This window comes from Hyla sarda, chromosome 1 (assembly GCF_029499605.1).
Source record: "Hyla sarda isolate aHylSar1 chromosome 1, aHylSar1.hap1, whole genome shotgun sequence".
NCBI classification, from domain to species: domain Eukaryota; kingdom Metazoa; phylum Chordata; class Amphibia; order Anura; family Hylidae; genus Hyla; species Hyla sarda.
The window spans coordinates 619,422,460-619,494,548 of record NC_079189.1 but is presented as its reverse complement, the minus strand read 5'-3'; the positions used below and the strand labels follow the sequence as shown (position 1 = coordinate 619,494,548).

Below are 72,089 nucleotides of genomic sequence, written 5' to 3'. Positions count from 1 at the left end.
GTTATTTTAAAATGGAGTTCTATGGTAACCGTACTGAACCGTATGTGCGTACGGTTACATCCGGTTTGCACAATACGGTTTTTCATATTTATTTATTTTTCTTGGGGGGGGGGGGGGATTTTTTGGGGGGAAATTCAATAAAAAAAACAACTTTATTTAAAATGCTGACAAACATAAAAACATATCCGTTTTTTTTTCAAGGAAAACGTATTAAAACGTATGCAAATGTTTTTAAACCGTATATGGTTTAAAAACCTGCGGAGGCATATACGGTTGCATAAGTTTTGTTCCGGTTTGGAAACATACGTTTTTTGTACAGAAAAGGGATACGGGACCCGTATTGCAAAAACGAGATGTGAATGCAGCCTAAACCTGTTACACAGGCTTGTAGTGCGGGTGATGCTGAGTAAAGCGGTACTCACATTGTGTAGATTTGCCCAAACGTTCCGCCACAAATTGCGTTTTTCTATATATATGCTAATGAGGGCCTTGGGGCATGGGCGGAGCTCCAAACCGAGCTTCGGGCACCTTGATGTCCTCTTCGCTGGGCGGCCGCTGTCATCAATATTCATAAACCCCCCCTCCCTGCTCCTTCGGTCGTGTTATAGTACTGCGCATGCGCCGCTTACTGTGTCCTCCCAGAAGCGGCTTTCACCTCTTCTTCACAGCTGCAGACGTCATTGCACAGTAAGCGGCGCATGCGCAGTACTATAACGAAGTACTATGCCAAAGGAGCAGGGAGGGGGTTTATGAATATTGATGAGTTGGGCGCAGCGGTCGCCTGGTGAAGATGACGTCAGGGTGCCTGAAGCTCGGATGGGAGCTCCGCCCATGCCCCAAGGCACTCAATAGCATATATAGAAAAACGCAATTTGTGGCGGAACGGTTGGGCGGATCTACACAATGTGAGTACCGTTTTAATCAGCATCATCCGCACTACAAGTCTTTGTGACAGGATTAGTGCGGGTGATAGATACTACTGACAGAGGATAGGGGATAAGATGTCTCACCGCGGAGGTCCTGCCGCTGGGGACCCCCACAATCTTGTATTCGCCACCCACCTGTTTGAGCTGCACGCCTTGGTGCCAGCTCACAAACAGCCAGGTGGTGACCACGGGGCCGGAGTATCGTGACATCACGACTCCGCCCCCGTGTGACGTCACCCCCCGCCATGCAAGTCTATGGGAGGGTGCGTGACGGCCGCCCGGCCCCCGCTATGCAAGTCTATGGGAGTGGGCGTGACATCCGTCACGCCCCCTCTCATAGACTTGCATAGCAGGGGCGGGGGGTGACACCACATGGGGGCGGAGGCATGACGTCACGATACTCTGGCCCCGTGGTAACCACCCGGCTGTTTGTGAGCTGGCACCGCGGCATGCAGCTCAAACAGGAGGGTGGCGAATACAAGATTGCGGGGGTCCCCAGTGGCGGGACCCCCGCGGTGAAACATCTTATCCCCTATCCTTTGGATAGGGGATAAGATGCTTCAGGATCGGAGTACCCCTTTAAAGAACACGGTTGCTACTAGTCAGCCAAGACAAGGGCGGTGGAAATATTTATCTTGTTAAAATCTATGCTCTGAATGGGTGTCTGGCCGGGTCTGGTCAATTTCTAAAGATAAGTATTCGATGTAATGTTATCTAAGTCTACTGTTTTAGGGTACGGGATCCTGCGCAGATTTGATGCGCAGGATTTGTAACTGCTGATTAGAAGCTGTGCCCAGTCATTTAGATAACATATCCCCAACGGATAGGGGATAAGCTGTCTGATCGCGGGGGTTGCCCCACTGGAGACCCCCGCAATCTTGGCTGTGGCTCTCCAGATATCCAGTGCACGGAGCAAACTTTACTCCGTACCGGATGAATGGCGATGCGGGGCGAAGGCTCATGACTAGAAATTAGCAAATTTTTTGAAAAATTTGATTCGGCTGATTCGCCAAATTTTCCATAAAAATTTTGTTCCCTCCAAATCTATTTGCGGAGAATCTGTATTAAAAATGGCTATTTCTGGACTACAGAGAGCCTCAATAGGGGTGTAGAATAGTGTTGAGCGGCATAGGCCATATTCAAATTCACGCTATTTCGCGAATTTATGGACGAATATTCGTCATATATTCGCAAAATTCGCATGTTCGCGGCCTTTTTTTTTTTACTATGTGCCATAAAATTTGCATGCACATGCGCATTCACCATAAATTTTGATATGGTGAATGCGTGATAAAAGAGCTAAAAGAAGGAAGGGATCAATATGCTCGAAAATTCGCATAAGCGAATATTCACATATGCAAATTTTCGGGCGCCCACTGTTCTGACACAGTAACTAGTATTGGAGCCTTGTTTCCACCACAAGCTGGAAGCAGGGAGGGATGATCACTGTGATGTGTGCTGTGAAAAAAATGCGAATATTCGTAATTGCGAATATTTAGCACTATATTTGCAATATTCGCAATTATGCAATATTTGGGATAAATATTTGCATTGCACTAGTGTAGAACACTTTTCTGTGTTCTAACACGCATATGGAGTGTGCTGGGGTAGTGAAATAATACTGTTATTCAGAATAACATGCAGATTACAGGCATCGCTATTAGAATCCCTGCCGCAGAGCGGCACAATGACAGAGCCTGGAGGTGGCATAAGTGTGAGGAGACCATATAGTGGCTGAATGACAAAGCCTGGAGGTGGCAACAGCCTAACAAGACCATATAGTGGCTGAATGGCACAGCCTGGAGGTGGCATTAGCAGGAGGAGAACATATAGTGGCTGAAGGACACAGCCTGGAGGTGGCAACAGCCTGACAAGACCATAGTGCCTCACACTTGAAAAGATTCAAGATATTTGTTAACATTTAAATTGAAGATTTCAAATAGATGAACCTAAAATGTTTTATTTAATGTGCCAACAGCATGAGGAGACTACAAGGCGGTAAATTGACAAAGCCTGGAGGTGGCAGCAGCATGAGGAGACCATATTGTGGCTCAATGACAGCCTGGGGTGGCTGAAGCATAAGAAGACCATATAGTGGCTGAATGGTAGAGCCTGGAGGTGGCATCAGCATGAGGAGAACATATGGTGGCAGAATGAGACAGCCTGGAGGTGGCATCAGCATGAGAAGACCATATAGTGGCTGAATGGCACAGCCTGGAGGTGGCTGAAGCATGAGAAGACCATATAGTGGCTGAATGGCACAGCCTGTAGGTGGCGTCAGCATGAGGAGAACATATGGTGGCAGAATAAGACTGCCTGGAGGTGGCATCAGCATGAGGAGACCATATAGCGGCTGAATGGCACAGCCTGCAGTTGGCATCAGCATGAGAAGACCATATAATGGCTGAATGGTACAGCCTGGAGGTGGCATCAGCATGAGGAGAACATATGGTGGCAGAAAGAGACAGCCTGGAGGTGGCATCAGCATGAGAAGACCATATAGTGGCTGAATGGCACACCCTGGAGGTGGCATCAGCATGAGGAGAACATATGGTGGCAGAATGAGACAGCCTGGAGGTGGCATCAGCATGAGGAGACCATATAGTGGCTGAATGGCACAGCCTGGAGGTGGCTGAAGCATGAGAAGACCATATAGTGGCTGAATGGCACACCCTGGAGGTGGCATCAGCATGAGGAGAACATATGGTGGCAGAATGAGACAGCCTGGAGGTGGCATCAGCATGAGGAGAACATATGGTGGCAGAATAAGACTGCCTGGAGGTGGCATCAGCATGAGAAGACCATATAGTGGCTTAATGGCACAGCCTGCAGTTGGCATCAGCATGAGAAGACCATATAATGGCTGAATGGTACAGCCTGGAGGTGGCATCAGCATGAGGAGAACATATGGTGGCAGAAAGAGACAGCCTGGAGGTGGCATCAGCATGAGAAGACCATATAGTGGCTGAATGGCACACCCTGGAGGTGGCATCAGCATGAGGAGAACATATGGTGGCAGAATGAGACAGCCTGGAGGTGGCATCAGCATGAGGAGACCATATAGTGGCTGAATGGCACAGCCTGGAGGTGGCTGAAGCATGAGAAGACCATATAGTGGCTGAATGGCACAGCCTGCAGTTGGCATCAGCATGAGAAGACCATATAGTGGCTGAATGGTACAACCTGGAGGTGGCATCAGCATGAGGAGAACATATGGTGGCAGAATGAGACAGCCTGGAGGTGGCATCCGCAGAATCAGGAGTCCAGAAAGTGGTGCGGTGGGTGGCAATACAAGTATCCGGTGGCGGAGGTGGCTGAGAAAAGTAGAACTTGGCATCAGATTTGTTGCATCAGGCGGGTGGCAGGATCAGAATAGTAGCTGAGGCAGGTAGGCAGAAGAAAACGGTCTCTTTTGTGTTAGTGTGCACAAGTATTGAGGATATGTATTACGTAAAACTTAACTTTTAATAATATTCTTAGGATAAAATATATTTTTCTTAAATCAAACAAAAGTAAAGGTGTGCAAAAACCACCATGTGTTGATGTGATGCAAAGACCTCTAAAAGGGGGAAGGGAACAATGTATGGTCCATTGTAACCGGTGGGGGTAAAAACTTTCCCTGTGAGGCCCGACTCTCGCCCTATTAATTCCCTTCTTGGCAAGTGTTACTCGTCCTAAAAAGGCGGCCCCACACAGGAACCTCTCCCTATTTCCACTTAAAAACCCTGTGAAATGGCAGTGTTTGTACGTCACGCTCCCTCCCATAGACTTGCATCGAGGGGGCGTGGCCGTGACATCATGAGCGGGGCGCGGTTGTGATGTCACGAGCCTCCGGTGCTGCACCTGACGCTCTAAACGAACGACGGGTGCAACGGAGATCGCGGGGGGTTCTCTGGGGCAGGACCCCCATGATCAGACATCTTCTCCCCTATCCTTTGGATAGGGGATAAGATGTCTAGAGGAGGAGTACACCTTTAAGTCCCTACACCCAGCGCGGCGAGATTCGGAGCAATTAAATGTGTTGCCTCGCCCCTCATGATGTATAGAATTATGAGCGCTGCGTGCTCGGAACCGATTAGACCTCGGCAAGGACTGAGCGTTCCTCAGACCAAACCCAACCATGGTCTTAATATCTTAATATCTCCGCTCTAATTTAATACTAAATACATTTTCCGTGTTCACACTCCCTCGGAGGATTTGCCGACCAATTACCAAGACTTCTGCTTCCCCCGAAAGAAAGTTAAAAGAGTAATGTGCTTAGGGAAAATAATGGCCTATAAAATGCACAGAGAGAAGTGTGTAATGTACATAATGAATCAGATGGGAGCCGACTCCCGAAATGAATAGTCATAATCTCATTACCATAGAAACTGGCTGAGGCGAGGTGCCATGTACAAATACCCCTCTGTAGAACCATATATCTGGTGCCAGGCGCGGCGCCTCACCTGCCTCCTCTCGGTGACTGGTGGATACCTGCGAAGAAGAACTTGCTTCATTATTCTTCCCAAGGAGGAAGGAGAATAAAAATGATTCATCCGCCTGGAGCTGAATGTATAAAGAAGGGCGACATTTGTTAAACTCCGTGCGGGGATGAGATTCTGTGCCGCTATGAATCCTAAACAATCCGGGGGAATGGTTACAAATAAGTATCTGCTGCCAAGAGCGGTCAGTGACCACCGGCGCCCGACCAACCATGAATATTCAAGGTATCGTAAAGTAGTGGTAGTGGGCAGTGAATCGGAAAGTGCGGAAACGTTCTGCAACTTTCACCGGAACTCTCCCATTTCATTTGCACCATTGTTGTAATTGAACAGAAATACACGCTGAAAAGTTCTGCATCTTTTACTGGAACTCTACAGTTTCAATTGTACCATTGCTGTCATTGAACATGAACAGATGCACTGGAACCCCCCCATTTCATTTGCACCATTGCTGTCATTGAACAGGAACACGTGCACTGGAACTCCCCCCATTTCATTTGTACCATTGCTGTCATTGAACAGGAACACATGCACTGGAACCCCCCCATTTCATTCGCACCATTGCTGTCATTGAACAGGAACACGTGCACTGGAACTCCCCCATTTCATTTGCACCATTGCTGTCATTGAACAGGAACACGTGCCCTGGAACCCCCCCCATTTCATTTGCACCATTGCTGTCATTGAACAGGAACACGTGCACTGGAACTCCCCCATTTCATTTGCACCATTGCTGTCATTGAACAGGAACACATGCACTGGAACTCTCCCATTTCATTTGCACCATTGCTGTCATTGAACAGGAACACATGCACTGGAACTCTCCCATTTCATTTGCACCGTTGCTGTCATTGAACAGGAACACGTGCACTGGAACTCTCCCATTTCATTTGCACCATTGCTGTCATTGAACAGGAACACGTGCACTGGAACTCTCCCATTTCATTTGCACCATTGTTGTCATTTAACAGGAACACGTGCACTGGAACTCTCCCATTTCATTTGCACTATTGCTGTCATTGAACAGGAACACGTGCACTGGAACCCCCCATTTCATTTGGACCATTGCTGTCATTGAACAGGAACACATGCTGAAAAATTCGGCAACTTTTACCGGAACTCTCCAGTTTCCTTTGCACCATTGTTGTCATTGAACAGAAACACTGAAAAGTTCTGGAACTTTCACTGGAACTCTCCCATTTCATTTGGACCATTGCTGTCATTGAACAGGAACACATTCAGATGTTTATAGCTTGGAACTGGATACAATCTAGCCCATATAGAAGATATAGTGAGTACGGCACTGCCGCGTACCTTTTTGTAGCGGGAAGGAGTAGTGTGAATCGGGTCAACACCTGGACACTAATGGCTGAAACACGTGTCCGTGTTCTATTCTCCGGAGACCAAGAAAAGCAATCCAAAAATGGAAGAAGACTTGAGGAAGCACTGGAAATGCAGTTTCACAAAGTTTTATTCTTTCAGGTCAACGATACAACAGTGGCCGACGGGCCGTTTCTCACTCACATGCGCTTCATCATGGCCAATGACTGATTGCATGTAATAGTGTAAAAGTTTAAGAATAATAAAAAAATAATAATAATAAGTTTTAAAAAAAATATTTAAATGCCCCTCCCCTAATACAAATTTTAATCCCCCCCCCTTTCCCATTTTAAAAATACAAAAATGTATAAAAAATTTATAAAATAAACATTTGGTATCACAAGCGGAGATTTTCAAACTATTAAAACATAATTATTCCAGGTGGTGAACGACACATATGAGAAAAAAAAAAAACAATATATATATTAGGGATGTAAGAAAAAAATCGATTCCCGCGATTATCGCGATTTTTCACTTGCCGATACTGAATCGATTCAAAAATATTTTGAATCGATTCAGTATCGGCAAGTGAAAAATCGCTTTAGTGATGTGGAATTTGTATCTCCTGATGCACAGAAAGCATGTCCCGGGCATCAGGAGATACAAGTTCCACATTTTGTCAGCCATCTGACGCGGCGGCGGCGGCGCTCTGGATGTATGGAGCGGGCTCCGACTCGTGCCCGCTCCATACTCTGCGGCCTCCGGCTGATTTCAGTATCCGGGGGCCGCTGATGCATCACCGCCGCTAATATCCAGCATGCGGTGCTCTGCAGTATGTATGGAGTGGGCTCCCGACTCGTGCCCGCTCCATACTCTGCAGCCCCCGGCTGTTCTCAGTAGCCGGGGGCCGCCGCTAATAGCCAGCATGCGGCGATCGCCGCGGCTGGCTATTAACCCTTTAGATCGCCGCTGTCAAAGCTGACAGCGGTGTCTAAAGGGAGATGTGTAGGCTCTCCGTGGCTCTGTCATTGATAGATCCTGGCTGGACCAGGCTCTATCAATGGATCGCAGATAAATGGAGTTCAATAGAATCTATTCATCTGTCTGAGGAATCTAATGATTCCTAAAAGACTAATAAAGTGCACCAAAAAAAATAAAAATAAAAATAAAGTTTTAATAAAAGCGTAAAAGACATTGTTTTTTCAACAGAATCGGGATATATCGTGATGTATTGTCACCTAGACGGTATCGCGATATATCGGGATATATCGAATCGCCACACTGGTATCGCGATTCGAATCGAATCGGCAAATTCTTGGCGATTCACACCCCTAATGTATATATATATATATATATATATATATATATATATATATATATATAATACCAAATTCCAGAATTGTTGATTTTTCGTCGCATAATAAATCCCAATAAATTGAATAAAAAAAATTATAAAAACTACAGATTGTCGCACAAAAATGAGCCCTCATACAGCTCCGTATACGGAAAAAAATGATAGGGGTCAGAATGGCGCAATACTTATTTTATTGAAGAACATTTGAGTCGTCATGGAGATAACAAGTTGTTACAATGTAGACTCTAGACAGTTCGGGTTTATTCACATATTACAATCACATTTACGTTTTTGCTCAGATTTTCAAAAAAAAAACGCAGCAACACCGGGACATGACTGAGACGTCACGTTACGCTCTGATACTTTTTGCTGTTTTTGCGCTTCTTTTGTACCTCGTGTCTCTTTAGCTCTCATTAATGATCTGCTTACAATGGCGCCGTTGTGTTGCGGAGGGGAAGTGTCCGCCCCCCCGGTGTCTCTGCCTCTTCTCTGGTTATTGATGTCTCTGTTCCTCATGGTCTAAACTCCAGAGTAAATTTAGAGAAGCTGAACCTGACCGCTGCGTTTTCATGGGTTTATCCTCCCCGAACTTGTTATCTCCACTTAACGGCTGATAAATCTCGGTATAATGGAGTCACCCGCTATGTAATAGGAGATTACGGCCTCAATGGGGGAAATATTTTACTGGGAAGAGTTAGGCACCTGTTCGGCGCTAATCACTGCGAAAGTGAACCTCGTCTCCATAGCAACCACAGCCGACCAATGGGAAGCCTTGTATGAAATTAAAGAGCTGGCACCGAGTAGTAAAATGCTTGTGAGATGTGACTGTGTGTACAGGGCCGAGACATGTAACTATCCAGAGCGCAGTCAGTAATGTGGAGGTATAACAAGAGCTGCCATATGTATAAGCTTCAGTCAGTGTCCGATGACATCATCTGTATAAAGCTGCAGTCAGTGTCCGATGACATCATCTGTATAAAGCTTCAGTCAGTGTCCGATGACATCATCTGTATAAAACTTCAGTCAGTGTCCGATGACATCATCAGTATAAAGCTTCAGTCAGTGTCTGATGACATCATCTGTATAAAGCTGCAGTCAGTGTCCGATGACATCATCTGTATAAAGCTGCAGTCAGTGTCCGATGACATCATCTGTATAAAACTTCAGTCAGTGTCCGATGACATCATCGGTATAAAGCTTCAGTCAGTGTCTGATGACATCATCTGTATAAAGCTGCAGTCAGTGTCCGATGACATCATCTGTATAAAGCTTCAGTCAGTGTCCGATGACATCATCTGTATAAAGCTGCAGTCAGTGTCCGATGACATCATCTGTATAAAGCTTCAGTCAGTGTCCGATGACATCATCTGTATAAAACTTCAGTCAGTGTCCGATGACATCATCGGTATAAAGCTTCAGTCAGTGTCTGATGACATCATCTGTATAAAGCTGCAGTCAGTGTCCGATGACATCATCTGTATAAAGCTGCAGTCAGTGTCCGATGACATCATCTGTATAAAGCTGCAGTTAGTGACCGATGACATCATCTGTATAAAGCTTCAATCAGTGACCGATGACATCATCTGTATAAAGCTTCAGTCAGTGTCCGATGACATCATCTGTATAAAGCTGCAGTCAGTGTCCGATGACATCATCTGTATAAAGCTGCAGTCAGTGACCGATGACATCATCTGTATAAAGCTGCAGTCAGTGACCGATGACATCATCTGTATAAAGCTGCAGTCAGTGACCGATGACATCATCTGTATAAAGCTGCAGTCAGTGACCGATGACATCATCTGTATAAAGCTGCAGTCAGTGACCGATGACATCATCTGTATTAAGGCAGGGATGTGTAATCCATTATGCATGTAGTCCCCTATATAGCAGGTGTGTGTGTCCCATTATGCAGGTTGTCCTCCATATAGCAGGTGTGTGTCCCGCATTAGGCAGGTAGTCCCCCATATAGCAAGTGTTTGTTCCCTATTATGCAGGTAGTCCCCCATATAGCAGGTGTGTGTTCCCTATTATGCAGGTAGTCCCCCATATAGCAGGTGTGTGTTTCACATTATGCAGGTAGTCCCCCATATAGCAGGTGTGTGTTCCCTATTATGCAGGTAGTCCCCTATATAGCAGGTATGTGTCCCCGATTATTCAGGTATTCCCCTATATAGCAGATGTGTGTCCCCCATTATTCAGGTAGTCCCCCATATAGCAGGTGTGTGTCCCCCATTATTCAGGTAGTCCCCCATATAGCAGGTGTATGTCCCCCATTATTCAGGTAGCCCCCCGTATAGCAGGTGTGTGTCCCCCATTATTCAGGTAGCCACCATATAGCAGGTGTGTGTCCCCCGTTATTCAGGTAGTTCCCCTTTATAGCAGGTGTGTGCCTCCCATTATTCAGGTAGTTCCCCTTTATAGCAGGTGTGTGTCCCCTATTTTGCAGGTAGTCCCCTATATAGCAGGTGTGTCCTCCATTATGCTGGCAGTCCCCTATATAGCAGGTGTGTGTCATCCATTATGCAGGTAGTCCCCTATATAGCAGGTGTGTTCCCCCATTATACAAGTAGTCCCCTATATAGCAGGTATGTGTCCCCCGTTATTCAGGTAGTCCCCTATATAGCAGGTGAGTGTCCCCCATAATTCAGGTAGTCCCCTATATAGCAGGTATGTGTCCCCCATTATTCAGGTAGTCTCCTATATAGCAGTTGTGTGTCCCCCCATTATTCAGGTAGTCCCCTATATAGCAGGTATGTGTCCCCCATTATTCAGGTAGTCCCCTATATAGCAGTTGTGTGTCCCCCATTATTCAGGTAGTCCCCTATATAGCAGTTGTGTGTCCCCCATTATTCAGGTAGTCCCCTTTATAGTAGCTGTGTGTGCCCCATTATTCAGGTAGTCCCCTTTATAGTAGGTGTGTCCCCCCATTATTCAGGTAGTCCCCTATATAGCAGTTGTGTGTCCCCCATTATTCAGGTAGTCCCCTATATAGCAGTTGTGTGTCCCCCATTATTCAGGTAGTCCCCTATATAGCAGTTGTGTGTCCCCCATTATTCAGGTAGTCCCCTATATAGTAGGTGTGTCCCCCATTATTCAGGTAGTCCCCTATATAGCAGTTGTGTGTCCCCCCATTATTCAGGTAGTCCCCTATATAGCAGGTATGTGTCCCCCATTATTCAGGTAGTCCCCTATATAGCAGGCGTGTGTCCCCCATTATTCAGGTAGTCCCCTTTATAGTAGGTGTGTGTTCCCTAATAGCCAGGGAGTCCCCCCACACACTCACCTTACTTTTTTGTCAACATAGTAAAAACAAAAAAATGATAGTCCACTTGCAAATGGGCCTCCAGGGGAAAGATGTCAGTGTGGACTGCAGGCAACAGCGGCTGATTGTGACCTCTGACCCCGCGCGGGCGCACGGTAATGTCACCGGTGGGTATGAGTGGTCGGTTCCGATGGCCTTGGGCACCATGGGTCCAGGTTATGATGCACTGGGTGGATCTGGGGCTGGGCCATTTGGTACCTGACTGGGCCCCTTAACAATCGGGTGAGGTGAGGGGCCCCTGGTTAGATGAGACCACATGTAAATCACTGGGCCACAGGGTCTTGGCACCCACAGTCATTGGGTCAACTATGGTTCTGCAATGGTCCAGTCACCGACCAGAGCCCAACCCAATGGAAAAGCACCAGATGTAAACCAATGGCCCCAATGACGTGATGGTGCGGGGCGGGGAGTAGGGTCCGTGCCCTCATATACCTGCAGGGTCAGGATGAGCAGGACATCTCCCTGAGATACGGGGACCCAATGGTCAGTGACAGCGAGAGAGAGAGTGAGAGAGAGAGAGAGAGAGAGAGTGAGAGTGAGAGAGAGAGAGAGAGAGAGAGATGTCCGTGGTGCTGGAGGACATCACTATATACAGTGTAAACAGAAAGTCTTCACCCCCCAGTCACTATATACAGTGTATACAGAAAGTCTTCACCCCCCCCACCCGGTCACTATATACAGTGTATACAGAAAGTCTTCACCCCCCCACCCGGTCACTACATACAGTGTAAACAGAAAGTCTTCACCCCCCAGTCACTATATACAGTGTATACAGAAAGTCTTCCCCCCCCCCACCAGTCACTATATACAGTGTAAACAGAAAGTCTTCACCACCCCAGTCACTATATACAGTGTATACAGAAAGTCTTCACCCCCCCCCCGTCACTATATACAGTGTAAACAGAAAGTCTTCAAACCCCCCCCCCCCCCCCCGGTCACTATATACAGTGTAAACAAAAAGTCTTCACCCCCCCCCGGTCACTATATACAGTGTATACAGAAAGTCTTCACCCCCCCCTCCCGTCACTATATACAGTGTATACAGAAAGTCTTCACCCCCAGTCATTATATACATTGTATCCAGAAAGTCTTCACCCCTCGGTCACTATATACAATGTATCCAGAAAGTCTTCACCCCTCGGTCACTATATACAATGTATCCAGAAAGTATTCAACCCCGGTCACTATATACTGTGTATACAGAAAGTATTCACCCCCCCCCCCCCGGTCACTATATACAGTGTATACAGAAAGTCTTCACCCCCCCCCCCCCGGTCACTATATACAGTGTATACAGAAAGTCTTCAGCCCCGGTTACTATATACAATGTATCCAGAAAGTCTTCAGCCCCGGTCACTATATACAATGTATACAGAAAGTCTTCACCCCTCGGTCACTATATACAATGTATCCAGAAAGTATTCAACCCCGGTCACTATATACTGTGTATACAGAAAGTATTCACCCCCCCCCCGGTCACTATATACAGTGTATACAGAAAGTCTTCACCCCCCCCCCCCCCGGTCACTATATACAGTGTATACAGAAAGTCTTCAGCCCCGGTTACTATATACAATGTATCTGGAAAGTATTCAACCCCGGTCACTATATGCAGTACATACAGAAAGTCTTCACCCCCGGTCACTGTATACAATGTATACAGAAAGTCTTCAGCCCCGGTCACTATATACAATGTATACAGAAAGTCTTCACCCCCGGTCACTATATGCAGAGTATACAGAAAGTCTTCACCCCCGGTCACTATATACAATGTATCCGGAAAGTATTCAACCCCGGTCACTATATACAATGTATCCAGAAAGTCTTCACCCCCAGTCACTATATACAATGTATCCGGAAAGTCTTCACCCCCGGTCACTATATACAATGTATCCAGAAAGTCTTCACCCCCGGTCACTATATACAATGTATCCAGAAAGTATTCAACCCCGGTCACTATATGCAGTGTATACAGAAAGTCTTCACCCCTGGTCACTATATACAATGTATCCAGAAAGTCTTCACCCCTGGTCACTATATACAATGTATCCAGAAAGTCTTCATCCCCGGTCACTATATACAATGTATCCAGAAAGTCTTCACCCCCCCCCAGTCACTATATACAATGTATCCAGAAAGTCTACACCCCCCCCCAATCACTATATACAATGTATCCAGAAAGTCTTCTCCCCCGATCACTATATACAATATATACAGAAAGTCTTCACCCCCCCAGTCACTATATACAATGTATCCAGAAAGTCTACACCCCCCCAATCACTATATACAATGTATCCAGAAAGTCTTCTCCCCCGATCACTATATACAATATATACAGAAAGTCTACACCCCCCCAATCACTATATACAATGTATCCAGAAAGTCTTCCCCCCCGGTCACTATATACAATGTACCCAGAAAGTCTTCACTCCCGGTCACTATATACAATGTATCCAGAAAGTCTTCACCCCCTGGTCACTATATACAATATATCCAGAAAGTCTTCACTCCCGGTCACTATATACAATTTATCCAGAAAGTCTTCACCCCCGATCACTATATACAATGTATCCAGAAAGTCTTCACCCCCGATCACTATATACAATGTATCCAGAAAGTCTTCACCCCCGATCACTATATACAATGTATCCAGAAAGTCTTCACCCCCTCGGTCACTATATACAATGTATCCAGGAAGTCTTCACCCCCGGTCACTATATGCAATGTATCCAGAAAGTCTTCACCCCCGGTCACTATATACAATGTATCCACAATGCGTCATGCAGAGGTATCTTAGCAATCCACTATTCACTCCCCTGATTGGCCAGACACTGATCCTGTCATTCTAGCTCGCCACGACTATATTCACACAGCGATCTGTACGACCGACTCCACCATGGAGTTTTCCTCCTCGTGGTGAGTGCTGATCCTGCCCCCTAGTGTATTTAATGCACACAGCTGTATACTGTACACTATTAACATGTCTAACACTGTACGAGGCCCTGTACTACTATATACTGAGGGTATGAATATATAATATACCTGTTACGATTCGGCAGACTGAATGTGGATCCTCTGTGTCAGCGAGGGATTGGCGTGGACCGTGTCGGTGGACCAGTTCTAGGGATGCTACTGGTTTTCACCAGAGCCCGCCGCAAAGCGGGATAGTCTTGCTGCGGCGGTAGCAACCAGGTCGTATCAACCGGCAACGGCTCAACCTCGCTGACTGCTGAGAAGGCGTGGGACAGAAGGACTAGGCAGAGGCAAGGTCAGACGTAGCAGAAGGTCGGGGCAGGCGGCAAGGTTCGTAGTCAATGGCGATAGCAGAAAGTCTGGAACACAGGCTCTGGACAACACTAACGCTTTCTCTGGCACAAGGCAACAAGATCCGGCAAGGAAGTGCAGGGGAAGTGAGGTTATATGGACAGGGAGCAGGTGGAAGCTAGTTAGACTGATTGGGCCAGGCACCAATCACTGGAGCCCTAAGGAGCGGAGCCGCGCGCCAGGACGTGACAGCCGGGGACCGCGACAGGTGAGTGACTTGGGATGCGATTCGCGAGCGCTATGCGAAACGCATCCCCGCCGGCGGTGTCAGTGCAGCGCTCCCGGTCAGCGGGTCTGACCGGGGCGCTGCAGAGAGAGGAACGCCGCGAGCGCTCAAGGGAGGAGCAGGGACCCGGAGTGCTCGGCGTAACAGTACCCCCCCCCCTTAGGTCCCTCCCTCTTTTTCATCTGCTTCACGTGGGACGAGGACACTGGGAGCGATTGTAGGGTTTCCTCATCAAAGGCAGGCAGTTCAGAAGGAGTGGGAATGGGAAGGGGGGGCAGAGGGTGAAGCTTGGCACAGGGCAGAGTGTTACCAGGACGGGGGCTATGAGGAGGCAAAGCATAGTCCTGATAGGCCTTGGGGAGACCAGGTGTAGGAGGAGGCACTGAGGCTTGCCTGACGGGACTGGGAGGAGACGTGAGGCATTTTTTGTGGCAAGCAGGACCCCAATTCTTGATCTCCCCGGTGGTCCAGTCAAGGGTGGGAGAATGACACTGGAGCCATGGCAAACCGAGGAGGACTTCAGAGGTGCAGGTGGGCAAAACAAAAAATTCTATTTTCTCGTGATGCAGTCCAATGCTCATAAGCAAGGGCTCTGTGCGGTAACGCACAGTACAGTCCAACTTCACTCCGTTGACCGAAGAAATGTAGAGCGGCTTGACGAGACGGGTCACCAGGATGCAGAACTTATTTACCAAAGAGTCCAGAATAAAATTTCCAGAAGAACCAGAGTCCAAGAAGGCCACGGCTGAGAAGGAGGAGTTGGCAGAAGGAGAAATCCATACGGGCACAGTGAGATGTGGAGAAGCAGACTTCAGACCAAGAGACGCCACTCCCACGTGAGCTGGGTGCGTGCGTTTCCTAGACGTGGAGGACGAATAGGGCAATCCACCAAGAAATGTTCGGTACTAGCGCAGTACAGACATAACTTTTTATCTCTGCGGCGAGTCCGCTCTTCATGGGTCACGCGAGACCGATCCACTTGTATAGCCTCCTCGGCGGGAGGCACAGGGGTAGATTGCAAAGGATACTGGGAGAGAGGTGCCCAGAGATCAAGGTCCTTTTCCTGGCGGAGCTCCTGGTGTCTCTCAGAAAAACGCATGTCAATGCGTGTGGCCAAATGGATAAGTTCTTGCAGGTTGGCAGGAATCTCTCGTGCGGCCAGCACATCCTTGATGTTACTGGATAGGCCTTTTTTAAAGCTCGCGCAGAGGGCCTCGTTATTCCAGGATAAGTTGGAGGCGAGAGTACGGAATTGGATGGCGTACTCGCCTACTGAAATTACCCTGGACCAGGTTCAGCAGGGCAGTCTCGGCAGAAGAAGCTCGGGCTGGTTCCTTGAAGACACTACGGACTTCAGCGAAGAAGGACTGGACTGTGGCTGTGGCAGGATCATTGCGGTCCCAGAGCGGTGTGGCCCATGACAGGGCCTTCCCAGACAGAAGACTCACTACGAACGCCACCTTAGACCGTTCTGTAGGAAATTGGTCCGACAACATCTCCATATGTAGGGAACATTGAGACAGAAATCCACGGCAGAGTCTAGAGTCCCCATCAAATTTGTCCAGCAGGGACAAGCGGAGGTTAGGAGCGGGCACTCGCTGCGGAGGAGGTGCAGGAGCTGGCGGAGGAGATGGTTGCTGCTGTAGCTGTGGCAGAAGTTGCTGTACCATGGCGGTCAACTGCGACAGCTGCTGTCCTTGTTGGGCAATTTGCTGCGATTGCTGAGCGACCACCGTGGATAGGTCAGTGAGACTTGGCAGCGGCACCTCAGCGGGATCCATGGCCGGATCTACTGTCACGATTCGGCTAGCTGGATGTGGATCCTCTGTGTCAGAGAGGGATTGGCGTGGACCGTGTCGGTGGACCGGTTCTAAAATGCTACTTAGAGCCCGCCGCAAAGCGGAATGGTCTTGCTGCGGCGGTAGCAACCAGGTCGTATCCACCGGCAACGGCTCAACCTCGCTGACTGCTGAGAAGGCGTGGGACAGAATGACTAGGCAGAGGCGAGGTCAGACGTAGCAGAAGGTCGGGGGCAGGCGGCAAGGTTCGTAGTCAATGGCGATAGCAGAAGATCTGGAACACAGGCTTTGGACAACACTAAACGCTTTCTCTGGCACAAGGCAACAAGATCCGGCGAGGAAGTGCAGGGGAAGTGAGGTTATATAGACAGGGAGCAGGTGGAGGCTAATTAGACTGATTGGGCCAGGCACCAATCATTGGTTCACTGGCCGTTTAAATCTTAGAGAGCTGGCGCGCGCGCGCCCTAAGGAGCGGAGCCGCGCGCGCCAGGACGTGACAGGTGAGTGACTTGAGATGCGATTCGCGAGCGGGCGCGTCCCGCTATGCGAATCGCATCCCTGCCGGCAATGTCAGTGCAGCGCTCCCGGTCAGCGGGTCTGACCGGGGCGCTGCAGAGAGGAGAACGCTGCGAGCGCTCCACGGAGGAGCAGGGACCCGGAGGAGCAGGGGCTCGGCGTAACAATACCCCTCTCTATCAATTATCACATTATCTTCACGTTTTCATTGTATGTATATTTCTCCTTTTTTGTCCCCAGTTGGATGATGATGGATAATCGCTGTTTAATTAGTGTGTTGCACTTTTTGGTCACTTTCTATGTTTGATAAAGACCGTTAAGACGGGTGAAACGTTGTATCCCTGTGTGAGGAAATAAACGTCAAGATACCTCTCTATCATACTGTGGGCCTAATGTCTGGCCCCAAGGAAACCCCCAAAATGTCCATAGAGGAAGGTTCAGACCTGGGAGGTTGGAGCTGCAGTTCTGGCTGTGGCTGCTTCTCATCTCAGTCTCTCCAGCACTAAAACCTGAACAACCGTTTGCTATAAGGCTTCCTCCCCAGCAATCACAGGAAGCCTCCCCTGAGAACACCTTGGAGTAGGGAAACCCGCAGTGGACAAGGGGGGTGGACTGGAGCACTGACACCTCCAACAAGGAAATCCAGACCATGTAACTTCAACAAAAGACCCCAACAGACTATCCTCCGCTACAGCAGCATAACCTTCTGGATCTCTTTATCGTGCCTGGCTGAGGAAACCAGGTGAGATATACAAACCATCCACCACTTTCCCGTATACTTTACCACTCTATGGGGGAGATTTATCAAAACCTGTGCAAAGGAAAAGTTGCCCAGTTGCCCATAGCAACCAATCAGATCGCTGCTTTCATTTTGCACAGGCCTTGTTAAAAATGAAAGAAGCGAGCTGATTGGTTGCTATGGGCAACTGGGCAACTTTTCCTCTGGACAGGTTTTGATAAATATCCCCCTATCTCTCTATCTATCTATCTATCTATCTATCTCATATCTATCTGTCTCATATCTATCTATCTCATATCTATCTATCTCATATCTATCTATCTCATATCTATCTGTCTCATTTCTATCTATCTATCTATATATCTATCTATCTCATCTCATATCTATCTCATATCTATCTATCTCATATCTATCTGTCTCATTTCTATCTATCTATCTATCTATCTATCTATCTATCTATCTATCTGTCACATATCTATCTATCTATCTCATATCTATCTATCTCATATCTATCTATCTCATATCTATCTATCTCATATCTATCTGTCTCATTTCTATCTATCTATCTATCTATCTATCTATCTATCTGTCTCATATCTATCTATCTATCTCATATCTATCTATCTATCTCATATCTATCTATCTATCTCATATCTATCTATCTCATATCTATCTATCTCATATCTATCTCATATCTATCTATCTCATATCTATCTCATATCTATCTATCTATCTATCTATCTCATATCTATCTATCTCATATCTATCTATCTCATATCTGTCTATCTCATATCTATCTATCCATATATCTATCTTATATATATCTATCTCATATCTATCTATCTCATATCTATATATATATATCTCATATCTCTCTATCTATCTATCTCATATCTATCTATCTCATATCTATCTATCTCATATCTATCTCATATTTATCTATCTATCTATCTCATATCTGTCTATCTCATATATATATATATATATATATATATATATATATATATATATTTCATATCTCTCTATCTATCTATCTCATATCTAGCCATCTACATATCTATCTATCTCATATCTATCTCATATCTATCTATCTATCTCATATCTATCTCATATCTATCTATCTCATATGTATCTCATATCTATCTATCTCATATATGTCTATCTCATAACTATCTATCTCATATCTATCTCATATCTATCTATCTCATATCTATCTATCCATCTATCTATCTTATATATATCTATCTCATATCTATCTATCTCATATCTATCTATCCATCTATCTATCTTATATATATCCATCTACATATCTATCTATCTCATATCTATCTCTTATCTATCTGTCTCATATCTATCTCATATCTATCTCTCTATCTCATATCTATCTCTCTATCTATCTTATATCTATCTATCTCATATCTTTCTATCTATCTATCTCATATCTATCTATCTATCTACCTATCTATCTCATATCTATCTCTCTATCTCATATCTATCTCTCTATCTATCTCATATCTATCTATCTCTTATCTATCTATCTCATATCTATCTCATATCTTTCTATCTATCTATCTATCTCATATCTATCTATCTACCTATCCATCTCATATCTATCTATCTCATATTTATCTATATATCTCATATCTATCTATCTATCTTATATCTATCTACATATCTATCTATCTACATATCTATCTATCTCATATCTATCTATCTATCTATCTATCTCATATCTATCTATCTATCTCATATCTATCTCTCTATCTATCTCATATCTATCTATCTATCTATCTATCTCTTATCTATGTATCTCATATCTATCTCATATCTATCTATCTCATATCTATCTCTCTATCTATCTTATATCTATCTATCTCATATCTTTCTATCTATCTATCTCATATCTATCTATCTATCTACCTATCTATCTCATATCTATCTCTCTATCTCATATCTATCTCTCTATCTATCTCATATCTATCTATCTCTTATCTATCTATCTCATATCTATCTCATATCTTTCTATCTATCTATCTATCTCATATCTATCTATCTACCTATCCATCTCATATCTATCTATCTCATATTTATCTATATATCTCATATCTATCTATCTATCTTATATCTATCTACATATCTATCTATCTACATATCTATCTCATATCTATCTATCTATCTATCTATCTCATATCTATCTATCTATCTCATATCTATCTCTCTATCTATCTCATATCTATCTATCTATCTATCTATCTCTTATCTATGTATCTCATATCTATCTCATATCTATCTATCTCATATCTTTCTATCTATCTATCTCATATCTATCTATCTATCTCATTTCTATCTATCTCATATCTATCTATCTATCTCATATCTATCTATCTCATATCTATCTATCATCTATCTATCTCATATCTATCTATCTCATATCTTTCTTTCTATCTATCTCTCTATCTATCTCATATCTATCTATCTATCTCATTTCTATCTATCTCATAACTATCTATCTCATATCTATCTCATATCTATCTATCTCATATCTATCTATCATCTATCTATCTCATATCTATCTATCTATCTCATATCTTTCTTTCTATCTATCTCTCTATCTATCTCATATCTATCTATCTCATATCTATCTATCTCATTTCTATCTATCTCATATCTATTTATCTCATATCTATCTATCTATCTCATATTTTTCTATCTATCTCATATCTATCTATCTCATATCTATCTATCTATTTATCTCATATCTATCTACATATCTGTCTCATTTCTATCTATCTCATATCTATCTATCTCATATCTATCTATCTCATATCTATCTATCTCATATATATCTATTTCATATCTCTCTATCTATCTCTCTATCTATCTCATATCTATCTATCTATCTATCTACATATCTGTCTCATTTCTATCTATCTCATATCTATCTCATATCTATCTATATCATATCTATCTATCTATCTCATATCTATCTATCTCATATCTATCTATCTCATATCTATCTATCTCATATCTATCTATCTATCCATCTATCTCATATTTATCTATCTATCTATCTCATATCTATCTCATATCTATCTATCTCATATCTATCTATCTCATATCTATCTATCTCATATCTATCTATCTCATATCTATCTATCTCATATCTATCTATCTATCTCATATCTATCTATCTATCCATCTATCTCATATTTATCTATCTATCTATCTCATATCTATCTATCTATCTATCTATCTATCTATCTCATATCTATCTCATATCTATCATTCTATCTCTAGTCTTGTATCTGTCTCCAGTATAAGATGTTACACGTTGGGTTATACAGATGGGTGACCCTGCAGTGTTGATGTCCTGCCAGCTCCTCTGCCGCCTGTCACATCTCATCGCCCCTAAATAACATTACATTACAGTGTATGGCAGCGCTGCGCCTCATCACGGAGCGGAGACGTCATTTACATAGAAATGAATTACTTCACATTTACACCTGATGAACAATTCCAAATCTGCGACAAGAACCGCGGCCGGGGGAGGGGCAGGAGAAAAGTCTCTGGTCTTCTCTGTAATATGAGTGAAGCCTTACAATGCAACAACACTGCAAACATACAACAACCAAATACTTCTATGGAAGCAGGAGCTGTACTGGGACACTGCACTGTTATATAAACCTTCTCCATCACACATTGTAACAACACTGCAACCATACAACAACCAAATACTTCAATGGAAGCAGGATCTGTACTGGGACACTGCACTGTTATATAAACCTTCTCCATCACACAATGCAACAACACTGCAACCATACAACAACCAAATACTTCTATGGAAGCAGGATCTGTACTGGGACACTGCACTGTTATATAAACCTTCTCCATCACACAATACAACAACACTGCAAACATACAACAACCAAATTCTTCAATGGAAGCAGGATCTGTACTGGGACACTGCACTGTTATATAAACCTTCTCCATCACACAATGCAACAACACTGCAACCATACAACAACCAAATTCTTCAATGGAAGCAGGATCTGTACTGGGACACTGCACTGTTATATAAACCTTCTCCATCACACAGTGCAACAACACTGCAACCAAACAACAACCAAATACTTCTATGGAAGCAGGATCTGTACTGGGACACTGCACTGTTATATAAACCTTCTCCATCACACATTGCAACAACACTGCAAACATACAACAACCAAATTCTTCAATGGAAGCAGGATCTGTACTGGGACACTGCACTGTTATATAAACCTTCTCCATCACACAATGCAACAACACTGCAACCATACAACAACCAAATTCTTCAATGGAAGCAGGATCTGTACTGGGACACTGCATTGTTATATAAACCTTCTCCATCACACAATACAACAACACTGCAACCAAACAACAACCAAATACTTCTATGGAAGCAGGATCTGTACTGGGACACTGCACTGTTATATAAACCTTCTCCATCACACAATGCAACAACACTGCAACCATACAACAACCAAATTCTTCAATGGAAGAAGGATCTGTACTGGGACACTGCACTGTTATATAAACCTTCTCCATCACACAGTGCAACAACACTGCAACCAAACAACAACCAAATACTTCATTGGAAGCAGGATCTGTACTGGGACACTGCACTGTTATATAAACCTTCTCCATCACACATTGCAACAACACTGCAACCATACAACAACCAAATACTTCAATGGAAGCAGGATCTGTAACGGGACACTGCACTGTTATCTAAACCTTCTCCATCACACATTGTAACAACACTGCAACCAAACAACAACCAAATTCTTCAATGGAAGCAGGATCTGTACTGGGACACTGCACTGTTATATAAACCTTCTCCATCACACATTGTAACAACACTGCAACCAAACAACAACCAAATACTTCATTGGAAGCAGGATCTGTACTGGGACACTGCACTGTTATATAAACCTTCTCCATCACACAATGCAACAACACTGCAACCATACAACAACCAAATTCTTCAATGGAAGCAGGATCTGTACTGGGACACTGCATTGTTATATAAACCTTCTCCATCACACAATACAACAACACTGCAACCAAACAACAACCAAATACTTCTATGGAAGCAGGATCTGTACTGGGACACTGCACTGTTATATAAACCTTCTCCATCACACATTGCAACAACACTGCAAACATACAACAACCAAATTCTTCAATGGAAGCAGGATCTGTACTGGGACACTGCACTGTTATATAAACCTTCTCCATCACACAATGCAACAACACTGCAACCATACAACAACCAAATTCTTCAATGGAAGCAGGATCTGTACTGGGACACTGCATTGTTATATAAACCTTCTCCATCACACAATACAACAACACTGCAACCAAACAACAACCAAATACTTCTATGGAAGCAGGATCTGTACTGTGACACTGCACTGTTATATAAACCTTCTCCATCACACAATGCAACAACACTGCAACCATACAACAACCAAATTCTTCAATGGAAGAAGGATCTGTACTGGGACACTGCACTGTTATATAAACCTTCTCCATCACACAGTGCAACAACACTGCAACCAAACAACAACCAAATACTTCATTGGAAGCAGGATCTGTACTGGGACACTGCACTGTTATATAAACCTTCTCCATCACATATTGCAACAACACTGCAACCATACAACAATCAAATACTTCAATGGCAGCAGGATCTGTACTGGGACACTGCACTGTTCTATAAACCTTCTCCATCACACATTGCAACAACACTGCAACCAAACAACAACCAAATTCTTCAATGGAAGCAGGATCTGTACTGGGACACTGCACTGTTATATAAACCTTCTCCATCACACATTGCAACAACACTGCAACCATACAACAACCAAATACTTCAATGGAAGCAGGATCTGTACTGGGACACTGCACTGTTATATAAACCTTCTCCATCACACATTGCAACAACACTGCAACCAAACAACAACCAAATACTTCAATGGAAGCAGGATCTGTACTGGGACACTGCACTGTTATATAAACCTTCTCCATCACACAGTGCAACAACACTGCAACCATACAACAACCAAATTCTTCAATGGAAGCAGGATCTGTACTGGGACACTGCACTGTTATATAAACCTTCTCCATCACACATTGCAACAACACTGCAACCAAACAACAACCAAATACTTCAATGGAAGCAGGATCTGTATCGGGACACTGCACTGTTATCTAAACCTTCTCCATCACACATTGCAACAACACTGCAACCATACAACAACCAAATACTTCAATGGAAGCAGGATCTGTACTGGGACACTGCACTGTTATCTAAACCTTCTCCATCACACATTGCAACAACACTGCAACCAAACAACAACCAAATACTTCAATGGAAGCAGGATCTGTATCGGGACACTGCACTGTTATCTAAACCTTCTCCATCACACATTGCAACAACACTGCAACCATACACCAACCAAATACTTCAATGAAAGCAGGATCTGTATCAGGACACTGCACTGTTATCTAAACCTTCTCCATCACACATTGTAACAACACTGCAACCATACAACAACCAAATACTTCAATGGAAGCAGGATCTGTATCGGGACACTGCACTGTTATCTAAACCTTCTCCATCACACATTGCAACAACACTGCAACCATACAACAACCAAATACTTCAATGGAAGCAGGATCTGTACTGGGACACTGCACTGTTATATAAACCTTCTCCATCACACATTGCAACAACACTGCAACCAAACAACAACCAAATACTTCAATGGAAGCAGGATCTGTACTGGGACACTGCACTGTTATATAAACCTTCTCCATCACACATTGCAACAACACTGCAACCAAACAACAACCAAATACTTCAATGGCAGCAGGATCTGTACTGGGACACTGCACTGTTATCTAAACCTTCTCCATCACACATTGCAACAACACTGCAACCATACAACAACCAAATACTTCAATGGAAGCAGGATCTGTAACGGGACACTGCACTGTTATCTAAACCTTCTCCATCACACAGTGCAACAACACTGCAACCATACAACAACCAAATACTTCATTGGAAGCAGGATCTGTACTGGGACACTGCACTGTTATATAAACCTTCTCCACCACACAGTGCAACAACACTGCAACCAAACAACAACCAAATACTTCAATGGCAGCAGGATCTGTACTGGGACACTGCACTGTTATATAAACCTTCTCCATCACACATTGCAACAACACTGCAACCATACAACAACCAAATACTTCAATGGAAGCAGGATCTGTACTGGGACACTGCACTGTTATATAAACCTTCTCCATCACACATTGCAACAACACTGCAACCAAACAACAACCAAATACTTCAATGGAAGCAGGATCTGTACTGGGACACTGCACTGTTATATAAACCTTCTCCATCACACATTGCAACAACACTGCAACCAAACAACAACCAAATACTTCAATGGCAGCAGGATCTGTACTGGGACACTGCACTGTTATATAAACCTTCTCCATCACACATTGCAACAACACTGCAACCAAACAACAACCAAATTCTTCAATGGAAGCAGGATCTGTACTGGGACACTGCACTGTTATATAAACCTTCTCCATCACACATTGCAACAACACTGCAACCATACAACAACCAAATACTTCAATGGAAGCAGGATCTGTACTGGGACACTGCACTGTTATATAAACCTTCTCCATCACACATTGCAACAACACTGCAACCAAACAACAACCAAATACTTCAATGGAAGCAGGATCTGTACTGGGACACTGCACTGTTATATAAACCTTCTCCATCACACAGTGCAACAACACTGCAACCATACAACAACCAAATTCTTCAATGGAAGCAGGATCTGTACTGGGACACTGCACTGTTATATAAACCTTCTCCATCACACATTGCAACAACACTGCAACCAAACAACAACCAAATACTTCAATGGAAGCAGGATCTGTATCGGGACACTGCACTGTTATCTAAACCTTCTCCATCACACATTGCAACAATACTGCAACCATACAACAACCAAATACTTCAATGGAAGCAGGATCTGTACTGGGACACTGCACTGTTATATAAACCTTCTCCATCACACAGTGCAACAACACTGCAACCATACAACAACCAAAATCTTCAATGATAGCAGAATCTGTACTGGGACACTGCACTGTTATATAAACCTTCTCCATCACACTGTTACGCCTAGCGCTCCGGGTCCCCGCTCCTCCCCGGAGCGCTTACGGCGTCTCTCTCTCCGCAGCGCCCCGGTCGGTCCCGCTGACCGGGAGCGCTGCACTGTCATGGCCGTCGGGGATGCAATTCGCACAGCGGGACGCGCCCGCTCGCGAATCGCATCCCAGGTCACTTACCCGTTCCCGTCCCCTGCTGTCATGTGCTGGCGCGCGCGGCTCCGCTCTCTGGGGCGCGCGCGCGCCAGCTCCCTGAGACTTAAAGGGCCAGTGCACCAATGATTGGTGCCTGGCCCAATTAGCTTAATTGGCTTCCACCTGCTCCCAGACTATATCTGTTCTCTGTCCCTGCACTTCCCTGCCGGATCTTGTTGCCTTAGAGCCTAGTGAAAGCGTTACTGTGATTATCCATACCGTGTACTTGACCTCCTGCTTGCCTTATTGACTGCGATTCTTGCTGCCTGCCCCGACCTTCTGCTACGTCCGACCTTGCTTCTGTCTACTCCCTTGTACCGCGCCTATCTTCAGCAGTCAGAGAGGTTGAGCCGTTGCTAGTGGATATGACCTGGTTGCTACCGCCGCAGCAAGACCATTCCGCTTTGCGGCGGGCTCTAAGTAGCATTTTAGAACCGGTCCACCGACACGGTCCACGCCAATCCCTCTCTGGCACAGAGGATCCACCTCCTGCCAGCCGGAATCGTGACAGTAGATCCGGCCATGGATCCCGCTGAGGTTCCCCTGCCTTCCATCTCTGATCTCACCACGGTGGTCGCCCAGCAAGCCCGACAGATCGCCCATCTAACCCACCAGCTGTCGGAAGTGTCCACCATAGTGCAACAACTTCAGTCGCAACTTCTGCTACAGCAGCAACGATCTCCTCCGCCAGCTCCTGCACCCCTTCCGCAGCGAGTGGCCGCTCCTAGCCTCCGCTTGTCCCTGCCGGACAAATTTGATGGGGACTCTAAGTTTTGCCGTGGCTTTCTTTCGCAATGTTCCCTGCACTTGGAGATGATGTCGGACCAGTTTCCTACTGAAAGGTCTAAGGTGGCTTTCGTAGTCAGCCTTCTGTCTGGAAAAGCCCTGTCATGGGCCACACCGCTCTGGGACCGCGATGACCCCGTCACTGCCTCTGTACACTCCTTCTTCTCGGAAATTTGAAGTGTCTTTGAGGAACCTGCCCGAGCCTCTTCTGCTGAGACTGCCCTGCTGAACCTGGTCCAGGGTAATTCTTCTGTTGGCGAGTACGCCATACAATTCCGTACTCTTGCTTCTGAACTTTCCTGGAATAATGAGGCCCTCTGCGCGTCCTTTAAAAAAGGCCTATCCAGCAACATTAAAGATGTTCTGGCCGCACGAGAGACTCCTGCTAACCTGCATGAACTCATTCATCTAGCCACTCGCATTGACATGCGTTTTTCTGAGAGACATCAAGAGCTCCGCCAGGAAAAAGACTTAGATCTCTGGGCACCTCTCCCACAGTCTCCGTTGCAATCTATGCCTAGGCCTCCCGCCGAGGAGGCCATGCAAGTGGATCGGTCTCGCCTGACCCAGGAGGAGAGGAATCGCCGTAGGGAAGCTAATCTTTGTCTGTACTGTGCCAGTACCGAAAAATTTTTGGTGGATTGCCCTATCCGTCCTCCACGTCTGGGAAACGCACGCTCGCACCCAGCTCTCGTGGGTGTGGCGTCTCTTGATTCAAAGTCGGCTTCTCCACGTCTCACGGTGCCCGTGCGGATTTTCCCTTCATCCAACTCCTCCCTCTCAGCCGTGGCCTGCCTGGACTCTGGTGCCTCTGGGAATTTTATTCGTGAGTCCTTGGTGAATAAATTCCGCATCCCGGTGACCCGTCTCGTCAAGCCACTCTACATTTCCGCGGTCAACGGAGTCAGGTTGGATTGCACCGTGCGTTACAGCACGGAGCCCCTCCTAATGTGCATCGGACCTCATCACGAAAAAATTGAGTTTTTGGTCCTCTCCAATTGCACTTCCGAAATTCTCCTTGGACTACCCTGGCTTCAACACCATTCCCCAACCCTGGATTGGTCCACAGGGGAGATCAAGAGCTGGGGTTCCTCTTGTTTCAAGGACTGCCTTAAACCGGTTCCCAGTACTCCCTGCCTTGACCCTGTGGTTCCCCCTGTAACCGGTCTGCCGTCCTGCCATAAGAAGTGCCTCTCCCCCCCTCCCAGTCCAGTCAGGCAAGCCTCGGTGCCTCCTCATGGCCCCCGTCCTGGTGTCACACTGCCCCGTGCCAGGCCTCGCCCTCTGCCCTCCCTCCCCATTCCCACTCCTGCTGTACTGCCTGCCGTTGAGGAATCCCTCCATTCTTTCCCGGTGTCCTCATCCCAGGGGAGGCAGTTACCGGACAAAGAGAAGGGGAGACCTAAGGGGGGGGGGGGTACTGTTACGCCTAGCGCTCCGGGTCCCCGCTCCTCCCCGGAGCGCTTACGGCGTCTCTCTCTCCGCAGCGCCCCGGTCGGTCCCGCTGACCGGGAGCGCTGCACTGTCATGGCCGTCGGGGATGCAATTCGCACAGCGGGACGCGCCCGCTCGCGAATCGCATCCCAGGTCACTTACCCGTTCCCGTCCCCTGCTGTCATGTGCTGGCGCGCGCGGCTCCGCTCTCTGGGGCGCGCGCGCGCCAGCACCCTGAGACTTAAAGGGCCAGTGCACCAATGATTGGTGCCTGGCCCAATTAGCTTAATTGGCTTCCACCTGCTCCCAGACTATATCTTACCTCTGCCCCTGCACTCCCCTGCCGGATCTTGTTGCCTTAGAGCCTAGTGAAAGCATTACTGTGATTATCCATACCGTGTACTTGACCTCCTGCTTGCCTTATTGACTGCGATTCTTGCTGCCTGCCCCGACCTTCTGCTACGTCCGACCTTGCTTTGTCTACTCCCTTGTACCGCGCCTATCTTCAGCAGTCAGAGAGGTTGAGCCGTTGCTAGTGGATACGACCTGGTCACTACCGCCGCAGCAAGACCATCCCGCTTTGCGGCGGGCTCTGGTGAACACCAGTAGTGACTTAGAACCGGTCCACTAGCACGGTCCACGCCAATCCCTCTCTGGCACAGAGGATCCACCTCCTGCCAGCCGGAATCGTGACACACACATTGCAACAACACTGCAACCATACAACAACCCAATACTTCAATGGAAGCCAGATCTGTATTGGGACACTGCACTGTTATATAAACCTTCTCCATCACACATTGCAACAACACTGCAACCAAACAACAACCAAATCCTTCAATGGAAGCAGAATCTGTAACGGGACACTGCACTGTTATATAAACCTTCTCCATCACACAGTGCAACAACACTGCAACCATACAACAACCAAAATCTTCAATGATAGCAGAATCTGTACTGGGACACTGCACTGTTATATAAACCTTCTCCATCACACTGTTACGCCTAGCGCTCCGGGTCCCCGCTCCTCCCCGGAGCGCTTACGGCGTCTCTCTCTCCGCAGCGCCCCGGTCGGTCCCGCTGACCGGGAGCGCTGCACTGTCATGGCCGTCGGGGATGCAATTCGCACAGCGGGACGCGCCCGCTCGCGAATCGCATCCCAGGTCACTTACCCGTTCCCGTCCCCTGCTGTCATGTGCTGGCGCGCGCGGCTCCGCTCTCTGGGGCGCGCGCGCGCCAGCTCCCTGAGACTTAAAGGGCCAGTGCACCAATGATTGGTGCCTGGCCCAATTAGCTTAATTGGCTTCCACCTGCTCCCAGACTATATCTGTTCTCTGTCCCTGCACTTCCCTGCCGGATCTTGTTGCCTTAGAGCCTAGTGAAAGCGTTACTGTGATTATCCATACCGTGTACTTGACCTCCTGCTTGCCTTATTGACTGCGATTCTTGCTGCCTGCCCCGACCTTCTGCTACGTCCGACCTTGCTTCTGTCTACTCCCTTGTACCGCGCCTATCTTCAGCAGTCAGAGAGGTTGAGCCGTTGCTAGTGGATACGACCTGGTCACTACCGCCGCAGCAAGACCATCCCGCTTTGCGGCGGGCTCTGGTGAACACCAGTAGTGACTTAGAACCGGTCCACTAGCACGGTCCACGCCAATCCCTCTCTGGCACAGAGGATCCACCTCCTGCCAGCCGGAATCGTGACAGTAGATCCGGCCATGGATCCCGCTGAGGTTCCCCTGCCTTCCATCTCTGATCTCACCACGGTGGTCGCCCAGCAAGCCCGACAGATCGCCCATCTAACCCACCAGCTGTCGGAAGTGTCCACCATAGTGCAACAACTTCAGTCGCAACTTCTGCTACAGCAGCAACCATCTCCTCCCCCAGCTCCTGCACCCCTTCCGCAGCGAGTGGCCACTCCTAGCCTCCGCTTGTCCCTGCCGGACAAATTTGATGGGGACTCTAAGTTTTGCCGTGGCTTTCTTTCGCAATGTTCCCTGCACTTGGAGATGATGTCGGACCAGTTTCCTACTGAAAGGTCTAAGGTGGCTTTCGTAGTCAGCCTTCTGTCTGGAAAAGCCCTGTCATGGGCCACACCGCTCTGGGACCGCGATGACCCCGTCACTGCCTCTGTACACTCCTTCTTCTCGGAAATTTGAAGTGTCTTTGAGGAACCTGCCCGAGCCTCTTCTGCTGAGACTGCCCTGCTGAACCTGGTCCAGGGTAATTCTTCTGTTGGCGAGTACGCCATACAATTCCGTACTCTTGCTTCTGAACTTTCCTGGAATAATGAGGCCCTCTGCGCGTCCTTTAAAAAAGGCCTATCCAGCAACATTAAAGATGTTCTGGCCGCACGAGAGACTCCTGCTAACCTGCATGAACTCATTCATCTAGCCACTCGCATTGACATGCGTTTTTCTGAGAGACATCAAGAGCTCCGCCAGGAAAAAGACTTAGATCTCTGGGCACCTCTCCCACAGTCTCCGTTGCAATCTATGCCTAGGCCTCCCGCCGAGGAGGCCATGCAAGTGGATCGGTCTCGCCTGACCCAGGAGGAGAGGAATCGCCGTAGGGAAGCTAATCTTTGTCTGTACTGTGCCAGTACCGAAAAATTTTTGGTGGATTGCCCTATCCGTCCTCCACGTCTGGGAAACGCACGCTCGCACCCAGCTCTCGTGGGTGTGGCGTCTCTTGAGTCTAAGTCGGCTTCTCCACGTCTCACGGTGCCCGTGCGGATTTTCCCTTCATCCAACTCCTCCCTCTCAGCCGTGGCCTGCCTGGACTCTGGTGCCTCTGGGAATTTTATTCGTGAGTCCTTGGTGAATAAATTCCGCATCCCGGTGACCCGTCTCGTCAAGCCACTCTACATTTCCGCGGTCAACGGAGTCAGGTTGGATTGCACCGTGCGTTACAGCACGGAGCCCCTCCTAATGTGCATCGGACCTCATCACGAAAAAATTGAGTTTTTGGTCCTCTCCAATTGCACTTCCGAAATTCTCCTTGGACTACCCTGGCTTCAACACCATTCCCCAACCCTGGATTGGTCCACAGGGGAGATCAAGAGCTGGGGTTCCTCTTGTTTCAAGGACTGCCTTAAACCGGTTCCCAGTACTCCCTGCCTTGACCCTGTGGTTCCCCCTGTAACCGGTCTGCCGTCCTGCCATAAGAAGTGCCTCTCCCCCCCTCCCAGTCCAGTCAGGCAAGCCTCGGTGCCTCCTCATGGCCCCCGTCCTGGTGTCACACTGCCCCGTGCCAGGCCTCGCCCTCTGCCCTCCCTCCCCATTCCCACTCCTGCTGTACTGCCTGCCGTTGAGGAATCCCTCCATTCTTTCCCGGTGTCCTCATCCCAGGGGAGGCAGTTACCGGACAAAGAGAAGGGGAGACCTAAGGGGGGGGGGTACTGTTACGCCTAGCGCTCCGGGTCCCCGCTCCTCCCCGGAGCGCTTACGGCGTCTCTCTCTCCGCAGCGCCCCGGTCGGTCCCGCTGACCGGGAGCGCTGCACTGTCATGGCCGTCGGGGATGCAATTCGCACAGCGGGACGCGCCCGCTCGCGAATCGCATCCCAGGTCACTTACCCGTTCCCGTCCCCTGCTGTCATGTGCTGGCGCGCGCGGCTCCGCTCTCTGGGGCGCGCGCGCGCCAGCACTCTGAGACTTAAAGGGCCAGTGCACCAATGATTGGTGCCTGGCCCAATTAGCTTAATTGGCTTCCACCTGCTCCCAGACTATATCTTACCTCTGCCCCTGCACTCCCCTGCCGGATCTTGTTGCCTTAGAGCCTAGTGAAAGCGTTACTGTGATTATCCATACCGTGTACTTGACCTCCTGCTTGCCTTATTGACTGCGATTCTTGCTGCCTGCCCCGACCTTCTGCTACGTCCGACCTTGCTTTGTCTACTCCCTTGTACCGCGCCTATCTTCAGCAGTCAGAGAGGTTGAGCCGTTGCTAGTGGATACGACCTGGTCACTACCGCCGCAGCAAGACCATCCCGCTTTGCGGCGGGCTCTGGTGAACACCAGTAGTGACTTAGAACCGGTCCACTAGCACGGTCCACGCCAATCCCTCTCTGGCACAGAGGATCCACCTCCTGCCAGCCGGAATCGTGACACACACATTGCAACAACACTGCAACCATACAACAACCCAATACTTCAATGGAAGCCAGATCTGTATTGGGACACTGCACTGTTATATAAACCTTCTCCATCACACATTGCAACAACACTGCAACCAAACAACAACCAAATCCTTCAATGGAAGCAGAATCTGTAACGGGACACTGCACTGTTATATAAACCTTCTCCATCACACATTGCAACAACACTGCAACCATACAACAACCCAATACTTCAATGGAAGCCGGATCTGTACTGGGACACTGCATTATTTTTTAAACCTTCATCACCCATTGCAACAACACTGCAACCAAACAACAACCAAATTCTTCAATGGAAGCAGGATCTGTACTGGGACACTGCACTGTTATATAAACCTTCTCCATCACACATTGCAACAACACTGCAACCATACAACAACCAAATACTTCAATGGAAGCAGGATCTGTACTGGGACACTGCACTGTTATCTAAACCTTCTCCATCACACAATGCAACAACACTGCAACCAAACAACAACCAAATGCTTCAATGGAAGCAGAATCTGTAACGGGACACTGCACTGTTATATAAACCTTCTCCATCACACATTGCAACAACACTGCAACCAAACAACAACCAAATCCTTCAATGGAAGCCAGATCTGTATTGGGACACTGCACTGTTATATAAACCTTCTCCATCACACATTGCAACAACACTGCAACCAAACAACAACCAAATCCTTCAATGGAAGCAGAATCTGTAACGGGACACTGCACTGTTATATAAACCTTCTCCATCACACATTGCAACAACACTGCAACCATACAACAACCCAATACTTCAATGGAAGCCGGATCTGTACTGGGACACTGCATTATTTTTTAAACCTTCATCACCCATTGCAACAACACTGCAACCAAACAACAACCAAATTCTTCAATGGAAGCAGGATCTGTACTGGGACACTGCACTGTTATATAAACCTTCTCCATCACACATTGTAACAACACTGCAACCAAACAACAACCAAATACTTCAATGGAAGCAGAATCTGTACTGGGACACTGCACTGTTATACAAAACCTTCTCCATCACATATTGTAACAACACTGCAACCATACAACAACCAAATACTTCAATGGAAGCAGGATCTGTACTGGGACACTGCACTGTTATATAAACCTTCTCCATCACACATTGTAACAACACTGCAACCAAACAACAACCAAATACTTCAATGGAAGCAGAATCTGTACTGGGACACTGCACTGTTATACAAAACCTTCTCCATCACATATTGTAACAACACTGCAACCATGCAACAGCCAAATACTTCAGTGGAAGCAGGATCTGTACTGGGACACTGCACTTCTCCATCACACTGCACCTGAGAAGTACAACAGGGTAGTGAGGTGCAGTGCTGCCCGCCACAGTCTACAGTACAGTGTGGACCCCCCAACATCAGCTCAGGGGGTGCCTGTGAGCCCGGACTGTTATGGCCGCCTGTCACTTAGTCTTTGTGGCTCTGTCGCTGTGCGGGAAAAACATTCTGTAAGTGGGAAATTACATTTTCATCAGAACAACCGAGAAAAATAATTCACTCAGGTCTGAACTTTGATCTGAAGCCTCTCTGGTGTCTCAAGTGGCCTCAGTAAGTGGCTGAGAAAATATAAGTGCGACCGTCCGCACCCGCATTTCAGAGAACAGAAGGGAATTGTATTCGCCGGAACATACAGCAGAAAATTAATTTATCCCTCTTTAACTCTGAGAGGCTTGTGCAGATGGAGAAGAGCTGAGTACGTCACAAAAAACACAAAAAACACACACAAAAAATTGAAAAAACACCACACAAAAATATAAACTTTATTGTATCAAATAAAAAAATAAAATGAAATAAAGCAATAAAAAAAAACATTTTGTAACAAAAACTCTCAAAATTTTACATTGTAAGCGCCATAAAAGATAATAAAATAAAAATAGACAAACTTACATTTTTTCCACTTCCTTCCAGGAATAACATTTTAACATTATGATATAATAATAATAATACTAAAAATAATAAAAAACATAAAAAGTGCATTAAAAAAATAAGGTTCTTAAAAAGCATGGAGGAAAAAGCGAAAAATGCCATAACCAAAAATCGCTGCTGCAGACAGAGGTTAGGAAACGCCAGCGCCGATGGATTCCATCATGTGACCCGCACACTGTGCTGCCTCCTGAGGTTAATCCTGGGATTTCTATCGCTGTCCTCCCGGTCACGGCTTCTATTCGCTTCATGCTGAGGCTCTTCCGATTTTCCGTTCTCGCCGTTCTCAGCTCATATTTGTCTCCGCTGAGGAATTGTGTCAGAGATAAAGGTAAATGAACAAACAAGCGTCAACAGCCTCAAATCCCAGATGGGAAATCGCGTTTCACACCTTTTTGCTATCACTTACAGTAAAATCGCCAAAATTGGGACACTTAAAGGGGTACTCTGCCCCTAGACATCTTATCCTCTACCCAAAGTATAGGGGATAAGATGTCTGATCGCGGGGGTCCCGCCGCTGGATGACCGCTCTGTGCCGGATGACTGGTGATGTGCGGTGGAGGCTCGTGACGTCAAGGCCACGCCCCGATCGTGACGTCACGGCCAAGCCCCCTCAATACAAGCCTATGGGAGGGGGCGTGATGGCCGTCACGCCCCCTCCCACAGACTTGCATTGAGGGGGCGTAGCCGTGACGTCACAAGCGGGGCGTGGCCCGACGCTCTAAACAAACTCCGGGTGCAGCTTTGGATAGGGGATAAGATGTCTAGGGGTGGAGTACCCCTTTAAGTCCTGGAATTACCCCACAGCACCATATCTTGGAGGGGGTTGCAGGGGAGCCTGTTTGCGGGCCAGTTGTTAGGTACACACAGGTCTGCGTTGCGTTGCCCCTTTGGCCAGCCCTGTGTAGATCGGGAATGATGGCATTGGCATTCCATACTCCCCCTGCTGGCCACTGGTGCACATAGTTACATAGTTACATAGTTACATTGTTCTCGGATTCGGTTTCCGCCCTCTGGTTTGACCTCGTCCTGACTCTGGTTCGGATTCTGATCTGGTCTTTGTTGTGTTTGATCTTGACCCGGAATGTTGTCTAACCATTTTATCCCTTTCGGTGCACTTTAGAGTAGATCGTCCAAATAGGTAGGGTCATTGGGTTAGGGTTCATTTAGGGCTGACTGTTCCCCCTCTGAGACATGACACCAGTTTACCAGGTTTGTCTGATAATCAGGACTGTTGATAATTATGTGACCCCCCCCAACTCCAGGACATTATTCCCCCAATAACAATTAGGCTCCTGCTCCTTCATAGTGTGATGTCCCAATACAGGATATAACCCTGTACAGTACTTAGACCCTATCAGGTTGAGTCCCTCATTGTCCTAGGGGCCCTCCTGAAGTGTCTCCCCCATTGTAGTCAGTCTAATGTTATGTATAGTGTTGTAAATATAGAGCATAATGCTATGTATAGGTATATAAAGGACCTTTAACCCCTTAAGGACCAGGGTTTTTTCCATTTTTGCATTTTCGTTTTTTGCTCCTTGCCTTTAAAAAATCATAACTCTTTCAATTTTGCACCTAAAAATCCATATGATATTTTTTGCGCCACCAATTCTACTTTGTAATGACGTCAGTCATTTTGCCCAAAAATCTACAGTGAAACGGAAAAAAAAATCATTGTGCGACAAAATTGAAAAAATACGCCGTTTTGTAACTTTTGGGGGCTTCCGTTTCTAAGTAGTACATTTTTCGGTAAAAATGACACCTTATCTTTATTCTGTAGGTCCATACGATTATAATGATCCCCGACTTATATAGGTTTGATTTTGTCCGACTTCTGGAAAAAATCATAACTACATGCAGGAAAATTAATACGTTTAAAATTGTCATATTCTGACCCCTATAACTTTTTTATTTTTCCGTATATGGGGCGGTATGAGGGCTCATTTTTTGCGCCGTGATCTGAAGTTTTTAACGGTACCATTTTTGCATTGATAGGACTTATTTATCGCTTTTTATTCATTTTTAAATTATATAAAAAGTGACCAAAAATGCACTATTTTGGACTTTGGAATTTTTTTGCGTGCACGCCATTGACCGTGCGGTTTAATTAATTATATATTTTTTATAATTCGGACATTTCCGCACGCGGTGATACCATATATGTTTATTTTTATTTACACTGTGTTTTTTTTTTTATGGGAAAAGGGGGGTGATTCAAACTTTTAATAGGGGAGGAGTTAAATGATCTTTATTCACTTTTTTTTCACTTTTTTTTTTACAGTGTTATATATAGGAGACTATAACACTGCACACACTGATCATTGTTATTCCATAGGAGACTATAACACTGCACACACTGATCATTGTTATTCCATAGGAGACTATAACACTGCACACACTGATCTCTTATACTGATCATTGTTATCCCATAGGGACATATAACACTGCACACACTGATCTCTTATACTGATCATTGTTATCCCATAGGGACCTATAACACTGCACACACTGATCTCTTATACTGATCATTATTATCCCATAGGAGACTATAACACTGCACACACTGATCTCTTATACTGATCATTGTTATCCCATAGGGACCTATAACACTGCACACACTGATCTCTTATACTGATCATTATTGTCTCATAGGAGACTATAACACTGCACACACTGATCTCTTATACTGATCATTATTGTCTCATAGGAGACTATAACACTGCACACACTGATCATTATTATCCCATAGGGACCTATAACACTGCACACACTGATCTCTTATACTGATCATTATTATCCCATAGGGACCTATAACACTGCACACACTGATCTCTTATACTGATCATTGTTATCCCATAGGGACCTATAACACTGCACACACTGATCTCTTATACTGATCATTGTTATCCCATAGGGACCTATAACACTGCACACACTGATCTCTTATACTGATCATTGTTATCCCATAGGGACCTATAACACTGCACACACTGATCTCTTATACTGATCATTGTTATCCCATAGGGACCTATAACACTGCACACACTGATCTCTTATACTGATCATTGTTATCCCATAGGGACCTATAACACTGCACACACTGATCTCTTATACTGATCATTGTTATCCCATAGGGACCTATAACACTGCACACACTGATCTTTATCATTGATCACTGGTTTCTCATAGGAAACCAATGATTGATGATTCTGCCGCATGACTGCTCATGTCTGGATCTCAGGCACTGAGCAGTCATTCAGCGATCGGACAGCGAGGAGGCAGGTAGGGGCTCTCCCGCTGTCCTGTAAGCTGTTCGGGATGCCGAGATTTCGCCGCAGCTATCCCGAACAGCCCACTGAGTTAACCGGCAGCTTTCACTTTCTGTTTTAGCTGCGCGGCTCAGCTCTGAGCGCGCGGCTAAAGGGTTAATAGCGCGCGGCGCCGCGATCGGCGCTGCACGATATTAGCGGCGGGTCCCGGCTTCACTATGACGCCGTGCCCGCCGTGATATGATGCCGGGTTACCGTGTAACCCCGCGTTATATCAGGAGAGCAGGACCAAGGACGTACCGGTACGTCCTTGGTCCTTAAGGGGTTAAGAACCTTTGGAGGTATCACCTGTTATGTTCACATGATGTGCTATGTTACCCAGATAGCACCAGCTAACCAGCTGACCTGCAGCTTGACCTATGGGCTTCTGGCTCTCTTACAATCTCTCTTTTTCTGCTGAGGACAGCAAAGCACAGACACCTCAGATCCAGTATCCAGTACCCCTGGGGGCCACAAGCCTTCATCTGTCAGTAAGTCCAGCCATCTATGTCTACTGTCTCTACCTACAACCATTCAAGTTACCTGTCGAGTCAATTATAGAGTGGCTGCATTGAAGTCTGATCCAAAAGTATTGTAACCCCAAGAAAGCTGCAGGGCCCTTTCCGTGTTCCTGGCCACCTCTCTGGGATCCTGGCCGAGCTGTAGAGACTATAACAACTGTCTGACCTCAGTAAAGCCTCCGTTAACCCTAACCTGGTTGTGGACTCTTCTTGCCCTGCCTAACCTTGGGATAACAGGGATATCGTTTGGGTGGTTACCGATCCTCAAAAACTACTCTGGCATCATGAACATTAGGGGGTTAAAGGGTTACTCCGCTCCCCAGCGTCCGGAACTCAATGTTCCAAACGCTGGGTGCGGCCTTCCGTGTTCACGCCCGCCCCCTCGTCGTGCCCTGTCCCCTCAATGCAAGTCTATGGGAGGGGGCCACGGCTCGTAGACTTTCATTGAGGGGGCGGGGCGTGACATCACGGGGCAGGCCGTGACGTCACGAGGGGGCTGGCGTGAACGCGGAAGCCTGCACCTAGCATTCGGAGCATTGAGTTCCGGACACTGGGGAGCGGAGTAAAGATTTAAGAACATCTTGCTCCTGGGGTTAATACCATCTGCCCCATCCACCTACACCCTTCACACCCGTGGACACACCATAACTTAGGCGTCACAACAACAGCAACAAGTGCACCCGGCTATAAAGGGGCAACTTCTCCTAAGCCCCGAATCTAGAGTCTCCTGCAGGAGTAACAAGTCACAGAGCGGTGACCATGCTGACCCATAAAGTGGTGACCATGCTGACTCAAAGAACAGTGACCATAATGATTTACCAAGTGATGTCCATGCTTACTTACAGAGCGCTGAACATACTGACTAAGAGCACTGGCCATGCTGAATCACAGAGCGGTGACCATGCTGACTCTTAAAGCGGTGACCATGCTAACTCATAAAGTGGTGACCATGCTGACTCATAAAGCGGTGACCATGCTGACTCATAAAGTGGTGACCATGCTGACTCACAGAGCGGTGACCATACTGACTCACAGAGCGGTGACCATGCTGACTCACAGAGCGGTGACCATACTGACTCACAGAGTGGTGACCACGCTGACTCACAGAGCAGTGACCATGTTGACTCACAGAGCACTGACCCTGCTGACTCACAGAGCGGTGACCACGCTGACTCACAGAGCAGTGACTATGCTGACTCACAGAGCGGTGACCATGCTGACTCACAGAGCGGTGACCATGCTGACTCACAGAGCGGTGACCATGTTGACTCACATAACGGTGACCATGCTGACTCACAGAGCAGTGACCATGCTGACTCACAGAACGGTGACCATGCTGACTCACAGAGTGGTGACCATGCTGACTCACAGAGCGGTGACCATGCTGACTCACAGAGCGGTGACCATGCTGACTCACAGAGCACTGACCATGCTGACTCACATAGTGGTGACCATGCTGACTCACAGAGCGGTGACCATGCTGACTCACATAACGGTGACCATGCTGACTCACAGAGCACTGACCATGCTGACTCACAGAGCAGTGACCATGCTGACTCACAGAGCGGTGAACATGCTGACTCACAGAGCAGTGACCATGCTGACTCACAGAGCAGTGACCATGCTGACTCACAGAGCGGTGAACATGCTGACTCACAGAGCGGTGACCATGCTGACTCACAGAGCGGTGACCATGCTGACTCACAGAGCGGTGACCATGCTGACTCACAGAGCACTGACCATGCTGACTCACATAGTGGTGACCATGCTGACTCACAGAGCGGTGACCATGCTGACTCACATAACGGTGACCATGCTGACTCACAGAGCACTGACCATGCTGACTCACAGAGCAGTGACCATGCTGACTCACAGAGCGGTGAACATGCTGACTCACATAACGGTGACCATGCTGACTCACAGAGCACTGACCATGCTGACTCACAGAGCAGTGACCATGCTGACTCACAGAGCGGTGAACATGCTGACTCACAGAGCAGTGACCATGCTGACTCACAGAGCAGTGACCATGCTGACTCACAGAGCGGTGAACATGCTGACTCACAGAGCGGTGACCATGCTGACTCACAGAGCGATGACCATGCTGACTCACAGAGCGGTGACCATGCTGACTCACATAGTGGTGACCATGCTGACTCACAGAGCGGTGACCATGCTGACTCACAGAGCACTGACCATACTGACTCACAGAACGGTGACCATGCTGACTCACAGAGCAATGACCATACTGACTCACAGAGCGGTGACCATGCTGACTCACAGAGCGGTGACCACACTAACTCACAGAGCAGTGACCATGCTGATTCACAGAGCAGTGACCACACTAACTCACAGAGCAGTGACCACGCTGACTCACAGAGCAGTGACCATGCTGACTCACAGAGCAGTGACCACGCTGACTCACATAGCGGTGACCATGCTGATTCACAGAGCGGTGACCATGCTGACTCACAGAGCGGTGACCATGATGCATACAGCCTGGACCTCAAACCCATCCAACACCTCTGTGGTGAAGTGGTGCAGCAGCTGTGACCCGACCTTTCCCCCAATATCAGGGACAGACCTCACAAATACTGTATAAATTTCTGAAGCCCTCCCCCTCCCAAAAAAAAAAAAAAAATATCTTGTGGGGGGCTCTTATAACTGGCAAAGGAACCCCTTCCACATTTACATCCACAGCTAGAATTAGATGTTTATATAGGTGCGATGGCGCGGGGTGCACCAACTTTTGGCCATATAGTGCACCTTTCTAAATGAAGCCAGGAGCCTAGAGCCGGCGCAGCCTCTTATCGATGGTCCCAATAGATCGGGGTCACTGCATGTGGGCCTTATGAAGTTTTTCTATGATGTGTCAAAAGTTTTTATAACTTCAAGAATAAATCTGAAGCAGAAAGCTGCCGCCTGTGAAGGTTCAATGACTAAACGTTCGGATGCACTCGGATGTTGTTCTGCCCAAGGGTCTTCTGGGAACTTGGTGCGCCGGCCATTAAAAATGGATGAAGACTCCAAGAACAGACAGCAAAAGACGAACACAATGAAGTTCTCCAGCAAAGTCATCGAGTTCAGGAGCAGATGAGGCCACGACGGGGTCCTAACCCCGGGCTCCTCACACCCTGAGGCACGCTGAGTCTGCCACGACTAGGAATGACTCCCTGCCGGTATATTTATATTAATGGCCGGTATATATCCAACCAATCCTCCAACTTGTGGATTGTTGCACCATATACTCTACCAGTGTTTCCAAACCAACGGCTGTCCAGGCATGCTGGGAGTTGTAGTTTTGCAACAGCTGCAGGCACTCTAGTTGGAAAACACTGACCTATACTATATACTACTGTATAGTCCAAAATGCTGGGAGTTGTAGTTTTGCAACAGCTGGAGGTACCCCTGGTTGGGAAACACTGACCTATACTATATACTATTATATAGCCCAACATGCTGGGAGTTATAGTTTTGCAACAGCTGGAGGCACCCCCTGGTTGGGAAACACTGACCTATACTATATACTACTATATAGTCCAACATGCTGGGAGTTGTAGTTTTGTAACAGCTGGAGGCACCCCAGGATGGGAAACACTGATCTATACTATATATTACTATATAGTCCAACATGCTGGGAGTTGTAGTTGTGTAACAGCTGGAGGCTCCCCTGGATGGGAAACACTGACCTATACAATATACTACTATATAGTCCAACATGCTGGGAGTTGTAGTTTTGCAACAGCTGGAGGCACCCCAGGTTGGGAAACACTGACCTATACTATATACTACTATATAGTCCAACATGCTGGGAGTTGTAGTTTTCCTTTAGGGCAGCTGCTAACCCACAGACTGTATCAGGGCATGCTGGGAGTTGTAGTTAGTAACTTGCTGCAACTCCCGAATTTTATTTAAAAAAATGATCAAAAAGTCCCATCAAAACAAAAACGGTCCTGTTAAAAACTACAGATTGGGGCACAAAAAAATTACCCTCATACAGGCCGTATAAGGAGAAATAAAAAGGTTATAGGGGTCGGAATAGGACAAAATAAATAAAGAGCGAAACATAAAGCGGAAGCCGAAATCTCAGTTCAGTACAAGGTGCGGTGGCCCCGAGCGGGAGACGTGAAGCGGATTCTCTGCACAACAATCACAGGCGGGGAACGAAAAGTATCTCTAATAATAAGAGCGGACCCGCCATATAGTACAAACCCACCAAAACATGGACCCTTGGGGAGCATTCCAGCAGGTTCAGGGTTGTTGTGGCTATTTCCTGTTGGAGTTCTCTCCCTTCAACTAAAAGTCCCAGGATTCCTTGTTTGTAAGTGTGAGGTCACTTTTCTCACTCCCACTCATTGAAGCACAGGCGAGCGGTCTTCCATGCTGTGCTGTGAACAATAGACCAGAGTTTTCTATCCAGAGTTCCTCCAGCTTCTGCAAAACTACAATTCACTGCAGAACCCCTCAGTCCTCCTCCTCCAGACCCCTCTGTCCTCCTCCTCCAGACCCCTCTGTTCTCCTCCTCCAGACCCCTCTGTCCTCCTCCTCCAGACCCCTCTGTCCTCCTCCTCCAGACCCCTCTGTTCTCCTCCTCCAGACCCCTCTGTTCTCCTCCTCCAGACCCCTCTGTTCTCCTCCTCCAGACCCCTCTGTTCTCCTCCTCCAGACCCCTCTCTTCTCCTCCTCCAGACACCTCTGTTCTCCTCCTCCAGACCCCTCTGTCCTCCTCCTCCAGACCCCTCTGTTCTCCTCCTCCAGACCCCTCTGTTCTCCTCCTCCAGACTCCTCTGTTCTCCTCCTCCAGACTCCTCTGTCCTCCTCCTCCAGACCCCTCTGTCCTCCTCCAGACTCCTCTGTCCTCCTCCTCCAGACTCCTCTGTCCTCCTCCTCCAGACTCCTCTGTCCTCCTCCTCCAGACCCCTCTGTCCTCCTCCTCCAGACCCCTCTGTCCTCCTCCAGACTCCTCTGTCCTCCTCCTCCAGATTCCTCTGTCCTCCTCCTCCAGACTCCTCTGTCCTCCTCCTCCAGATTCCTCTGTCCTCCTCCTCCAGACTCCTCTGTCTTCCTCCTCCAGACTCCTCTGTCCTCTACACCCCTCTGTCGTCTTCCAGACTCATCTGTCCTCCTCCTCCAGACCCCTCTGTCCTCCCCCAGACTCCCCTGTCCTCCTCTTCCAGACCCCTCTGTCCTCCCCCAGACTCCCCTGTCCTCCTCTTCCAGACCCCTCTCTTCTCCTCCTCCAGACCCCTCTGTCCTCCTCCAGACTCCCCTGTCCTCCTCCTCCAGACCCCTCTGTCCTCCCCCAGGCTCCCCTGTCCTCCTCCTCCAGACCCCTCTGTCCTCCCCAGACTCCCCTGTCTTCCTCCACCAGACCCCTCTGTCCTCCCCCAGACTCCCCTGTCCTCCTCCTCCAGACTCCTCTGTCCTCTTCCTCCAGACCCCTCTGTCCTCCTCCAGACTCCCCTGTCCTCCTCCTCCAGACCCCTCTGTCCTCCCCCAGACTCCCCTGTCCTCCTCCTCCAGACCACTCTGTCCTCCCCCAGACTCCCCTGTCCTCCTCCTCCAGACTCCTCTGTCCTCTTCCTCCAGACCCCTCTGTCCTCCTCCAGACTCCCCTGTCCTCCTCCTCCAGACCCCTCTGTCCTCCTCCAGACTCATCTGTCCTCCTCCTCCAGACCCCTCTGTCCTCCTCCAGACTCATCTGTCCTCCTCCTACAGACCCCTCTGTCCTCCCCCAGACTCCCCTGTCCTCCTCCTCCAGACCCCTCTGTCCTCCCCCAGACTCCCCTGTCCTCCTCCTCCAGACCCCTCTGTCCTCCCCCAGACTCCCCTGTCCTCCTCCTCCAGACCCCTCTGTCCTCCTCCTCCAGACTCCTCTGTCATCTTCCTCCAGACCCCTCTGTCCTCCTCCAGACTCCCCTGTCCTCCTCCTCCAGACCCCTCTGTCCTCTTTCAGACTCCTCCATCCTCTTCTTTCATACTCCTTTGTCCTTTCTAGACTAGTCCATCTTCCCCATCCTCCGCACGAGTAAATAATTTTTTTTTAAGGTCCGATTGGACTGAAAAGTCACATATAAAGATTGCCAATAGAATTTTTCATTATTTATCGTACAAATTAGATGGTGGACGCCAATATTGGTAGAATCAACAGGAAAACATCAGGTGTAAAGAAGGAAGAACTGGAGCAATGGGCATTCAGGACGCTATTGGCGGTAGCAGAGTTGGATCGCGGTGAGGGGGCACATCCAGTGTTGTCCAACGAAGCCATTGTGGTTGACAATAGAGAAATCTAGAAGGTGGGCCCCCGCACTCATAGAGATACAGAGAATGAATTGGCGCAGTCTCGGTGAGTGCCGATAGTTCTGCCACGATCACCCGCAGCCGAGGCGCCCTCACATGGGATTCTTCCTCTACACGTATAAGACGTGACAGGCTTCAGCCGGAGGAGCCTGATCCTTATTTATATAATGAAGCCGCGATATTTGTAACCCTAGAAGGCGGATACGTCCCCGAGAAAAGGCGAAATCTGTCGCACATCTGTGCTGGGGGAGCGGGTGAAGATTTTTACTTTATTTAGCTGTTTATGCCGTAGGGAAATCATTGACATCTAAATACATTTATTATTTTCATGAATTATTTCCTACACAGACGAGGAGGAATATTTTAACACTTTTTCCTCCACATATTTTAAAATCTGTCATAATTTCATATTATCACCATAGAGATGAGCAAAACTGTGAAAATGTGTCCTACGGGTGATTGACTGATTGATGGGTTTATAGTTTATCACGTAACAGCACATCGTGTGGTCAAGCTTGGTATTACAAGTGAAGGGTCGTCAATGGTTTAAGTACGAAAGAGCACACCGTGTGGTCAGGAGTGGTATTACTTACAACATTGTTTATAGTTTTATCTCTCAACAGCACATCATGTGGTCAAGCTTGGAATTACAAGTGAAGGGTTGTCAATGGTTTAAGTACGAAAGAGCACACCGTGTGGTCAGGAGTGGTATTACTTACAAAAGTGTTAATAGTTTTATCTCACAACAGCACCTCATGTGGTCAAGGGTGGTATTACAGGCAAAGGTTATCGGTGGTTACTAGCACACCATGTGGTCAGGAGTGGTGTACTCCACTATTAGACATATCATCCCTTATTAAATTGATAGGGGATAAGATGTTTAATCGCGGTGGTCCCGCTGCTAAACAAACGCCGGGTTCCTGCGGCAGTGGTTGTGATGTCATGGCCATGGCCCTCGTGCCAGCATTCCACGATCCCTCCATTTATGTCTATGGGAGGATGCGTGTCAGCAGACACGCCCCCTCCCATAGACATGACTGGAGGGGGTGAGGCATGACGTCACAAGGGGCATGACCGTGACTTCATGATAACGGCCTCCGGCTCCGAGCATTCTTAAAAAAAAATTCAGAATGCTGGAGAATCGGAGTAACCCTTTTATAGTTTTATCACAGAACAGCACACCATGTGGTCAGGAGTAGTATTATTTGTAAAGTTATGAATGAACAATTTGTTATGCACGATCTGCCCCTAAGCTGGTCCCGCATATCATATAACAGCATACCATGTGGTCAGGAGTGGTATTACATGTAAAGTTATTAATTGTTTTATTATATTACAGCACACCATGTGGTCAGGAGTGGTATTACATGTAAAGTTATTAATTGTTTTATTATATTACAGCACACCATGAGGTCAGGAGTGATATTAGATGTAAAGTTATGAATGGTTTTATTATATTACAGCACACCATGTGGTCAGAAGTGGTATTGCATGAAAGTTGTGAATCATTTTATTATATTACAGCACACCATGTGGTCAGGAGTGGTATTACATGTAAAGTTATGAATGGTTTTATTATATTACAGCACACCATGTGGTCAGAAGTGGTATTGCATGAAAGTTATGAATCATTTTATTATATAACAGCACACCATGTGGTCAGGAGTGGTGTTACATATGAAACATATGAATGGTTTATCACAGAACAGCACACCATGTGGTCAGGAGTGGTATTAGATGTAAAGTTATGAATGGTTTTTATCATATAACAGCACACCATGTGGTCAGGAGTGGTAGTACATGTAAAGTTATGAATCGTTTTATTATATTACAGCACAATATGTGGTCAGGAGTGGTATTACATGTGAAACATAATGGTTCTATCACAACAGCAAACCATGTGATTAGGACTGGTATTACATGTAAAGCATATCAATGGTTTATCACAGAACAGCACACAATGTGGTCGGGAGTGGTATTACATGTAAAGTTATGAATCATTTTATTATATTACAGCACACCATGTGGTCAGGAGTGGTATTACATGAAAGTTATGAATGTTTTTAGCATATAAAAGCACACCATGTGGTCAGGAGTGGTATTACATGGAAAGTTATGAATGTTTTTAGCATATAACAGCGCATCATGTGGTCAGAAATGATATTGGCTTATTAACACAGACACATTCCTTGAGGAGGTAGTCCATGAGGTGTAAATATGGTGGCGCTCTTCGATATCGCTTAGATTATGTAGGGCGATGATAAGGAGGATCTTATTCTGTTCTTTTGATGTTGAGGCACATAATAGAAATAATCTTATTTCCCCACTTGTCTTGGTTGAAAATAAAAAAAGCAATTTATAAAGTGATAAAACTCAACTTATCCTACAAAGATCGCCTTGTGCGGTGCGTCCGCCTCCCTCATAGACGCAGCGTCATAGCGGGAAGATATAATATCTGCGCCATCGTCTGCTGGATGAGATACGTGTCCTCCTGATAAGAACCGGACCTGTCATGTACCATCTGCCGTCTGGCAGGAGATCCATGGCATCCAATATGGCGGGCGGCCTGAGGGGCTTCATACAATTGGCAAAGAATCCCGACCCATCCACAATGACAGATATTCAAAGGAGACACAAAGAAAATGATCCAGAAATAAAGCAAAGTCCTCTGGAGGGTCCCCGGGACCCGGGAACCATCTGCCCCCCCCCCCAAGATAATCTCATTACAGAAACCGGGAGAATCGAAGGAGAAAATACAATAAAAAGAGGAAAATAACAACCTGGAGAATAAATGACATTGTAATAAAATTGTTTACAGGAATATTTCATTATCTGCAACGGATAAAGACGGAAAATATAAAAAGGGCGAAAATGATAAAAAATAAAAAGATCGACATAAGATGGACGGAAATATTATAAATTACATCACTATATACAGGAGATATATCACTATATACAGTATATACAGGAGATATATCATTATACACACTATATACAGGAGATATATCATTATATACAGTATATACAGGAGATGTATCACTATATACACTATATACAGGAGATATATCATTATACACACTATATACAGGAGATATATCACTATATACAGTATATACAGGAGATATATCATTATATACAGTATATACAGGAGATATATCACTATATACAGTATATACAGGAGATATATAATTATATACAGTATATACAGGAGATATATCATTATATACAGTATATACAGGAGATATATCATTATACACACTATATACAGGAGATATATCACTATATACAGTATATACAGGAGATATATCATTATACACACTATATACAGGAGATATATCACTATATACAGGAGATATATCACTATATACAGTATATACAGGAGATATATCATTATACACACTATATACAGGAGATATATCATTATATACAGTATATACAGGAGATGTATCACTATATACACTATATACAGGAGATATATCATTATACACACTATATACAGGAGATATATCACTATATACAGTATATACAGGAGATATATCACTATATACAGTATATACAGGAGATATATCACTATATACAGTATATACAGGAGATATATAATTATATACAGTATATACAGGAGATATATCATTATATACAGTATATACAGGAGATATATCATTATACACACTATATACAGGAGATATATCACTATATACAGTATATACAGGAGATATATCATTATACACACTATATACAGGAGATATATCACTATATACAGGAGATATATCACTATATACAGTATATAGAGGAGATATATCACTATATACAGGAGATATATCACTATATACAGTATATACAGGAGACATATCATTATATACACTATATACAGGAGATATATCATTATACACACTATATACAGGAGATATATCACTATATACAGGAGATATATCACTATATACAGTATATACAGGAGACATATCATTATATACACTATATACAGGAAATATATCATTATATACACTATATACATGAGATTTATCATTATACACACTATATACAGGAGATATATCACTATATACAGGAGATATATCACTATATACAGTATATAGAGGAGATATATCACTATATACAGGAGATATATCACTATATACAGTATATACAGGAGACATATCATTATATACACTATATACAGGAGATATATCATTATACACACTATATACAGGAGATAGATCACTATATACAGGAGATATATCACTATATACAGTATATACAGGAGACATATCATTATATACACTATATACAGGAGATATATCATTATATACACTATATACAGGAGATATATCATTATATACACTATATACAGGAGATATATCATTATATACACTATATACAGGAGATATATCATTATATACACTATATACAGGAGATATATCATTATATACACTATATACAGGAGATATATCATTATATACACTATATACAGGAAATATATCATTATATACACTATATACAGGAGATATATCATTATATACACTATATACAGGAGATATATCACTATATACAGGAGATATATCACTATATACAGTATATACAGGAGATATATCATTATATACACTATATACAGGAGATATATCATTATATACACTATATACAGGAGATATATCATTATATACAGTATATACAGGATATATATCATTATATACACTATATACAGGAGATATATCATTATATACACTATATACAGGAGATATATCATTATATACACTATATACAGGAGATATATCATTATATACACTATATACAGGGGATATATCATTATATACAGTATATACAAGTGGTCTTCAACTTGCAGACCTCCAGATGTTGCCAAACTACAACTCCCAGCATGCCCGGACAGCCGTTGGCTGTCCGGACATGCTGGGAGTTGTAGTTTGGCAACATCTGGAGGTCCGCAGGTTGAAGACCATTGTGGTGCGGCACTAATTCCTTCTCTTCTCTATATTATTTCTTATATCCAGATATTTTCGGATAATATCTCGGCCTACGTAGAAGCTGCCGCCTCCGCTCCGTCTCCTGCAATTTATGAAAATGAATTTGTCCCATGACATGAAGCCTTTTCCAGTTCACTACTGGATAATCCGGCGTAAATCACCTCAGACTTCGGCGCTTGGCGCGGCCGTACATGAATAGATGACTGCGCAATAGAAGGGTCCCTCATGTACGTCTATAAACATATCTGCCACCTTCCCGCCAGATGACGAGAAAGGCGGCCACTCCATAATCTGCTGTAAATCTCCAATACTGACGACTACCTGCGCAAAAACCACTGACAGAATGCCAGATCCTTCACTGCTGCCAGACACCATGTACCATAGATCCAGGGAAGACATAAAATAGTCTATAAAGATAAGAGAATAACTAATATGATAGTGGCTCCGAGGAGATAACTACAACGACTATAATACTGCCTCCTATATACAAGAATATAACTACTATAATACTGCTCCCTATATACAGGAATATAACTACTATAATACTGCTCCTATATACAAGAATATAACTACTATAATACTACTCCTATATACAAGAATATAACTACTATAATACTGCTCCTATATACAGGAATATAACTACTATAATACTACTCCTATATACAAGAATATAACTACTATAATACTGCTCCTATATACAAGAATATATCTACTATAATACTGCCTCCTATATACAAGAATATAACTACTATAATACTGCTCCTATATACAAGAATATAACTACTATAATACTGCTCCTATATACAAGAATATAACTACTATAATACTGCTCCTATATACAAGAATATATCTACTATAATACTCCTCCTACATACAAGAATATAACTACTATAATACTGCCTCCTATATACAAGAATATGACTACTATAATACTGCTCCCTATATAAAAGAATATAACTACTATAATACTGCTCCTATATACAAGAATATAACTACTATAATACTGCTCCTATATACAAGAATATAACTACTATAATACTGCTCCTATATACAAGAATATATCTACTATAATACTGCTCCTATATAAAAGAATATAACTACTATAATACTACTCCTATATACAAGAATATAACTACTATAATACTGCTCCTATATACAAGAATATACCTACTATAATACTGCTCCTATATACAAGAATATAACTACTATAATACTGCCCCCTATATACAAGAATATAACTACTATAATACTACTCCTATATACAAGAATATATCTACTATAATACTGCTCCTATATAAAAGAATATAACTACTATAATACTACTCCTATATACAAGAATATAACTACTATAATACTGCTCCTATATACAAGAATATACCTACTATAATACTGCTCCTATATACAAGAATATAACTACTATAATACTGCTCCCTATATATAAGAATATAACTACTATAATACTGCCCCTATATACAAGAATATAACTACTATAATACTGCTCCCTATATACAAGAATATAACTACTATAATACTGCTCCTATATACAAGAATATATCTACTATAATAATGCCCCTATATACAAGAATATAACTACTATAATACTGCTACTATATACAAGAATATAACTACTATAATACTGCTCCTATATACAAGAATATAACTACTATAATACTGCTCCTATATAAAAGAATATAACTACTATAATACTGCTCCCTATACAAGAATATAACTACTATAATACTGCCCCCTATATACAAGAATATACCTACTATAATACTGCTCCTATATACAAGAATATAACTACTATAATACCGCTCCTATATACAAGAATATAACTACTATAATACTGCTCCTATATACATGAATATAACTACTATAATACTACCTCCTATGTACAAGAATATAACTACTATAATACTACTCCTATATACAAGAATATAACTACTATAATACTGCTCCTATATACAAGAATATAACTACTATAATACTGCTCCTATATACAAGAATATAACTACTATAATACTGCCCCTATATACAAGAATATAACTACTATAATACTGCTCCCTATATACAAGAATATAACTACTATAATACTGCTCCTATATACAAGAATATAACTACTATAATACTGCTCCTATATACAAGAATATAACTACTATAATACTGCTCCCTATATACAAGAATATAACTACTATAATACTGCTCCTATATACAAGAATATAACTACTATAATACTGCTCCTATATACAAGAATATAACTACTATAATACTGCCTCCTATATACAAGAATATAACTACTATAATACTGCTCCTATATACAAGAATATAACTACTATAATACTGCTCCTATATACAAGAATATAACTACTATAATACTGCTCCCTATATACAAGAATATAACTACTATAATACTGCTCCTATATACAAGAATATAACTACTATAAGACTGCTCCTATATACAAGAATATAACTACTATAAGACTGCTCCTATATACAAGAATATCCCTACTATAATACTGCCCCCTATATACAAGAATATAACTACTATATTACTGTTCCTATATACAAGAATATAACTACTATAATACTGCTCCTATATACAAGAATATAACTACTATAATACTGCTCCTATATACAAGAATATAACTACTATAATACTGCTCCTATATACAAGAATATAACTACTATAATACTGCTCCTATATACAAGAATATAACTACTATAATACTGCTCCTATATACAAGAATATAACTACTATAATACTGCTCCTATATACAAGAATATAACTACTATAATACTGCTCCTATATAAAAGAATATAACTACTATAATACTGCTCCCTATACAAGAATATAACTACTATAATACTGCCCCCTATATACAAGAATATACCTACTATAATACTGCTCCTATATACAAGAATATAACTACTATAATACCGCTCCTATATACAAGAATATAACTACTATAATACTGCTCCTATATACATGAATATAACTACTATAATACTACCTCCTATGTACAAGAATATAACTACTATAATACTACTCCTATATACAAGAATATAACTACTATAATACCACTCCTATATACAAGAATATAACTACTATAATACTGCCCCTATATACAAGAATATAACTACTATAATACTGCTCCCTATATACAAGAATATAACTACTATAATACTGCTCCTATATACAAGAATATAACTACTATAATACTGCTCCTATATACAAGAATATAACTACTATAATACTGCTCCCTATATACAAGAATATAACTACTATAATACTGCTCCTATATACAAGAATATAACTACTATAATACTGCTCCTATATACAAGAATATAACTACTATAATACTGCCTCCTATATACAAGAATATAACTACTATAATACTGCTCCTATATACAAGAATATAACTACTATAATACTGCTCCTATATACAAGAATATAACTACTATAATACTGCTCCCTATATACAAGAATATAACTACTATAATACTGCTCCTATATACAAGAATATAACTACTATAAGACTGCTCCTATATACAAGAATATAACTACTATAAGACTGCTCCTATATACAAGAATATACCTACTATAATACTGCCCCCTATATACAAGAATATAACTACTATATTACTGTTCCTATATACAAGAATATAACTACTATAATACTGCTCCTATATACAAGAATATAACTACTATAATACTGCTCCTATATACAAGAATATAACTACTATAATACTGCTCCTATATACAAGAATATAACTACTATAATACTGCTCCTATATACAAGAATATAACTACTATAATACTGCTCCTATATACAAGAATATAACTACTATAATACTGCTCCTATATACAAGAATATAACTACTATAATACTGCTCCTATATACAAGAATATATCTACTATAATACTGCTCCTATATACAAGAATATAACTACTATAATACTGCCTCCTATATACAAGAATATAACTACTATAATACTGCCTCCTATATACAAGAATATACCTACTATAATACTGCTCCTATATACAAGAATATATCTACTATAATAATGCCCCTATATACAAGAATGTAACTACTATAATACCGCTCCTATATACAAGAAAATATAACTACTATAATACTGCTCCTATATACAAGAATATAACTACTATAATACCGCTCCTATATACAAGAATATAACTACTATAATACCGCTCCTATATACAAGAATATAACTACTATAATACCGCTCCTATATACAAGAAAATATAACTACTATAATACTGCTCCTATATACAAGAATATAACTACTATAATACTGCTCCTATATACAAGAATATAACTACTATAATACTGCTCATATATACAAGAATATAACTACTATAATACTGCTCCTATATACAAGAATATAACTACTATAATACTGCTCCTATATACAAGAATATAACTACTATAATACTGCCCCTATATACAAGAATATAACTACTATAATACTGCTCCTATATACAAGAATATAACTACTATAATACCGCTCCTATATACAAGAATATAACTACTATAATACTGCTCCTATATACAAGAATATAACTACTATAATACTGCTCCTATATACAAGAATATATCTACTATAATACTGCTCCTATATACAAGAATATAACTACTATAATACTGCTCCTATATACAAGAATATAACTACTATTTGTGATCGGGGCTCCATACGTGTACTAGTGACAGGACAGATTGCCTACATACCTATACAAGATCTTACCCTAGCATAGCGGTCTGAGTTGTGCCATAACCGCGCAATGAGGGCCTATAGAGGGCAAAAAGCCACCATGCTAGGATGAATACAATTCCTGAAATAACACATCCTACATCCAGCATCAATCTTCACCTACCCGAAGTACACTATACCTAGTGTGCTCAAAGAGTAGCCCTGACCAACTAGTGACTACTAGAGGTGGTAACCATACCTTTGAAACCGTGGTAGAAACGTCCATCTGTAAAGAATCAACCTGAGAATAACCTTCCCTGCCAAATATACTAACTGAACTATACCTATCACCATCCCTACTTGTGACATTACTTCAAATAGACACGAAAAGGCTAACTTCATGGCAGGTCTGACAAGCACCAATCCCCTGCTATTTAAGAGGCAAAAACTAAACTGACAGGTAAATGACAAGAAATACCTATCTACCTGATAGACCGTGTGGGTCATGTCGCCTGACAAGGTTCACGAAGGCACCTTACCTGATTGAGACAGTAACAACAGACATACCTACCTAGCCAATGTACTGACCCAACTGGACTTGGAAGTGATGACCCGTTGCAGATGACAGGTCCCTGCGTGAGCAACGTGCCTGTAGACGTGACCAGTGTTTAGGCGAACCATCATGCCTGTAGACCTGACAGGTCTTTGTGACACCGTTGTGCCTGAACCCGTCACAGGTCCCCGCGAAACCATCAAGCCTGTAGACATGACAGGTCTTTGTGAAATCATTGTGCCTGTAAACGTCACAGGTCTTTGTAAACCACTTATTTTTTTTTTTTTTCAACTACGTAAGTGTGAAATGCCATAGTGAGATTGTATGCGATCTGAAACGTGACAGATACACAACCATGTCAAATCAATTGCTCTGAAATGAGACAGCAGCAACCACGATTCAATCCCCGATCCTAAAGAAATGAGTCATGTAACTGTATTATATACACAATATATCTGCCACTAAATGCCGACCCTCCTTAAAAGGCAACGTGCATCTATGCCGGATAGTTGAATATGTCTACTATAAGTAACTGATAACGTGGTCATGAAATACCACGGAGGAGGCTGTATCTGTCCTGAGAACGTCTCAGGTCATCACAATAAACCACAATGTAATTGCTCTGAAAATTCGTCGGTAGCAACCGACATTAACCCCTTAAGCTGAAGGAGTCAGGCAAATAGGGCAACATCCTAACAAAGCTGTATAAGCTTTCCGTATAAACATTATGCACGAATATGCAGTATGGAAGCTATGAGCACGAGTACAGTAAAGCTACGGGAGCATATGTGTAGTGTAGACTCTAAGGATGGAAATGCTGAAAAACTGTTACCCATGTGCAGTACAACAAAATAAAGCTATGAACGTAACCAGACTATGAGCGTAACGTGCAACTATGCCAGAGAGTTGAATCTGTGTACTATAACGAAATAACGTAATCGAGAAATACAACAGACGATGTTGTATCGGACCTGAAAACGTGACAGGTCATAACAAATACACCAACGACAAAATTGCTCTGAATACGAGTCAGTAGCAACCAACTTACCCCTTAACCTGAAGAGGAGTCAGGCAACAGAGTAACATTGTGACTATTCCTGAAATTGGTTGCTCTGAATGTGAGTCAGTGACAACCGCGATTCAACCCCTGAAGGAACGAGTCAGGTGATCGGGTATTGAACAGCCGATTAGTGCCACTAAAATGATGACCACCCTTGAACGAGTACCTGTGCCGGATAGTTAAATATGTGTACTATAACTGATAACGTAGTCGTGAAATACAACAGAGGAGGTTGTATCTGACCTGAGAACTTGTCAGGTCATGACAATAAACAACAATGCGGTTGCTCTGAACGAGTCAGTAGCAACCGACATTGACCCCTTAACCTGAAGAGGAGTCAGGCAATAGGGCTAAATCCTGACAAACCTGAGTGAAATTTCCGTATAAAAGACTATGAACGAATACACAGAATGAATGCTATGAACATACGTACAGTAAAAGCTACGGGAAGCTATGGATGAACATGCAGAATACATACCATTACCCATGTACAGTAAACGCTATGGATGTTAGTGCAGATAACATAACAGAATGAATGCTACATGTACGCAGAAGTACTACAACGTGTCAGCATAATAATTACTACCATCGTATGTACAGAATGAATGCTACGAATGTCCGTGTAGTGTATTGCTACAATTCTATGTGCAATATACATGACGTGAACATGTCTGTGGTATGAATACAACGAGCGTATATGTGGTATAAATGCTATGAGCGTATAGTGGTATGATACTATGAGCAGTATAATGCTATGAGTATACTTGCGGTATCAATGCTAAGAGTGTATGTGCCTGATGTAGGCCATGTGTATGTGTAGTATAAATGCTACAAGTACATGTGCAGTATAAGTGTCGAGCATATGTGCTACGAATTAATATGTGGTATGACGCTATGAGGTATGAGTACTATGAGCAGTATAATGCTGTGAACATGCTATGAGCGCGTGGCCACAACTGCACGAAACAGCATGTCACTATGTGTGTGAACCATTAGAAACCTGCGTGTATGAATGCGGTGTACGTGTGAACAACAAAACCATAACCGTGTAACCAATATTACTGCCATGAGCGTATGAACCCTGCGTGTATGAATGCGGTGAACGTGTGAACAACAAAAGAATGACTGTGTAACCAAATATAACTGCCAGGAGCGTATGAACCCTGCGTGTATGAATGCGGCGAACGTGTGAACAACAAAACCATGACCGTGTAACCAAATATAACTGCCCTGAATGTATGAACCCTGCGTGTATGAATGCGGTGAACGTGTGAACAACAAAACAATGACCGTGTAACCAAATATAACTGCCCTGAATGTATGAACCCTGCGTGTATGAATGCGATGAACAACAAACCATAACCGTGTGACCAATATAACTGCCATGAGCGTATGAACCCTGCGTGTATGAATGCGGTGAACGTGTGAACAACAAAACAATGACTGTGTAACCAATATAACTGCCAGGAGCGTATGAACCCTGCGTGTATGAATGCGATGAACAACAAACCATAACCGTGTGACCAATATAACTGCCATGAGCATATGAACCCTGCATGTATGAATGCGGTGAACGTGTGAACAACAAAACCATGACCGTGTAACCAATATAACTGCCAGGAGCGTATGAACCGTATGAACCCTGCGTGTATGAATGCGGTGAACATGTGAACAACTTAAGAACCGTGAGCGTGTGACCACTATAACTGCCATGAGTGTATGAACACCATAGGCAGTATACTGCCGTAACCAGTATGAAATACCATTAACATGAACCGAATGATACTTTGAGCGTATGAACCAGTGATAATTACGAGGTGTTTGATTGCCATGAACGTAACATGGTAGAAAGAACGTAAGACCGTGAACATGTGAACAGCATAAAAGCCAAGTTTGTGGACCGTGTAAAACACCAGCGAGTGAGAGAATAACCATGAGGTGAACAGCATAAACGAGTTTGCACAGTATAAATGCTGTGAATGTATCGTCAGTGAGTATATGTACCGTATATAATGATATTAGCACATGAAACTGTATACATACTATGCACGTACGAGCAGTGTGCCATTAGCATATGAATTAACCATGAGAGTACGAACGATAAGAAATTTATTGAGTTATCAAACCGTGAAGACGCTCTACTCGTGTGCACCTTGTACCAGTAATACGTGTACGCCCATTATAACTATATCAGATGCTCTACTCGTGTGCACCTTGTACCAGTAATACGTGTACGCCCATTATAACTATATCAGATGCTCTACTCGTGTGCCCCTTGTACCAGTAATGCGTGTACGCCCATTATAACTATATCAGATGCTCTACTCGTGTGCACCTTGTACCAGTAATGCGTGTACGCCCATTATAACTATATCAGATGCTCTACTCGTGTGCACCTTGTACCAGTAATGCGTGTACGCCCATTATAACTATATCAGATGCTCTACTCGTGTGCACCTTGTACCAGTAATGCGTGTACGCCCATTATAACTATATCAGATGCTCTACTCGTGTGCACCTTGTACCAGTAATGTGTGTGTGCCCATTATAACTATATCAGATGCTCTACTCGTGTGCCCCTTGTACCAGTAATGCGTGTATGCCCATTATAACTATATCAGATGCTCTACTCGTGTGCCCCTTGTACCAGTAATACGTGTACGCCCATTATAACTATATCAGACGCTCTACTCGTGTGCCCCTTGTACCAGTAATGCGTGTACGCCCATTATAACTATATCAGATGCTCTACTCGTGTGCACCTTGTACCAGTAATACGTGTACGCCCATTATAACTATATCAGATGCTCTACTCGTGTGCACCTTGTACCAGTAATACGTGTACGCCCATTATAACTATATCAGATGCTCTACTCGTGTGCCCCTTGTACCAGTAATGCGTGTACACCCATTATAACTATATCAGATGCTCTACTCGTGTGCACCTTGTACCAGTAATGTGTGTGTGCCCATTATAACTATATCAGATGCTCTACTCGTGTGCACCTTGTACCAGTAATGCGTGTACGCCCATTATAACTATATCAGATGCTCTACTCGTGTGCACCTTGTACCAGTAATACGTGTACGCCCATTATAACTATATCAGATGCTCTACTTGTGTGCACCTTGTACCAGTAATGCGTGTACGCCCATTATAACTATATCAGATGCTCTACTCGTGTGCCCCTTGTACCAGTAATGCGTGTACGCCCATTATAACTATATCAGATGCTCTACTCGTGTGCCCCTTGTACCAGTAATGCGTGTACGCCCATTATAACTATATCAGATGCTCTACTCGTGTGCCCCTTGTACCAGTAATGCGTGTACGCCCATTATAACTATATCAGATGCTCTACTCGTGTGCCCCTTGTACCAGTAATGCGTGTACGCCCATTATAACTATATCAGATGCTCTACTCGTGTGCACCTTGTACCAGTAATACGCGTACGCCCATTATAACTATATCAGATGCTCTACTCGTGTGCACCTTGTACCAGTAATACGTGTACGCCCATTATTCCTATATCAGATGCTCTACTCGTGTGCACCTTGTACCAGTAATACGTGTACGCCCATTATAACTATATCAGATGCTCTACTCGTGTGCACCTTGTACCAGTAATACGTGTACGCCCATTATAACTATATCAGATGCTCTACTCGTGTGCACCTTGTACCAGTAAAACGTGTACGCCCATTATAACTATATCAGATGCTCTACTCGTGTGCACCTTGTACCAGTAATGCGTGTACGCCCATTATAACTATATCAGATGCTCTACTCGTGTGCACCTTGTACCAGTAATGCGTGTACGCCCATTATAACTATATCAGATGCTCTACTCGTGTGCACCTTGTACCAGTAATGCGTGTACGCCCATTATAACTATATCAGATGCTCTACTCGTGTGCACCTTGTACCAGTAATGTGTGTGTGCCCATTATAACTATATCAGATGCTCTACTCGTGTGCCCCTTGTACCAGTAATGCGTGTATGCCCATTATAACTATATCAGATGCTCTACTCGTGTGCCCCTTGTACCAGTAATGCGTGTACGCCCATTATAACTATATCAGATGCTCTACTCGTGTGCACCTTGTACCAGTAATACGTGTACGCCCATTATAACTATATCAGATGCTCTACTCGTGTGCCCCTTGTACCAGTAATACGTGTACGCCCATTATAACTATATCAGATGCTCTACTCGTGTGCCCCTTGTACCAGTAATGCGTGTACGCCCATTATAACTATATCAGATGCTCTACTCGTGTGCACCTTGTACCAGTAATGTGTGTGTGCCCATTATAACTATATCAGATGCTCTACTCGTGTGCACCTTGTACCAGTAATGCGTGTACGCCCATTATAACTATATCAGATGCTCTACTCGTGTGCACCTTGTACCAGTAATACGTGTACGCCCATTATAACTATATCAGATGCTCTACTCGTGTGCCCCTTGTACCAGTAATGCGTGTACGCCCATTATAACTATATCAGATGCTCTACTCGTGTGCACCTTGTACCAGTAATACGTGTACGCCCATTATAACTATATCAGATGCTCTACTCGTGTGCACCTTGTACCAGTAATACGTGTACGCCCATTATAACTATATCAGATGCTCTACTCGTGTGCACCTTGTACCAGTAATACGTGTACGCCCATTATAACTATATCAGATGCTCTACTCGTGTGCCCCTTGTACCAGTAATACGTGTACGCCCATTATTACTATATCAGATGCTCTACTCGTGTGCACCTTGTACCAGTAATGTGTGTACGCCCATTATAACTATATCAGATGCTCTACTCGTGTGCACCTTGTACCAGTAAAACGTGTACGCCCATTATAACTATATCAGATGCTCTACTCGTGTGCACCTTGTACCAGTAATACGTGTACGCCCATTATTACTATATCAGATGCTCTACTCGTGTGCACCTTGTACCAGTAATGCGTGTACGCCCATTATAACTATATCAGATGCTCTACTCGTGTGCCCCTTGTACCAGTAATGCGTGTACACCCATTATAAACCAAGCGTATGAACCGTATGGACACCATGATCGTGCAAATAACGAGTATTACACTGTGTATACTATGATTTAATTGGATGTAGCCTATGTTATATCTCTACAGAGCATTGCACCCTACTGTATACTATATTGAAACAAGACACTCTGCAGAGCACTGCATCACCCCACACAGCATATGCTACCTTGCAATGTGATCCTCTGCAGAGTATTGCACCACACCAAACAGTAAATGCCACCCTGTCTTGCAGCGAGACCCTTCGCAGAGCATTGCACCATACTGCACATGCTAACTGTAACGACCCTCTGCAGAGCATTGCACTATGCCCTATATATTATTATGTTATATTTAAACCATCCCATCTGCAGAGCATTGCACTAACTGTATAAAGTTTGTTTATAATGAGACCATCTGCAGAGTATAGCACTATACTGTATATAGTATATATTATATTGTAACAAGACCATCTGCAGAGCATTGCACCATAGCTGTATATCATGTATACTATATTGTAACAAAACCATCCGCAGAGTATTACACCACAACTGTATATCATGTATACTATATTGTAACGAGACCAGCTGCAGAGTATTACACCATAACTGTATATCATGTATACTATATTGTAACAAGACCATCTGCAGATTATTGCACCATAACTGTATATCATGTATACTATATTGTAACGAGACCATCTGCAGAGTATTACACCATAACTGTATATCATGTATACTATATTGTAACGAGACCATCTGCAGAGCATATCACCATAGCTGTATATCATGTATACTATATTGTAACAAGACCATCTGCAGATTATTGCACCATAACTGTATATCATGTATACTATATTGTAACGAAACTATCTGCAGAGCATTGCACTATACAGTACATGTTATATTGTAACAAGACCCTTTGCAGAGCATTACACTGTACCGTATACTGCAAGGGCACCGTATACCAGGCAGAGCACCGCAGCACACAACAAAAGTTATATTCAAACGACTCTTTGCAGAGCATTGCACCACACTGTATACAGCAAACGTTATATTGAAACAACCCTCCGCAGAGCATTGCATTAAACTTTAGATTAACGATAGCAGACAAGCTGACAGGACCGCCTAACGAGGACTGGGCAGCTGCCGCAACCTGTCCCAAGGGCATAGACAATTGTAGCTGTGCGGGTTGCGGGCGGTCCACATGTCGCCATGAGGCAGCTAGCGGGCTGCGCGAAATGCTGAGGCCGCACCATACCTGCCTAATATTACCTTATAATCAGAGTGAGACATCCCCAGATAAGACAGTCAGCGGAGCTGCCAGGATGCCGCGCCTGCACCCCCCAGACCCATGATCAGCGAGGCCTCCGCACCGTGAGCAGCAGCTCTGAAGATTTTTGTGGGAGATTCAAACACCAGACCCAGGAAGCAGAGATTCCACAAACGACACGAGCTCCGCCCCTGTAGGAGAGGGAGGAGTTATATACACACGCCCCCACCTGTTCCCAATGAGCCCCACCTGGAAGTGCAGGGAGCGATAATTACTTCCGCCCCTCGCACAAATACAGCCCATCAGGCTTTATACAATACTGCTCCTATATAAAGGACTATAACTACTATAATACTGCTCCTATATACAAGAATATAACTACTATAATACTGCTCCTATATACAAGAATATAACTACTATAATACTGCTCCTATATACAAGAATATAACTACTATAATACTGCTCCTATATACAATATAACTACTATAATACTGCTCCTATATACAAGAATATAACTACTATAATACTGCCTCCTATATACAAGAATATTACTACTATAATACTGCCTCCTATATACAAGAATATAACTACTATAATACTGCTCCTATATACAAGAATATAACTACTATAATACTTCCTCCTATATACAAGAATATAACTACTATAATACTGCTCCTATATACAAGAATATAACTACTATAATACTGCTCCTATATACAAGAATATAACTACTATAATACTGCTCCTATATAAAGGACTATAACTACTATAATACTGCCCCTATATACAAGAATATAACTACAATAATACTGCTCCTATATACAAGAATATAACAACTATAATACTGCCTACTATATACAAGAATATAACTACTATAATACTGCCTACTATATACAAGAATATAACTACTATAATACTGCCCCTATATACAAGAATATAACTACTATAATACTGCTCCTATATACAAGAATATAACTACTATAATACTGCTCCTATATACAAGAATATAACTAGTATAATACTGCTCCTATATACAAGAATATAACTACTATAATACTGCTCCTATATACAAGAATATAACTACTATAATACTGCCCCTATATACAAGAATATAACTACTATAATACTGCTCCTATATACAAGAATATAACTACTATAATACTGCTCCTATATACATGAATATAACTACTATAATACTGCCCCCTATATACAAGAATATAACTACTATAATACTGCTCCTATATACAAGAATATAACTACTATAATACTGCCTCCTAGATACAAGAACATAACTACTATAATACTGCTCCTATATACAGGAATATAACTACTATAATACTGCTCCTATATACAAGAATATAACCACTAAAATACTGCTCCTATATACAAGAATATAACTACTATAATACTGCTCCTATATACAAGAATATAACTACTATAGTACTGCTCCTATATACAAGAATATAACTACTATAACACTGCTCCTATATACAAGAATATAACTGCTATAATACTGCTCCATATATACAAGAATATAACTACTATAATACTGCTCCTATATACAAGAATATAACTACTATAATACTGCTCCTATATACAAGAATATCACTACTATAATACTGCCCCTATATACAAGAATATAACTACTATAATACTGCTCCTATATACAAGAATATAACCACTATAATACTGCTCCTATATACAAGAATATATCTACTATAATACTGCTCCTATATACAAGAATATAACTACTATAATACTGCTCCTATATACAAGAATATATCTACTATAATACTGCTCCTATATACAAGAATATAACTACTATAATACTGCTCCTATATACAAGAATATAACTACTATAATACTGCCTCCTATATACAAGAATAAAACCACTATAATACTGCTCCTATATACAAGAATATAACTACTATAATACTGCCTCCTATATACAAGAATATAACCACTAAAATACTGCTCCTATATACAAGAATATAACTACTATAATACTGCCTCCTATATACAAGAATATAACCACTATAATACTGCTCCTATATACAAGAATATAACTACTATAGTACTGCTCCTATATACAAGAATATAACTACTATAATACTGCTCCTATATACAAGAATATAACTGCTATAATACTGCTCCATATATACAAGAATATAACTACTATAATACTGCTCCTATATACAAGAATATAACTACTATAATACTGCTCCTATATACAAGAATATCACTACTATAATACTGCCCCTATATACAAGAATATAACTACTATAATACTGCTCCTGTATATACAAGAATATAACTACTATAATACTGCTCCTATATACAATAATATAACTACTATAATACTGCCTCCTATATACAAGAATATAACTACTATAATACTGCCTCCTATATACAACAATATAACTACTATAAGACTGCCTCCTATATACAAGAATATAACTACTATAATACTGCTCCATATATACAAGAATATAACTACTATAATACTGCTCCTATATACAAGAATATAACTACTATAATACTGCTCCTATATACAAGAATATAACTACTATAATACTGCTCCTATATACAAGAATATAACTACTATAATACTGCTCCTATATACAAGAATATAACTACTATAATACTGCTCCTATATACAAGAATATATCTACTATAATACTGCCTCCTATATACAAGAATATAACTACTATAATACTGCCTCCTATATACAAGAATATAACTACAATAATACTGCTCCTATATACAAGAATATAACTACTATAATACTGCTCCTATATACAAGAATATAACTACTATAATACTGCTTCTATATACAAGAATATAACTACTATAATATTGCCTCCTATATACAAGAATATAACTACTATAATACTGCTCCTATATACAAGAATATAACTACTATAATACTGCTCCTATATACAAGAATATAACTACTATAGTACTGCTCCTATATACAAGAATATAACTACTATGATACTGCCCCTATATACAAGAATATAACTACTATAATACTGCTCCTATATACAAGAATATAACTACTATAGTACTGCTCCTATATACAAGAATATAACTACTATAATACTGCTCCTATATACAAGAATATAACTGCTATAATACTGCTCCATATATACAAGAATATAACTACTATAATACTGCTCCTATATACAAGAATATAACTACTATAATACTGCTCCTATATACAAGAATATCACTACTATAATACTGCCCCTATATACAAGAATATAACTACTATAATACTTCTCCTGTATATACAAGAATATAACTACTATAATACTGCTCCTATATACAATAATATAACTACTATAATACTGCTTCCTATATACAAGAATATAACTACTATAATACTGCCTCCTATATACAACAATATAACTACTATAAGACTGCCTCCTATATACAAGAATATAACTACTATAATACTGCTCCTATATACAAGAATATAACTACTATAATACTGCTCCTATATACAAGAATATAACTACTATAATACTGCCTCCTATATACAAGAATATAACTACTATAATACTGCTCCTATATACAAGAATATAACTACTATAATACTGCTCCTATATAAAGGACTATAACTACTATAATACTGCTCCTATATACAAGAATATAACTACTATAATACCGCTCATATATACAAGAATATAACTACTATAATACTGCCCCCTATATACAAGAAAATATCTACTATAATACTGCCCCTATATACAAGAATATAACTACAATAATACTGCTCCTATATACAAGAATATAACTACTATAATACTGCTCCTATATACAAGAATATAACTACTATAATACTGCTTCTATATACAAGAATATAACTACTATAATATTGCCTCCTATATACAAGAATATAACTACTATAATACTGCTCCTATATACAAGAATATAACTACTATAATACTGCTCCTATATACAAGAATATAACTACTATAGTACTGCTCCTATATACAAGAATATAACTACTATGATACTGCCCCTATATACAAGAATATAACTACTATAATACTGCTCCTATATACATGAATATAACTACTATAATACTGCTCCTATATACAAGAATATAAATACTATAATACTGCTCCTATACACAAGAATATAACTACTATAATACTGCTCCTATATACAAGAATATAAGTACTATAATACTGCTCCTATATACAAGAATATAACTACTATAATACTGCTCCTATATACAAGAATATAACTACTATAATACTGCTCCTATACACAAGAATATAACTACTATAATACTGCTCCTATATATAAGAATATAACTACTATAATACTGCTCCTTTATACAAGAATATAACTACTATAATACTGCTCCTTTATACAAGAATATAACTACTATAATACTGCTCCTATATACAAGAATATAACTACTATAATACTGCTCCTTTAATCAAGAATATAACTACTATAATACTGCTCCTATATACAAGAATATAACTACTATAATACTGCTCCTATATACAAGTATATAACTACTATAATACTGCTCCTAGCTACAAGAATATAACTACTATAATACTGCTCCTATATACAAGAATATAACTACTATAATACTGCTCCTATATACAAGAATATAACTACTATAATACTGCTCCTATATACAAGAATATAACTACTATAATACTGCTCCTATATACAAGAATATAACCACTATAATACTGCTCCTATATACAAGAATATAACTACTATAATACTGCTCCTATATACAAGAATATAACTACTATAATACTGCCCCTATATACAAGAATATAACTACTATAATACTGCTCCTATATACAAGAATATAACTACTATAATACTGCCCCTACATACAAGAATATAACTACTATAATACTGCTCCTATATACAAGAATATAACTACTATAATACTGCTCCTATATACAAGAATATAACTACTATAATACTCTCCTATATGCAAGAATATAACTACTATAATACTGCCCCTATATACAAGAATATAACATGGAATGTGCAGAAAAAGGAAAAAGCTTGAAAAAGCCTGGACTGTGTATCTAGAAGCTGAGCCTGTCTGCCTGATGAATATAATTCATCCTGTTCCTTAAAGGTTAATCTAGGCTTCCACTCATCCCTTATCCACCCATAGAGCTCTGGACAGCTTCTGTTATATGTACACAATTCTGCATTGTTGTCTCTCTCCCTTGTGCTTAGTGTAACATTTTCTTGCTGTGCTGCTGCACTTTCTTTTATTTCTTCTCACATAGCACCTTACACACTTGCATTAGTAACCCCCCCCACATGCCATCTAGTACTGTACTGTGTAAATCGCCAGACCAGCACAGTACAAGCCTGTTCAGTCCATTGAACTTTCTTCAGCACTGTGTCAAAGCACCTACTCTTCTCTGCTATGCCATGACATAGTGCTAATGAAAGCTTGTACTCTCTATTTTAGGGGGCGGGAAAGAAAGTACCTGTGTGTGTATTGCTGGAAAGTAGTCCAGGCGGGTTGCCAGCAGTTCACACACAGTTCCCTTATTTCTGAAGCTAACCATGGCATAGCAGAGAAGACTAGGTGCTTTGATTGGCTTCAGAAATAAGAGAGGAAGTACCTGTGTGTACTGATGGCAAACAGCCCAGAGCTTGGCTGCTTGCCAGCAGTACACACACAGGCACTTCCTCCCCCATACTCTGAAATAGAGAGAACGATGTTTCATTAGCACTATATAATGGCATAGCAAAGAAGAGAAGGTGCATTGATTGACCAGAAAAATCTGGGAGGAAGTACCTGTGTTTGTACAGCTGGCAAGAATTAGCTTTTTTAAGCACAATGTCATGGCATAGCAGAGAAGAGTAGGTGCAAGAGAAACAAGGGAGGAAGTACCTGTGTGTGTACTGCTGGCAAGCAGCAAAGAGCTTGGCTGCTTGCCAGCAGTACACCCACAGGCTCTTCCTTCCCCCACGCTCTGAAATAGAGAGAATGAGCTTTCTTTAGCACTATATCATGGCATAGCAGAGAAGAGTAGGTGCTTTGATTGAACAGAGAAATAATGGAGGAAGTACCCGTAAGTGTACTGCTAGCTAGATTTAAGCTTTCTTCACCCCAATGTCATGGAAAAGCTGAGAAAAGTAGGTGCTTTGAATTAGCCAGAGAAATAAGGAAGGAAGTACATTTGTGTATACTGCTGGCAAGCAGCCCAGAGCTTGGCTGCTTGCCAGCAGTACACACAGAGGTACTTCCTTCCCCTGCCCTTAAATAGAAAAAAATGAGAAATATCTGTGCATCATGGAGGATCTCGCAGGGAAGCAGTATCAGCAGTGAAAGATAAAAAATGACCTTGTCACCACTCTGAAGGGTGAATGTAACATAATCTTGCAGTTGTTTTTTAAAGAGCTTTTAAAATGACGGGTACACTTTAAATATTTCTGTCAAATTCTTGTAAAACTTTTTCTGCGGTCTTCCATCATTCTGTCTTTACTATTTTTGGGATATGAAGGATAATGATTAGATTTTCTCGATCTTCCCCAGAGTCGTCAAAACGCGTTTATACATTGAGCGCCATAAAACGTATCGTCTGGCGCAGAAGTGCGAATGTCTCCATAAAGCCGGATCCCACTGAATGGCACTCAGCTTTTTACAGTCACTCTGATGGAGCGCATATAAAAGCCACATAAACCTCCGCACGCTTTATCCCCGGCTGTTGTCTCCGGCTCAGAGTTCACACTTTATTTAGATCCCAGAGAATTTATCTTTAAAAGTTAAAAAGAAGCAAAAGGAGAAAGAGAAGAAGTTCAGAGGAGGAGGAGATCAGAAGAGGAGATCGGAAGAGAAAGAGATCAGAGTAGAAGGAGATCGGAGGAGGAGATCGGAGGAGAAGGAGATCGGAGGAGAAGGAGATCGGAAGAGAAGGAGATCAGAGGAGAAGGAGATCAGAGGAGAAGGAGATCAGAGGAGAAGGAGATCGGAGGAGAAGGAGATCGGAGGAGAAGGAGATCGGAGGAGGAGATCGGAGGAGAAGGAGATCGGAGGAGAAGGAGATCGGAAGAGAAGGAGATCAGAGGAGAAGGAGATCAGAGGAGAAGGAGATCAGAGGAGAAGGAGATCGGAGGAGAAGGAGATCGGAAGAGAAGGAGATCGGAGGAGAAGGAGATCAGAGGAGAAGGAGATCGGAGGAGGAGATCGGAAGAGAAAGAGATCGGAAGAGAAGGAGATCAGAGGAGAAGGAGATCAGAGGAGAAGGAGATCAGAGGAGAAGGAGATCGGAGGAGGAGATCGGAAGAGAAAGAGATCGGAAGAGAAGGAGATCGGAAGAGAAGGAGATCGGCAGAGAAGGAGATCGGAAGAGAAGGAGATCGGAGGAGAAGGAGATCGGAGGAGAAGGAGATCGGAGGAGAAGGAGATCAGAGGAGAAGGAGATCGGAGGAGAAGGAGATTGGAAGAGAAGGAGATCAGAGGAGAAGGAGACCGGAAGAGAAGGAGATTGGAAGAGAAGGAGATCGGAAGAGAAGGAGATTGGAAGAAAAGGAGATGGGAGGAGAAGGAGATCTGAGGTGACTGGGCCGTATCATTATTGGAAACATGACAGATCAGTAGGAGGGTCACCTCCCCATGGTCTCGCCCTACATTTTTTGCACCGCAGTTTGATTTTGTATCAGGATTTACATGTAAATTTAAATTTTACATGTAAATTTTTTTTTAAACTGGCAGTGCTGGCATTTCCCCTTTCTGCCTAAGGGTTAATCCACCACACACTCTTTACAGAACGGAAGGTAGAGCTCACCCTTGTCCAGCCTCTCTGCTAAGAGGAAGAAAGAGTAGTTGAGGCTAGCCTCTGTATGGAGAGAACGTGAGTTCAGTACAGTGAGCGGTCCAGGACAGCGATAGACCAGTGGATCCTGCTCAATCATTCCAGGACAATGTCTGGGTCTAGTCCATGCGAAGGAGCGGAGGATGGAGGAGAAGTTCACCCTAGAGAGGGAAGAAAGAGCCCGCAGCCTCATACTAGCACCGAAATGGGCTTCTGGGCAGGCCTAGTGCAGCATGGCCATCACATCACAAAACCCATGGAGTTACATCCCATATTGTAAATTCCAGAATCCGTAAGACACCGGTGGTGATGGGGGGCAGGACGCGGCCTTCTCCTTGACGCCTGTCAGTCCCGCCATCTTGTTTTTGTTGCCGCTCTGTGTTTTTTTTTTATCATTGCAGCGGGAGCTCCGACCTTGATGAAATGTTTCTGGTGACACAATAAGTGACGAGCCGGAGAGGACGAGAAGCAGACTGTCACATCCCATAATATATCTCCTGAAATCATCAGCTGGGGGAGGGGGCGGAGCCGCTGTGATAACTCACCGCCAGGAACCATCCGTCTCCTCACGTCTCCAAGACCCTCCATAACCCCGACGCAAACTGATAGATGTAGCGAGCGGCGGGTTCATCCGGTGATTACCATCGCGGAGAGGAGATGTCGGGGCGGTGATTATCACTTATGTTATACAACCCATAGAAATATGTTATGTAAAGACGACTCCGCTCTGAGGACCGATACATCGTCACTGACCGATGGATGCCGAAAATACTCCGCAAAACTTACACAAAAAAAAGCATTTAGGATGGTCAATTGGGACTGTCCAAAACCAACATGGAGACCAATACTGGGGCCAAAGCATAACCCAATCTAATTTTATTTATTGGCAATATAATAGTTATACACCTATCTTCCAGCTCTATCTGTATACTGCTGCTATCTCTATGGGATCAGGATATATAGTAGTTATACCCCTCCCCTCCCAGCTCTATCTCTATACTGCTGCTGTTATATCTATGGGATCAGGATCTACAGTAGTTATATACCTCTCCTCCAGCTCTATCTGTATACTGCTGCTATTTCTATGCTATCATGATATATAGTAGTTATACACCTCCCCTCCATCTCTATCGTTATACTACTGCTATCTCTATGGGATCAGTATATATAGTAGTTATACACCTACCTCCAGCTCTATCTGTATACTGCTGCTACTTCTATGGGATCAGGATATATAGTAGTTATACACCTCCCCTCCAGCTCTATCTGTATACTGCTGCTATCTCTATGGGATCAGAATATATAGTAGTTATACACCTTTACTCCAGCTCTATCTGTATACTGCTGCTATCTCTATGGGATCAGGATATATAGTAGTTATACCCCTCCCCTCCAGCACTATCTGTATACTGCTGCTATCTCTATGGGATCAGGATATATCGTGTGTCTGCACCGCACGCTCACAGCCGAGGATGTGGGAAGAAAACACTGACATATATATATATATATATATAAATCACTTATTGACTAATTGTATATTTTCTTGTCATAGAGGGAGAAGGTCCTGGGGTTTCCAGAGGTCATCATCACTGATCCCATAGAGATAGCAGCAGTATACAGATAGAGCTGGAGGGGACAGATATAACTATATATTCTGATCCCATAGAGATAGCAGCAGTATACAGATAGAGCTGGAGGGGACAGATATAACTATATATTCTGATC

General features: G+C 43.3%; 1 long non-coding RNA gene across 1 annotated transcript; it reads left to right on the top strand.

Annotated features, from left to right (window-relative positions):
* Window positions 1-17,877: 17,877 nt before the first annotated feature.
* On the top strand, window positions 17,878-41,661 carry LOC130312609 (uncharacterized). The gene is made up of 3 exons (XR_008860715.1): window positions 17,878-18,010; window positions 38,532-38,595; window positions 41,604-41,661. It is a non-coding gene; the product is annotated as an uncharacterized LOC130312609 (long non-coding RNA).
* Window positions 41,662-72,089: the final 30,428 nt, after the last annotated feature.